A 72089-nucleotide genomic window follows, 5' to 3' on the forward strand; every position below is an offset into this window, starting at 1 on the left:
TAAGTCTTGCCAAATCAACTTGAATGGATAGAGACAATAGACATTTCTAGCACCTAAATGTTCTCACCATGATCGTCCCACTATTGCACTTGTTTAGGATTTATAGTTCCACATAGCATTCATGACCAAGTTAGTCTTGAATTTAAAGTAGCAAAGGTGTTTAACGACACTTTTTCCTAGGATCTTTTTTCATACAACTAAAATATTTTTGCTTGTTACTATTTTGTTTGTCAAATTTATTAACCATAAATTATTCTATTAATCAAAAATAGTGTCATTCCTATTGCCTATTTTGGGTTCTCTTAATTAGTATTTTCTTGTACTTGAATTGATTTTTTACCCAATGCCCAAAACCATTTTATATGACATATTTTATTATTACCTATTTTTCTATGTTTCAAATTGTGGACTTATCTCTTACAAATATTGTTGGTATTCTCAAGTCTAGATTCATATTGACATACTCAATCATGATTTTATAGGTGAAATGGAGTTTGAAATTTTATGAAGGCATCATTTACCGACCACAAGATATGCCAATGACTTCAAGTTTTTATTGGGTTCCTGAATATCATACATACGGTAATGATAATAAAACAAATTTATTTAGGAGTCTCTAGGATCTTGTTAGAAAGATCTATAGTTGTTTAATAATTTATTACCTAAAGATCTTATCTTCTTCAGTTATGAATAATTATTTTAAAGGTTGGGTTGTCATAAACCATAAGTCGTCCACTTATTCAGCCTCCAACGGTAATTCACATGAACCATTAGTGAGAAATCTCCTAAATCCCTATTTAGAATAGAGGGATTGCTATGTCTAGAGTGCTAGCTCTTTATTATATGAGTTACATAATTTTTTTTTGTCTAATAGACAATAACAAAAAAAAGAGGCATAGCTTACTATTTATAAGAAAAATTTGAAAAACCCTATAAATTAGCAAAATATCAATTTACCCCCTGAATAATATTCATGTATTAATTCAGGATAATTTTAGAAATTAACTCAATCAAGTCCTTACTTGATTTTTTTAGGTTTAGAAATATAATCCCTAAAATGTATTTTAATCAAGTAATACTTAATTAAATTATTCTAGTTTATTTTTTGACTAATAGTTTTTAATGTGTGTAACCCATTATGTTCTTAATATGTTGGTCTAAATATAAATTATAATTATAATTAAATAAATTAAAATTTTTAATTTATTATCAATTCAATAATTGATTAATTTACATTTAAAAATCAGGTGCATTATCTAGTAACGTGTCATGATCCCCCAAATATTAAAAAAGTCATTAGTGGTTTGACTTAATCTTTTAGTGACCAGTTTCTTAGTGTAATTAATATCATTTCGTCAATAATATTATGATTTAACATTAAAGTATGAAGCATGTTTGTCATGTTAAATCATGGTTGTTCTTTACATAATAATCATTGATTTCTCAGTCAATACTATTTGAGAACAGATGAAACATTTTCCCCTAATTCACCTATGATGATGAATCATTTCTTGATCACTCAAGTACCTTCAAACAATTCGTGTTACATACAATATATGTACCTTAATTACCTTGATTAAGATAACATATAATATGATCAAAGTATAAAATTATTTATATAAAATAACTTAGTAATGTCAAGTCTAAAGATCACTTACTTAACTGTCATGTGAGTCTTATGAAAGTACTTATATATTAGTTTTAGGTATCCATTATACTTCATTTTATGAGAACAACTGATATTTTTTATAAAGAAAAAAACATAACATGTATCAGTTTTTTAAAACTCTAATAATGTCTAGTATTTAAGAAAGCATCAACCATAAATATTTTAAGAACATTGTTTTAATGCAATAAAAATCTCATGATTATAACTATTTTATAATTTATTTTTTTTGCAAAACATTTTTGTTCCATAAATTTTATATTTATTTTAGATTCATAAATCAAATATTAGATTCATTAACCTAATATTATATGAATATTAAAGATAAATTAGGCCTTTATTAATAATAAATATATATTTACATGAATATAATAATGCCACATGTAACCAATTGATTGACTACAAAGCATATTAAACTAATAGTTTTTTGGGGATTCTTTCACAAACATGTTAATTTTTTTTTTTTTTTTTGGAGGATTTATTCTTGAAATAGTGACATCTTGGCTTTAATCACGTGATGTTTTTTTATTACCTTTATTAGGTTTGGGGTTCAATTCCATTTCTTTGGTCTTAGACAATAGATTTGCAAGCAACAAACATATAAGCTTCTATAACCTTTATCTATTAGCATTTTGAAGTTAATTATTGAAACCTAGATTGAACTTATGTAAAATATATAGTATTAGCTTTTGCGAGTCGGCTTATCTTTGAGCTAGTCTTTAAAGTACGCTACAATATTGATTTACAAATTAAACTAAAAATCATAAAATCTTTAAAAGCCCAAAAAAAAAAAATCATAAAAGCTCAAATAAATTTATATAGGTTTTTTACATTAATTAACATATCAAACCGAATCGAAAATGAAAAAAAAATTAATTTAATTATTTTATTTTTTAAAAAAACCAAAATAAAAATACTCTTTTTTATGGAAAAGAAAACAAGTATAATTTGATTTGTAAATCATACTAGATGAATCACAAAATCTTTAAAAGCTTAAAAAAATAATCATAAAAGCTTAAATAAATTTATGAAGCTTAAATAAATCTTTAATGTAACCAACCAGGCCGCGGTTTCTATTTTAATTCTAAAAAAAAATAATTTAATTATTTTATTTTAAAAAATAACGGAATCGGAAATACTCTTGAAAAAGAAAACAAGTATCTGGTATGAAATTGAAAATTAAAGAAGTCTTGTACATCAACACGACGTCGTAAGCTGAAAACAAAGGAGCAGGAGACGGGTCGTCTCTTATACTTGACTGGCCTGGTGAGTAGCTATACCATAGATAAACGCCGCACTGGTTCCATCAAGAGCTGATCCAGTTGGTTTTACGATTACAAAACTAGGAATAGGAATGGCAAGAAAAGTTCCTTCTCTAATATCTCTAGTCATCGAAACGATCAAAAGAGAAGTAGTGCACGGTAATTTCTTCTTCACGATTCCAATTTTGAATTTCTGATTTTGCAAAATTGTTGATTTCTTTTAGATATATATAAAAAAACAGCAGCCGCCGGAGATGATGATGTTCGACCGGATATATATGACATCCCGTCTCATTTATTTAATCGTTTATTGACAAAATTACCCCCGCTGGCTTTGCACAAATTAGAAACAGATATGTAAGTGCGTGCGGTGCAGAACAATGCTTATGAAAAAAGGGAAGAAATGTTTTGTTTGATTTGATTTTTATTTGGGTGGAGCAGGCCTTTTAAGGACTGCAATGATTACGAGGCTCCTTTGAACGATGATGGGAGAAAGCGTGGGAGGTCGTCAGAATTTCTTTTTATTTGGGTTTTTCCTCTCGTTGCCCCCTCTAACAGTTCACTGGTGTTTTCTTAAAACAGAAATGGAAACTTTGATTCGGCATGGAAGGCGCTGTTTAAGTTGCGCTGGCCTGATCGTTTTTACCCTTCTGAAACACAACTTGACTGGCGACGGATATACTGGCAAACACACTTGCAGAAGTATTGCTACCTATTCTATATATATATTGCTTGTATTTGGATTCTTCTTCTTCCTCGTCTTCTTCTTCTTGTTCTTGTATTAACCGGATAAACAGTTGCCTTGATGAAGCAGCAGAGTTAGCTTTGCTCCCCTCTTTTGATGGATGCATCGGTGAGATGAATGTTTCAGGTAATGAATCATGTTATTTCACGCAAAAAAAAAAAAGAAAGAAAGAAGAAGAAGAAAAAGATGAGGCAACTAATCAAGATAGTGCATTTCAGAAACACATCTGTGATTTTTTTGTTTTTTGTTTTTTATTGTATTTGCATGTGCTTCTAGCTTTGTTAAGTTGAGGAATTTGTTTCATCAAATGCTGTTATGTTCCTTGCAGATGGTATACTGAAATGTATTGGTTGCGAGGGACATGTAAATCATCCAAATTATTCTAAATTATCATACCACTGCCAACAATTTGGGCACTATGCTAGGTAACATGTATTGCTAAATCTTTGTATTAGGAGAGTTTCTGCCTAGCCTCTTTAATTTCTGGAGGAAACCGAGTTGCTTAGTGAACATCTTTTCAAATCTGCCATTATGCAGAAAAGCTTGTTTCTTCCTTTGATTTTTGACAATATGCTTATTCCATCATCAAGGCTTTCATGCAAATGACCGTTCAATGTGAAACCAAATCGATTTAACTTATGCAATGTAACATGTATTGTGGAGTCTCTTTAATATGTCCATTATGTTTAAACCAATTTAGTTATACTAACATGGTTTAGTTTCATTTATATTGTTTTCTCTGTGCAGCTGTTTGAGACTTCAAAATGTGTTCTGTGTTGCAGAAACTTGTGTATGTTCCTATCCCTTTAGTAGAATAAAACCATCAACAACTTTGAATTTTTTTCTAGAGTCTCTATGTCTATTATTGTTGTTATTATTATTTTGAATGGATTCATTTTGGCTGGAGTGTGTTTTGGTTTTTGCTGGCCTTCATATATGCTGAAAACCTGAAAGTTGGGTTGTTCAGATAGAATTCTTTTTAAAAGTGATACTATGGGCTTGAGATGTTCTTACCATTGTCCTGACAATCATGGAAGGAGTTTTTGTTTATTCATTTTGTCAAGGCTTTCCTAGGCATGTTTTCATACCAGATCAACTCATCTTTAGATTTGTCATGTTTTGAGGGTTTCCCTAGAAATTAACTAAGAAAAGTACAAGCAACCTGAGGTTCAATATAATGATAACATTTGCTTACCTCCTCTGGACTGAAGTTTCAGGAGGGAGAGAAGATGCAACCCCTAGTATCATTATTGTTTCGTATTTTTCTGTCAAGAGGCAATCTTAGTCATCTTCGGAAGAAATTTTATTATATTAACCTGTTTTTATGATTTGCATTAAAAGCCACGTCTCACATCGTTAATCATTCTCAAGACAATGCTTCTGGACAGAATGATAAATACCACATTGCTAATAACTATTTTGAAACAGGTATTATTAAGGAAGAGCAACTTACAAAGTTTGATAGTGCGGTGGATCATGTCTGAGAAACATGTATGCGTGCTTTGCTTGCTTCCTTTTTATATGTGCATCAGGATATTATAAGTAGCTAAGAATTCTTGTTATTTTTGAGAGAGTGCAAGACCAATAACTTCAGCTATAATTGTAATCAGTTTATATCCACAAAACACCAAAGAGGCACTACACAGAAAAAAATGTAAACAAGCAAAGCACTTGACAACTTAACAAATAGTACTGCTCTTGCCGTACATGCTACAAATGTTGACTACTGTGACAAACTGAATGGATATGCTTCGTGACAAATTTCCAAGTTATGTATCTGTTGTCTTACACCATAATATGGAATTTAAAAGGAAAGAATTGAAACACTTTGAGAAGTATAGATAAAAATCATTACCTTATACAAGTCAACCAGGGACGAATAAGAGCTTGTCCAACCTAGATTCTTTACCCTGCCTTTGGAAATGCTATAAATACACTCATTCCAAATATTGCTCTTCCACAATAGGAAATGAAAGTAATTTGTGTGTACTAACTTATAATAGTTTCCTAAGAGGCAATAAGATGCTCCTTGCGAGAGAAAACTTAATTTGATTTTCTCTGACCCTAACGTTAAAAGCATATACATTACTAGTGATCAATTTGTGTCAAGGATAAATTTTCTCTCTAAGAAAATGTAATCACCAACCTGTGCAGCCAACCAAATACTCTAGATCCTGTTGACGTGACTTTCTTGGTACATCTAGAAGCACTTGAATGCCGCTATTTTTTACTTGGATAATAATAATTCAGTTGTTCAGTGAGACCATGTAATTAAATATCAAATTCATGCAACCTATGTTTGAAAATGGGAAATTCTCCTTATCATAATGAAGTCAAGCTCCTTAGACTACTGTTTATTTGTGTTACCCTGTGTCCAAATTCAATGAAAAATGCTGAATTTTGATTATTGTATCAATAGGTTGATGGATTATGCAAACTGTTGATCCAAAACAGTGAAACTTTGACATCACTAGAGTTCATTTACTGCAAGCTTTCACCAACTTTTGTGAGTGCAATATGTGGTTCTTTAAATGTGGTTAATACACACACACATGGAATACAGCACTTCTCAATCAACACATCAAGCTTTCTTGAAATTAATCCAGTTTCCTTACCTCCTGGATTTGTATCATTCCTTTCATCAGGCAGGTATATCCATTCATCTCAACCTGTGCTTTGTTCTTGATCAGCTTCTTACTGTATGTTTTTTTTCTCTGATTTCTTGAGGTTGGTGAGATGCTCATAAACTGTCAAATCTAATGGGTTGTGTTGAGCTACCAGCATGTCTGTACTTAGAGGGTAAATATACTGGACAAGTCCCCTGGAAGTCTTGAACTCTTAGCTGTAACTCATCTGCCATATTGTCAAATATTATTCGTCGTATTTTGGTTCCTGTTAGTTTCTTGGGTGTATTGAAATATCCAATCAATGCACACAGTACCACTTCTAGTGTGATTTTTATTTTTCTGGAATGTATTCTGGAATTGTTTTCTGCTGAAACAGCCCCTTAGAGCTCTTCCCTGGACTTGCATAGAGAATAAAAGCAGAAAATTATGGTTACTCGTATTACATTAACCTATTTACAAATCTCAATGGCTCTGGTGTGTAAACGGAGTTTGTTCTCCTGGGAAGCTTCCTCTGTTTACTTCAATGATACCTGCCCTTATTTGTAAATGTTTTTGTTCTCAGGTCTTTGTGTTCTTTGAAATTACATGACAACCATCTAGACAGGAATTTTGCATGGATGCTTTTTAGCGTTCTTCTTGATGCTTCGTGTAGCCTATCCATCCTTGACCTTTCTGACAACAATGTGAGTAATGCATTTCTATTAGATCTATCATACATTTTGAATCCGTCTATAATTGTTTTGAATCCGTCCATAATTGCAAAAGATTGATATTTTGAAATAACATTACAGATAGCAGGATGGCTTTGTAATCTCAATGGGAAATCAAAATGCAAAGTTCCATTATCGTTAGGAATAGGAAAGTCTTTGCAATCATTACGTGTACTCAATATAAGGTGATATGATCTGCTGTTTCTCGTATTCTTGAACAATATCTTAAACCAAGCTATTCCAATTTTGGCATAACCAGGTCCATTGTTATTTTTTTCTCTCCATTCAATTTAGGGCATAGCACTCTGATGATTAATAAGATTGTATGACTGCCTTTTGGTTTTCAGACAGTTTTTTACTTTATTAATTAATAAAACTATTGTCTGGTTTCAGGGGAAATGATCTTCACAAGGGTGACGTGGAGAGTCTTAGATGTGCACTTGTTTCCATGCCGAACTTGGAGATCCTGGATATAAGTGACAATCCCATTGAGGATGATGGCATCAGGTTAGATGAATTTTCATTTGCCACATCCACTTTCAATGTAGTAGGCAAAAGTCTCAAAGCTGCAGTTGAACTTTGCAGATGCTTAATCCCTTATATTATCGAGGCTCTTGATAGATGCTCTCCCTTGGTTGAGTTGTATTTAGAGAATTGTGAGCTTTCCTGCAGTGGAGCAACTGAACTTTTAGATAGCCTTTCAAACTTGAAAAGACCGCTAAACTCACTCTCACTTGCAGATAATGGCCTTGGCAGGTTTGTCTGTTTGGCTCTGGTATAGAAGCAACTATTTATTTTTTATGTTTCGTTCTTGAGTTGCATTAACTTTGTAATTACTGTAAACCAGTGAAGTAGCAGGACCTCTGCAAAAATTTTTGGGCACAGCTATTAAAACACTTAATGTTGGAGGCGTTGGACTGGGTTCACTTGGCTTTCAGGAACTAGAGAAAGGATTGATGACAGAATTGAAGCTTGTTGATATCAATATAAGGTTTGAAATTATTTCTTTATTTTCTTAACTGATATTATTGCTCTTGCCAACAGTATGGATCGACTAATGACTTAATTGGTACAGCAAAAACCGCGGTGGGTTTGAAACTGCAAGATTTTTGGCAAAGCTCATGTCATTGGCCCCAAACATTATTACCATCAACACAGCATACAATATCATGCCTTTAGAATCTTTAACAGTTATATGCTCTGCTCTGAAGTTATCTAAAGGTATCTGTCTACTTGAATGATTTTTTATTTATTAATATTGGCTGTTGACTTCCACTTGTTTCTTTTGTTGGTATAACATTGGTAACACATTTTACATTTGAAATCTCGTCATTTTCTGTTGGGAAAATTAAGGTATTATGATATATACAATAAAGTTTGCCAAATTTCAAGTGCTTACAAGTTTCCATGGAAGGTGGCAGTAGTACAAAATGAAATGACTACTTTTGGGCATGATGCTAATGGCCTGTGATTTCATGTGAACACTTGAATCCTAACCTATATTAAACTTGTTATTACTTAGGTAGTCTTGAGCGTTTGGACTTGACTGGTAATAACTGGGACTATCAGCCAAATCACGCTTCAATGGTTGCTGAATTCCACCATAATGGAAGGCCGATCTTAATTCTTCCATCGTATCTTGCTGTGGATGTTCCCTATGATGACGACCCCTAGATGGTCTGGGTGTATAATAAACAAAGGTAAATGCAGAACTCGTTAAGAGTTGTTGGGATGGCTTTTATGTCAACATGAACATCTGAGCTTAAAGTGTATTTGATGTAATTCTGTGTAAAGTTTATCTGCGGCTCCTTCAAGAGAAGTGTTTATTTGTTGCTTGTCAACATTTGTATGCAGCTGATTCTCACCCTTGTTTTATATTGATTTGTTTCCATGGCCATTGTGGGCTTTGAGTCGAGCTTTCTGCAGGCTGAACCAGCATGTTTAACTTGAACTTTTGGGAGACTGTACTTGTACACTTACCTAGCCAATGGTACTTTATAATAATCCTTGGAAGTTTTTATATGCAGCTGATTTTAGAAAATTTATATTTTTACAGTGAACTGAAATCACCTTTTTTCTTTTTTGTTATTTTTTTTGTGGGTTTGTGATACACCGTGGCTTGCAGATGGTCTGCACAAATTTATGTTGCAGATCTGTCTCTCCTTGCCATCAATCAGAAAACGTTTGCACAATGTTCTATATCATGGAATTGGATGATATTTAGAGTAATTTTTTTTTCAAAGTAGCACATTAGAAAATGAGAGAAATAACATAGTTTCCTAGCTGAAGTTGAAGTCGTCAGCCCATATGGTTTGCGGCTGATGCATAAATTGTTAACGAAATTAAATCGCTGCCGCCTCAAAAATCATAAATACAACTTTGGTCGCCGCCAATTAAAAAATCAGCAGTGGCGATGAAGTCATTTCTGGTTTCACTCGCCCTTTGATCAAGTATAAAGCTTACGCTAAGTTTTTCTCTACCAATGTTTTTCATCTTAGGTGGGCATAGAACCTCACTAAATCACGCTCCATTAATCACTCATCAACACATAACACAAATATCAATATATGTTTATTTAGCATTGTAGCAATTCAACGACACGTAAATAAGTCCCATATTCATGTTATTTCATCAAGTTTAACATAATAGTATAATCAACAACATATCAAGTTTAACACAACAATATAGCCAACAACATATCATGCCCGTATGTATAACCATTTTCTTCCTAATTAAACTAAATTCATTCCATGTTGATGCCTTGAGTTTGTGTGTAATGGATGAAAAAAATTTCATTGATTTTAGTTTTGAAAAAAAATACTAAAATTGATTGCCCATGATTTATCTTATGATAATCCATCTTTTTTATTCTCACATTTCAATTCAAAGGAAGGGCCAATCAATCATTAGCCTTGTCATTTTCTCATTTTTCTTTTATTGTCTTTGTAAAAGAATGGCATATACCCCATGCCACATATTCTATTTTCACTTAAAAGATTAATATTCTCTTAACATAGGTCATAAAATAAATCCAACATTTCCTTTAATGGATAATCTTTCTTCATTTGAAGACACATGATGATTTATCACAAATATCACAAGACATGTTCATAGTTTAACATTTTCTTCTTTCTTCTTTCCTTTATTTTTTTAATTTTTTTTTACTCTTGACCCCGATATCAACTTTTGGCATTTGTTGTGCCTTTCCTCAATTAAAATCTCTCTTTCCCCGCCTACACATGATAGACATTTTCCTACCTTTAACCTTTTCATGGTTTTCCATCATCAAAACTTGATTTTCCTTCAAGTGTGGGCAATTTCTAGGCTTTTTTCATTTTTACCTCTTTCTCAATCGTTGAGCTTTCACTCTTAGCATTCCCTTTACCATTGACTCTATTATTGTCTTAATTTTCTCAACCAAAAAATCTCTCACTTGCTCCCAATATGGGGTGTGATCTAGGTTTGGATTTCCTTTCGAAAGAAAGATTATATCAGGCTTAAAATGGAGCTGCAAGGAATATATATTTTAAGAATTGTAAAAGGAATAAACAAAGATAAATTTTTATCATTTCAAGCAAGGTCGGTTAGAACTGATAAATTTTGACCTCGTCTAGCGTAATAATTTGAGCTTGAAAAGAAAAATGATTCATGGGTCCATAATTGTTGTAATATCCTAATAATTCAAAGCTAAAATTGATGGTAATTTTTCTTTTATATGTCATCACGTTGTCGATGATTCTCAAGACAATATTCAGGGTTTTAACAAGATAGGATTCATTCATTGGTATAGTGCAATACTCATATGATTTCATAATACAACATTCCAATAAAAAGAATACCTTATATATACATCCATAACATTTTATTTACATGTTTATACATCCACATCCATGTTCTATTATAGTTATTAGCACAAGTCTTTACAAAAATGTTGAATGGTCATTTTATAACTAGTACATTTGTTACACAAAATACATAACATCTAAAACATGAGGATACATAGTTCATATCAAAACACATGGACTAGTGGGGCAGGATTCCTATGCACCTTGATTGTTTGATGTCCCTATTACAAAGCAAAATAGATATAAAAATTATAAATAATCTAACATGATAATAAACAACTAGAAGAATGTTATCGTTACTTTTCCTTATCAACCTAAGAGGGTACGTTCCTTCTTTTACTTGTTATATACATAGTAAAATCCTTATTATTTTGTCAATTGTATTATCCTTACTCATACATCTCAACCTCTCTATAGGAGTTCTAGAGATCAGAGTTAAAACATCGGCTGAGGTTAATAACTTCACTTTAACCCGGTTATTCATTTTGGATACTTTTAGCTGAAGCTAATCACAATATCTAACTCAGTCATCTCTTTTGGAGTCATTAGCCGAAGCTAATCAGCACAATCAACCCGACTATCCATCTAGGAAGCCATTAGCCAAAGCTAATCATCGTACTCAACCCAACCATCTATTTAGGATGCCAATTGTAACAACCCAGCTTTTTTAAAGCTAAAATCGATGGAGTCATAAAACCTAATGTCACCATGCTTGCTGCTACTGTTCATGTGGAATAGTAGCTAAAAAGAGAGAAGGAGGCTTCTTTCTTTCCTCTCTTCAAAAAATCACTTGATAAATCTTTCCAAATTATGAGATTGAAGCTTGTAAACAGGTTTGTAAGGAGAGAAACACTTTTAGGTTGAAATCAAGAGGCTTGGTTGGAGAAGAGAAACTTGAGGGATAAGTATGGATGATGAAGAGGAAGAAAAATTGAAGAAAAAATTGGTAAGAACTCTTCAATCTAAGCTTAAAATTATTGACAAAAGTGTACATCCTTAGTTTTCCTCCTTGATTTCAAAGTTAGTAAAGGATAATTGGAAAACCCCCAATGTTGTGATTCTAACATTCTTGAAAATATGTCGAAAATGAGAGTTTCTTTGAATATGGAGTAATGATAATGGATGTTATGATGCATGAAAACACTTAGTGTGCTTGTCAAATTTATCTCTTATGTAGTTAAAATTTTGATAATCTTACTAGCCAACTTCTAGTTGAAATTACAACTGAAAACAATGTAATTTGGAGTTGATGTCTCTATAAAGGTTGTAAGTATGGATGTTACCTTGTAAATGGAACTAGTCTTGACTTATTTGGAGTTGTATAACTCCAGATATAAACACTAAGTAAACGTCCAGACCGACAAAGTACTGGATAGATTTTGGGTGCTACTGTAATCTTTAATTGTGAGCTTTAAAATGATGTAATTTGGAGCTGGTATCTTTATAAAAGCTATAGGTATGAATGCTTTCTTTCAAATGGAACTAGTCTTGACTTATTTGGAGCTGTATAACTCAAAATATGAGAAAAACACAGAGTAAGGGTCCAAACTAATATAGTACTAGACAAATTTCTTATGTTATTGTAATGAGTGAGTTTAGATATGTAGATGGAAAAACTGGGTGTTGTGTCCTCATTGAAGTTGTAGCCCTATGTATTAGCTTTTCATAGAGACAAACCATGCTAAAAAAAGAGTTCTAAAACTTTAGTTACGATTAAAACACCAAATAGTGTTCGGGGTTAGGTGGACTAAACCAACTAGAACTAATCAAGCTCTAATCTTTACTTGGAATTTGTTATTGATTAAAGGTTCTAACACTTGGAATGATGTAGTAAATAAATTGATGAAATGAACACTTAATGTTAATACCTATGTTTTGGCCTGTAGAAATTTAGATGGGAGAATCCTTGAGAATGCACATGCTAAACTTGATTGTGTACTACTTGACAACATTGTGATGAACTTGATGAGATTGTAGAAAAGAATATGATCATTGAACATATTTAGTAGTACTTTGTAATTGGAATGCGTGGAACACCTTATCCTACGCGATAATAATTAAGAATTTGATATTGCCACATGAAGAACACAAAAATATGCTTATTAGGAGAATGACATAGGCATTGGCCACCTTAAGAGAGTATAGCAAAGAAAGATCCTCATGAAGATAGTAATGAGTGATGGTTCCTCTTTAACAATGTTTGATGAATGCGTGATATTGTCATGGAATAGAAACATTATATGTTTCCCTTGCTTCATAAACTTTGGAAGTGAATTTGGTTGTGGTTTATGTCTAAAACTAGGTTGAAGTATGGTCCTTAGGAAGAAAACTTGGTATTGATCATATGTATGAATTTAGGGAAAAGAAATGTTAGAATGACTAGTTTTTGTTGATGATTTTCAATGTTAGAATGACTTAGTTTTTCACTGACGATTTTCAATGTCAGAATGACTTAGTTTTTATTGATGATTTTCAGTGTCAGAATGACTTAGCTTTTGCTAAAGATTTTCAATGTCAAAATGACTCAGTTTTGTTGATAATTTCATTGTCATAATGGTATAATTTCTGTAGATGGGAAATGTTTGAATGAATGTATGTGTGTTCTGGTTTATGTGTGAAAATGATCTTTGACATTACCTAAATACAAATATACTAAGTAATGGCTATTTTGTGTATTAGGAGGCGCGACCGAGATCAAATCTTTGATCGGGCGAGGACACACTACGAGAGGGGCAAGTAGGTGGTTTCCACCTTTTACTAATTATTATTAAATCCTCGAAGTATTTATACATAATATTCCTACCCGATTTCAATTAATTAAAATTACTTATGAAACGCAATGAATATCGGCTATCCAGCATGGATATTGGATATCCGAGAATGAATGATAATATTAGCTTTGGCTAATGGAATCAATGTTAGGTAACCGAGAATAAGTATTGAAGATTAACTTTGGCTAATGATATTTATGCTAAGATTACCAAAAATGAGTGTTGTGAACCATCTCATTTGAAAGCATTTACTGATATGATAAAATAAAGAGTTTGATGTGTTATTCACAATGAAAATTAATGTTTAAAGAACCATATATAAAATTGATCATAGTTAGGAATGAATAGTTATGCATGGAAGAATCCTATATGTACAAGGATTCCTAGACCATAATACATGTCATCAGTTGTTTGTTGAACATAGCTTAAATAAAATAATGCAATATAAGATTGTATGAAAATGTGGAGTACAATATTAAAGATAGCTCGATATCGGTAGGAAGATATAAATAGCCGAATTTGTTGGCAATCAAATGGGTTTGCCAAAATTATTGGCATACGCGAGGGGATGACCAGATTATACTTAGTGGCCATAGTATCGGTGACTAAGGATGAGATAAAAAATGATGCTTACTGGCTATAGTGTTGGTTACTGAGGGTAAGAAAGAAACGATACTTAATGACCATAATATTAGAGACTAAGGACAATATATAAATTGATAGTTGACGATTAACTACCAATATCTATGAATATGGCAACTTTTGATGTTTAGTTGCCCAAAAGAATGATGACTACGGAAGCAAAGTACGATTTGGTTAATTATAAGATGATGATGTAAATTCTCCTTTCCCTATACTTTTATTTAAGTTGACAAGTTCTTTAAATTAAATTATAGGCAACAAAAGTTACTTCCTAGTTGTCCCTAATAAAAAGGAAATTCATATGGTTGTCTTTTTTTTTTTAATGGAGACCAATGTATTGTTGTTTTCAATGAGTAGAAACCATGGTTTTGTTGTTTTCAAATAATGGAAAACATTAAAACTATCCTCAATTGTATAATGGAAACCATTGTGTGAGACCATTAACCATTGAAACCATCCTCGGTTGTATTGGCAACTTCAAACATAATATCGTTTGATGTATTACTAAGTCTCAGTAAATGTTAATGGGGTGATAATGTAACAAACCGTTGTTATACCTATAAAATATAAACTATAGTAATGTTACAAAAAAATATATATATGTTAAACAATGATGGTCACGAGTAAACATAGGATTAGTATGTGTGGTTACTTCAATAATTGTACCCAAGGAAATCAGTAACTAAGGAAATGAAATATTAATTATTGATTGAGGAATACAAAATTAAGAAAATATGTTGCTACGTGGTGACGTGTACTTCATAACCTTAGATTTGAATGTATGACATAATTCGTCGTAAAGGCAATGTCAAAAGTGACAAATATGAACTTGACACCATAGCAGCTAGTGTGTAAGTCAATATGTATATAATGTAATCAATGCTAATTTTTTTTTTGGATAAACATATTATTTTTCTTCCTTATGAAAAACCACGTACATGTATTTTTTGGCTAGATGTTAAATTTATAATGTTATTTTAGTTGCAATGATGGGTATGGGTATTGTCACATAAGTTGAGGTATTATTGAACTTGAGTTGAATGTTTTGAGTATGATTGTTAAAAGTGCTAATTGACATAATGATTCCTTTCCCTCATAAAAAGAATCATGAGCATAAGTCTTCTTGATGACTAATAACTCTTATAATGCTATATATGTTGTAGGTCTATGACACGAAGTGGGCCAGCACTGATTGTGTCGTTTCACTATTTATAATTTTGTTAGGTACTTATTTTTATGTATTATGAATAATTAAAATTGTTAATAACTTCACTTTGAAATATATTAAAAGGTATGATTGTATTTCTAGCATTTGCTTATTGCATCTCTTTTGTTATGTGTGTGTATTCATCACATATATGTTTTAAATAAATGAAAAATGAAAAGAATATAAGATGAATTGTGAGAAGCAATGTGAAAGAATCAAATGGAGAAACAATTGAATTGGTGGGTGGTTGAAGGCTACTACATGTATGTAATACAATTATTTGATATTGTGTTGCCTAGTAGAATAAGAAAAGAACTGAGAAAATGTATCAATTATAGGGGAAACTTTGCTGTAAATTTGGTAAACCAAAGAATCAATAACGAGATGTATTGTTAGACAGATTGCACAAACAATTATCCCATTATACTCAATCATGATGATTAGAAATATGAAAATTACATGGAAATTTAAGGTCGTTACACTCTTGCTATTGAAATCTATAAAAGGTCACCTCATCCTATACCATTAAATGATATACCTAAAATGAAATATTAAAATTGGTATAAAGAACCATAAAAGATCCAAACAAACTATTTTAATCTTACAACAAGTTAATTTCTATTTTTAAAATACAAAATAATGAAATGGGTGCACTTATTGAATGGCATGTGCTAGATCTTTGACCAAAAAGCTTAATTTTCAAAATACTTTCAAAATTAATATCTCTCTAATTTCATTTCACCAATTTACTTGAATAGACATGATCTTTGAAATATAAGCTTTGATTTTGAAACAAAAAGTTATCGACCGAGTTTGCAAAGTCTTAGATAGAAATAACATTGACACTTCTTAATCGTCATTGAAAAGTTGAGTTGTTGAGGGAAAATCAATGTTATGCTAATATAGCTAGTACTATACTTGTTGATAAGTTGAATTTGAATACTAAAAAACCTCATAGATCTTATAAGTTTTGGTTGTTAAATGATGGTAGGGTAAGGGTGAACAAACAAGTTTTGGTCTCCTTTTTTTATTAGGAGGTATAATGATAAGGTTGTGTGATTTTGTTCCTGTGCATGTAAGACATTTACTTTAAGGGAGATCATGGTAGTTTGATAGGAAAACTATACATGATAGGTTTAAGAATAGCTATTCATTTGTAAAAGATGTAAAATATATCACCTTTGTATCATTATCACCAAAACAAGTTTACGAGGATTATTTGAGATTAAAAAAAGAGATTGAGGTTGAGATAATTGAAAAACAAAGGTGGTTGAAAGGAGTAGGAAGAAAGAGGTGAACAATAAGAGAGATAAAATGGGGCATATGAGAAGAAAGAAAAAGAGGATGTCAAGAGAAAAACAAATAAGCAAGTGATTTTTTATGTAAAAAGAGAGTGATGTCAAGAGTGTTTTTATACTAACAAGCCTATGTCTGAACTTTTATAGAAATAGGTATGTTTTAATACTAATTATCTTGATCAATCTCTTCCTAATATTGTTGTTTCTTTGTTACGGGAATATAAAGATGTATTTTCTAATGACACTCCAAGTGGTTAGCTATCACTCAGAAGAATATAATATTGAATTGATCTTATGCCTAAAACTTCAATTCCTAAGTGAATAACTTATAAAAGTAAACTAGAGAAAATTAAAAAAGCTTTAATGGAAAGTTGAGAGCTGATAGCTAAAAGGTATATTAGGGAGAGCATGGTTCCATGTGCAATACCAATGCCTCTTTTACTGAAAAAAGATGAGTCTTAAGGATATGTGTGGATTGTCAGGCTATTAACAATATTATGGTTTAGTATAGATATCCAGTTTCTAAGCTAGATGGCATGTTAAATGAATTGAATGGTTCATTTATCCTTACAAAAACTGATTTAAAAAGTGGTTACGATGAAATTAAAATGAAAAAAGGTGATGAATAAAAAATTATTTTTAAGATTAAACATGGGCTATATGAATGGTTAGTTACATCATTTGGTCTTACTAATGCACCAAATATATTTATAAGATTGATGAATCATGTATTGCATGCATTTATATATAGGTCTGTTGTAGTTTATTTTGATGATATCTTGGTTTATAGCAATAGTTTAAAAGAGCATGTTGAGAACTTATATTGTGTGCTTCAAGTTTTGATTGAGGGAACGTTGTATGTTAATCTCAAAAGTATTTTTTTTTATATGGAAAAAGTTTTTTTTGTCTTGGTTATGTTATTAATGAAAAGGTATAGAATTGGTGAAGAAATTTCATGAGAGTGTTTGGCTACAAATAGAAAAGAAGATTAAATAATATTCATCTAAAGCCAACAAGAGTTGTAGATGTGTTATCTTTGAACCTGATGATCGGGTTTAGGTGTATATAAGAAAGGAAATATTTTCAACCCATATGCGATCTAAGTTGCAGGTAAAAAGGGATGGTTCATTTCAAGTTTTTGAAACGGGTAAAAAACAATGCATATAAGTTGGATCTTCTAGGTGAGTACAATGTTAGTGCTACATTCAATGTTTTTTTTTTTTTTTTTTTTTTTTTATGCTGGTGACAATTCAAGGTCAAATTATTTTGAGGAAAGGGGGAATAATGAGAATCAACAAGAACCACCACGAGATTCATTGCATATTTCGATTGAACCAATTACAAGGGCAAGAGCCAATAGGATCAATGATGCATTTAATAGGTTGATTTGAGATGTCTGGGTTGAGCAAGTTTTGAGAATTCTTTTTAAGGTGGCATCAAACATGAAGTTGAATTCAAAGAAAGATAAATCATTTATCAATATGATCCAAGTAAGAGATGTGGTGGTTTAACATGTACCAGAGCTTGATTACACAACTTTGTATTAATGGTCATAGTTTTCACTTTGATTATTAGATCGGTCTGAAATGAAAAATAAAATAAAATTTAAAGACCCTATTTCTTATAGAGTTAACATTTTGTTGCAATTAAGCATCACAAAAGCCTTTAGATATGGTTTAAAAGTTTCTATGTAGATTTGACTTTATTTATTAAGACTCGAGTGTTTTTATTTTATTTTAAAGTACTCTTGAACAAGTTTATATTTGGGTTTTAATCCCAACCCAATATTTTAGTAGGATTTATTGTATTGAACTATAAATATTTTTTGGTTTGTAAGTTATGACAACTTAATGATTATTTAGAAATAAGATTTGTGTGTGAAAGTTCTCTCTTACTCATGGTTCTTCATAAAACTTTTAGAACTTATCAATTATATTTTCTTTATGGTGTTCATCCCTATACCTTTGGTCTTTTGTTTGTTATTATCAGTAGGTTGGAGTTCACATCCAGTAACAATGTTTCTTTGATTCAAATAATCACTAGGTCAGGGTTTTTTAAACTTGATTTTAGATTTTAATTCAAAATAAATTGCATTCAATCTTGATTGTGGATTCTAGAGTTTTTTACTTTCTGGGCTCGCATCAGATTTATATAGTGTTGTTTTTCTTTTTAAAATCATTAAATAAAAACACAAATTCCTATTGTTATGATTAAAATTTATTAGCTATCCCTTTTTAGAGAGAATAATGGTCTTCATGATCTCATATGTATTTGGAGCTCTTTTTATTTCTAAATTTCATAAGCTAAATGCTTATAAATCTAGAATTTTAATAATTATCCTTAATTTCTTGTAAAATATTTGACCTGCAAGTTTAAGCATGATAAATAAGCTATTATCCATTAGAATCATATATTGAAACTTTAATTAAAAAAAACTTACAAAATGTCATACAAAGTCTTACAATAAAGTGTTTCATGAGTCATGACTCAACTTAGTTCATTGCTTAGAAAAACTACAATTCTACCCATCATCTTAGATAAACTTTAATTGCACCCACATTTATTATAACCTATCAAAAATATGATATCTTACCCTTTATCAATGGGATGTTGTTTTCTTAATGCAACTAGATTAAATCTATTAATACCATTAAAAGAAACTAAAAAAGAATAAGGTTTTACATTTCGTTATTTATAGCACTTTGGTATTTAAATTCCCTTTTCTTTGGCACTCAAGCTTTTTATTTATTTTTCAATTTGGTCCTTCAGTGTTATGTTTTTTTTCATTATTTTTCTGGTTCTTTTTAGGTTGCGTACTATCATGCTTTTGAGCAAAAAAAATAATATATATTCCATGGTGATGGCGTGTCAATTTTGTATGACAAGATTTATAATTGTTATGGAAAACCAAACTAAAAGAAAAGGAACCAAAATTGAAATTCACAAAAACTAACATGTTTCTCATGTGTATTGTTCAATAGCTTGCAAATTTATATTTTTGTCTTTTTATTTTAAAATTTTATAATATTTGGTCTTTTTTAATTTTTTACTTAGGTTCCAAACTTTAATTTTCTTATGTATTAGTCCCTCGATCTTGAAAAAGAAGAGAGAAAGTTATAAAAAAAAATAGAGGAGGGAGAAAGCTCTTGAGCGGCTGGATTTCAAAAACCATTGACTTTGATTTAATTATATAATAATAAAAATAGACACACATAAAAAAAACATTTGAATAAAATTTAACAAAAAAAATATCATAAAGAGCTATATAAAAAAGCACTTTATAATATTGGAAAAATAATTTATAATCTTATTCAAAGATAAAGTAATAATTGAATGATATTTAAATGATATCCCAAATACAATGTTAATTAATTAATTTCAATTAAAACTAAAGATCCATTAAGTTCGAATTTTAAATTAAATCAGGTTAGAGTTGACATTATATTGCTTGGTCAACCTAGAGAATTCAAATGCAACTTCTGACTTAAGAAAGAAATATTTTAGACGATGTCGTTTTACCTTATTGTTTTATAAAGATTAAGATTGACAAATTTTGGATAAAACCAGATCAACCTAATTAACCTGCAAACCTCATGATTTAAGTCATTAATTTGGTTGGGTTTAATAAATTTTTTAATATTTATTTTTATTTAATTATATGATACAGAATAGGCATTTGTAAAGAAGCTACCAACTAAATTTTTTTTTAAAAATCATTATGGCATGTAAAGAAAGAGTGTTTGCTAATATTATAAAAAGAATGCTATAATTTTATTTAAAAATAAATTTTAACTAATTTATTTTAATACATTTCAATTTAAATTAAAGATAAAACATTTAAAGGACAAAAAAGGACTAGTGATTGGGCATAGGTGGGCCAATGCACCTAGCATTTGCTTCCTTTTTTGTCTTTTGCCTAGCTCAAGTTGTATTTTTTTTATTAAAAAATAAAGATGACCTATTATCTAATTGCTCAAGTAAATAAAAGTTCAGGTAAGGGTTTTTTAACTCAAAAACTATTTTCAACTTATTTTCATCTAAAAATACCTAATAAACACCCTCATAATCTCCATAAACAAATCTCTCAAATCAAGGCGCTCTTAAATTAATCCAAAAACACAAGATCAAATTAGATAAAAAAAAACACATTTCTCCATCTCAATCTATTTTGTTTTTTTGACAAGATAAACTGTATAAATATTTCAATAAAACTTCTTGTCAAATAAAACTTATTAACACTAAAAATAATTTTTTTATTATTAAAATATATCCAACCAACAATTTTTTCTCTCGTTCACCATTTCCAATAAATTTCTCTCTCCTTTATCAAACATAAAGACTTAAAAAAAATAAAGTAAAAATTTTGAATCAAAGTTAAATTTTCAAAAACTAAAGGGATCTAAAACAAAGCCAACTCAAAATATAAGGACTTAATATAACTATTTCCCTTGAGTTCTAAACAAGCCACCCTAGTTTTTTTTGTTCTTTATTTTATCCTTGTTCTCTTAATTTATCTTAATACTACAAATTAAAACTACATCCTTGTTTAATCGACCAACTTTAAAATCTTATCAAAACTTTCACAAATACAAAGAAAAGAAAGTACCGCCACTACCACCACCTCTTGCTATATTTTGTCACCATTAATATTCCTAAAGATACAGTATTTAAGGATTAAAGTGGATATACCGTGGGGCTTTGCTTCCATCTCACATTTATACAGGAGAACTGGATTTTAGCTGCTTTTAGTACATTACGGGACTGCTAGAAACCACCAAGTGACTCTTCAGCAAGTAACCTAGAAAGCAAGGCTCTTTTTGGTGATAGTGTAACATCCATAACTGCTGTTGATATAAGGGGGGTTGTTGGATGCCTTTGATAAATTCAAGGTAGACATCTTATCAGCACTTCATTCACACGTGGACAACCTTCTATTTAGAGTCTAAGAAGAAACAACTTGAAAATAAACAATCCAAAAACACAAGAGCACAACAACGAGAATGTCATCACATGTAAAGTCCTTCAGGCACCCCTTCCTTCTTTTTGAACATCACCTTTTCCTTAGCCTTCTTGAAGTCAGTATGTGTCACCTGCAGGGCAGAATTTTGAAATTAGAACCAATATATATACACGTACCTAGAACAGGCACAACTTTGAGAACCACCTTATAAGCACATTAGAAAATTAAGTCCCTCGCAATGAAAGCCAGAAACTCGTATCAAAACTTACAAGAAAAGGAGAGTTTCACCAAAAACAAATGTCATCAAGAGACCCGTTAAAGGTTCCAGTTGATCCAGTAATAAGACTTGGAACCAAAAGGTTCAAAGAGGGGCTTTTGATGAATTTTTTGAAGAAAATATTAAATAATTAAGTGCAAGCCCTGATTAATTTAATTCCTATTCAAGAAAAGCTTGTAGATTGACATTCAGACATCACACAAAAATTAAAATAAGAAGATTCAAATCTACTAATTTTGATTTTTTTTCCTATTGTTTTGGTCATAACTAGAGCTACAAAAAGACTTTTAATGTGATTCCAATTACGTTGAAAAGTAGACATTTGTAACTTTCCAGTGATATATGACACACCTTCTAATTCATTAAGATGAAAGAGAATCATGCATTTGAAGTTGAGCTTCGATTCTGTCAACAGGTTACAAAAATAACTCTCTCCTCTCGATGAAAATGTAGCTAAAAACCACGATGATAATGAGAATGATGTAGTTAATCATGGAAGAAAGTCTTATACACACCAAAATCCTTTATACGAAACACGTCCATTGGTTGTAGATTCCGACCAAATAAGAATTTCAACCAAGGAAGAAATTTTGATAATCACGATGATTTAGATCGTAATTTAGATAGTACAAAACTTAAAATTCTAATATTTTAGGGAAAGAATGATCCAGGGGCTTGTTTGGACTGGATAAAGATGAGATTTGTATTTGATTGTCGTCGATATTTGGAGGAAAGGAAGGTAAAACTAGTTGTAGTTGAATCCACTAATTATACTATTATTTTGTGGAATCCACTTATTACAGATAGGAGACATAATGGAGAAAGACTCATTGACACACTATAGGAAGGCATTTAATAGATTGCAATCTATATCTCATTATTCTAAAAGTGTTGAAGAGTATTTTAAGGAGATGAAAAAAGCTATGATTCGAGCTAATGTTTTTGAAGATAGAGAAGCCACAATGACTATATTTTAAATGGTTTAAATAGAGATATTGCTAATGTGATTGAACTGCAACATTATTTAGAAATTGAAGATATGGAGCATATGGTTATAAAGGTGGAAAAACAATTGAAAAGAAAAGATAATGCAAGACCAAATGGTTATTTGGGATCCTCTCAGGGTTGGAAGCTGATTTTCAAGATAGAGGGTAATGCACAAATAAAGCCAATAGTAGTATCTAAAGTTATTGAACCCTTGTATGTTAAAAAGTAGTTGCAACAATAAAGGAAAAGGAAAGAAATAAAGCTCAGCAAAAACATAAATGTAATTAAATGTTTTAGGTGTCAAGGACTTGGATTGGACACTATGCATCGGATTGTCCAAATAAAAAGCTTATGATTTTAAGAGATGATGGAGAAGTAGAGTTAGCTGATGAATGTGAAAGCATGTCAGCCCTTGAAGATGTTAATGGTGAATCATTGGTTATAAGGAGATCTTTGAATGTCCAGGTTAGTAAAGTAAATGTTAAGCAACAAAAAGAGAATATCTTTCATACTACATGTCACATAAAAAATAAAGTATGTAGTATGATTATTGATAATATTTTAATCTCATTCTTAGTATGGAGATATAAGGATAAGGTTTTGTGTGATGTTGTTCCTATGCATGTTGCACACCAATTAGTTGAGAGACCTTGACAATTTAATAGGACGGCCAAGTATGGTTGTTTTAAAAATAGATATACACTGGAAAAAGATGAGAAAACATAAACGCTTGCACCATTGTAACCTAGACAAATGTATGAACATCAGTTGAATCTAAAGAAAACAGAAGAAGCCGAACAAGCCTTGTTACAAAATAATAGTGAGGATGTGAGGCTGAGCGATAATAAAGTGAGTCATGAGTGTGGAACACCAAGAAGTAAAGCTTTGGCCATTAAAGACAAATTTGAAGGCTTCAACCAAAATAAAAATAAAAGGAAAGTCGAGTGTAGAGAGAAAATAAGTGGAGAGAAGAAAGAAAATGTGAGAAAAGAAGTGTAATAAAAGTGGAGAAATACCTTAATTTGTATGCAAAACAAATCGATTTTACACATGCTTATTTTTCTGATATGCCTATGATTTTACTCTTGTATAAGGAAGCATACTTTAACACTAATGAACTTGATTTTTTACTAGTGTTAGTGTTTCTTTGTTACAAGAATTTGAAAATGTATTTTCTAATAAAATTCTTAGTGGATTGTCACTTATAATAGAAATGGAACATCAGATTGACCTAGTATTAGGTTCGGCTATTCCTAATAGATTAAGCTTTTAAAATAATCCTGAGAAAACAAAGGAGCTTTAAAAGCATGTGGAGAAGTAAATGCCGAAGGGGTATATTCGTGAGAACATGAGTCCATGTGTTGTTCTCATACTTTTAGTACCTAAGAAAGATGGTACTTGGAGAAAATGTGTTGATTAAAATTAGGTTTAATTTTGACAGCAGATTACAAAAACAACTTCAATCTTATTTAAATTAGTTACACCATTTTTGTATTTATCTTTTAATTATTATTATTAGGTCTTTTAGAGATATTAGAATCTTTATTTAAATTCGGGGTCATTGGATTATTATTATTTATTAGGTTTATCCATATATATTAGGGATATTCTATTAGACTTAAGATTTGTTCTAGTATAAATACTATTTTGTATAGACTTTTTTGGGAAAAAAAAAACATTTTTAATAAAAAAATTGGCATTCTTGTTATTTTTTGTGAAGGTAAGTGATTCTCATACTAAGTTCTTAATTGAATTTGCAATATCTTCAAAGAATTAATCAACTTCGTAATGATTTTATACTATTTGTTCACGTCTTTTATAGGAGAAAAGTGGAGGTAATCATTGTGTATAACTTTAGTTCTCCAAAACAGATTCTTGTTAGGTTATGTTGCAAACCATTCAAATTTGATTTTAATGTATCTTGAGAGATGTCCGCACAAATATCTGTCAGCCCTGAGACTAGAGAAAGCGCTAGGATTCAGGATTGGAAGAAGGTTTTTTTTTGGTTCATAGGGAGCCCCAAAGGACCATTTGGCAACACAGTGGGGGATTTACCTCCCCCACTAAAAAACAACACATAGGAAACTAGAGTCACTAGGATTTGAAACTGTTTCACTTGAGAATGCTATCGGATGTAGTACCGCGAGACTATGCCAGCTTGTGAGGAGGTTGTTAGTATTGCTAGTCAAAGTCTTATTAGATGATTTGACCATATCTCAAATAGGAGAAGCTACAAGCCCACTGCCCAACAAATGGCATACAAACTCCATCAGAGACTGCTTCTCAATTGGGCAATGGGATGAAGCTTTGACTAGACTTCTATTAGGGAAAAATCTAAATCTAGACAAGAGAAAACCAAATATTCTCACCAACAAGGAAATCAAAATACACTACTCACCTTCATGCGCCGCTCTCGTAATGCAAGCAACCCAGCTTCAGTACATATTGCCTTTATATCTGCTCCCGAGAACTCATCCTTGGTCATAACAAACTCTTCGAAGTTAACGTCATCAGCCAATGTCATCCTTGCTGTGTGTATCTACAATCCACATATTGAGATTAATTGTATGAGGGAGCTTCACAGAGTCAATGATGAAAAACACAAAGCAGTGAGGCATAAGATCACTAATAAATCATATGGAATGATCTCCAATACATTGCTTCCAATAATCAAGCCATGCATACCTGGAAAATACGCCTCCTTGTTTTGATATCAGGAAGAGGGAATTCAATCTTTCTATCAATTCGACCAGGTCGAAGCAAAGCAGGATCAAGGGTTTCAATGCGGTTGGTCGCTAGAATCACTTTGACATCTCCTCTTGAATCAAAACCATCTAACTGGTTCAGTAGTTCCAACATGGTCCTCTGAATTTCACGTTCACCACCTGAATGGGCATCATACCTGTAAGACGTTACACCAGAAACATTTCAAATTACATCAGTTATAACATAGATATTCTATTTCTTCCATATTTATGAGTAATCTGTAAATTTTACTAACTCACCTCTTTGTACCAATAGCATCAATTTCATCAATGAAGACAATAGATGGAGAGAGATCATCAGCAACTCTGAAAAGTTCCCTCACTAGTTTTGGGCCATCTCCCAAGTACTTTTGAATCAATTCACTTCCAACAACACGCAAGAAAGTTGCTGATGTTGAATTAGCCACTGCCTGGAAAACAACCGAGGCTTACAAAGTCAGTCTAAGTTCACTCCACTTGCATAAAATCATAATGCCATACCATTACAGAGAAAATAGTGAGAAAAAAATATATTTTTCCCAATTTTGATTAGATAGCTGTACGTCATGTTAAAATCATATAAATGTGCAGCAGCAATAAAATAGAGCAAACCCAGTAAGGTACACAAACCATCCAAATTCTTTTGTATGCTTAAAAGCATAAGAAAAAGAAATTTATTCGTGTCTTATGAAAAATACCTGGAAATTCAGAGTACAATCCTAAGTCAATAATTTTGGAAAAACAATCTCTTTGGTCAAATCATGGAAAGACACAAAATTATGTGATGAAAGTTAAACTTAGAAATTTATAGGTTTAAAAACAGTCAATTGCAATTACTTTTTACATGGGCTTTCAAGAAGAGACACAGCAACAAAAGCCAACTATAAAAGCTCATGTTGGATTCAGTGTCAGATCAAAAGACGATATCTTGAATTGCAACAATCCAATTGGAAAAATATTTTGAGTGCACACCTTTGCAAGCAAGGTCTTGCCAGTCCCAGGTTCTCCATACAATATAACCCCCTTAGGAGGCTTAATACCAATATCTTCATATAATTCAGGATGAGTCAGTGGAAGCTCAACTGCTTCTTTGATTTCCTGTATTTGGGCATCTAGACCACCTATGTCAGCATAAGATTCTAATGGAGCCTTGTCAACCTTCATCACAGATACCATTGGATCAACTTCATCTTGAAGAAGCCCAACAACAGATAGAACCTGTCAAGTAGTCATAAAGCATATAAGTTATTATCAAAACCATTTTCCTAAATGAGATATTGTTAAGAACTATATCAATTGACATGAAAACTAAAATAAGGCAGCAAATTAGATTACAATTTCTTTAAAGAAAACATGCATAGTTTGGTATGAGACAACTAGCATAACCCATAAGGCAAGCAGCTAGGCTACATCTAGCCAATATTAACATACTCTACAAGAACCTTCAAAACCAAATTGCATACATTGTGAAATCTTTCATATGCTAAGTTTTCCAGACTATAATTGAAATCTAGTAATGAATGACGGAAATTCTTCTATGACATCATCTTGCATCACGTTATACCAGAATTAAGACGATAGCTTATACATAAGCAAAGATTAATACTATCAGATCAATGTTGCGTGGAGGGTTAACAATAATGTTGTAAATATCCATAATGAACTTTTAAATCAATTACGGCCCCGGAAATTCAAATACCATACAACACAACCATTACCAATCCAAACCTAGATCATTACTTTCTTACAACAACTTAAACCAACGTAACTAGTTACTAGCTTATGATAAAGTTCGTAGTAATCATGTCCAAAACCTAAGCAGCTCATGAAACAAAACCCCTCATTTCAAACATACAAACCATAATTTGAAACTTTGCAACAAAAATAACACTCGAAACTAGTAAATATTAATCAAAACCCTTAAAGGTACAAACTTTGAGAAACCCAAATTACCTTATTATGCATCAAGATAGCACAACCAGGCTCAAGCTGATCCTTATCAACAAAAGACAAAATCCCGACATAATACTCAGGTCCAACTGACGACGAAACAATAGCATGATTCTCATCAATCAACTCCTCCAAACTTCCGACACTCATAGGTGAGCCTCTCAAATCGTCAACCTTGGATCTATCCTCTTCCACTTTCTCTTCTTGTGGCTTCAATCTCTCTTGATTTGCCACAAACTCCTCTTCCATCAACAAATAATCCTTAATTCGCTCCAGTTTTAGCAGTCTCAGTTTACACTTTGTAAGAGGCGTCACCGTAGGCAGCCGTGCAGCCGCCTCTGGGCCTTTCTGCTTCCGCTGCTTGCGGCCCACGCGCACTGGTGGAGCCGCCGGCTCGAATTTCTTGTCTTTCTTGTCGCTTCCATCTTGTTTTCTGTCTCCTGGGAGTTGCCGATTCAGACCGCCCGATGGTCCTTGACCCATGTTTAGATTTGTTTGATTTTGCAAGACAGTTTTTAATAAGAGTTAGGCTTTGAGAGCAATTCAAGTTCCCTCCGTGCTGGAATGAGAAACAAGGTTTGTGTTCGACTAGTATATAATGATCGAGTTTCATAACGGTCAATATTAAAAATATTTTAAATATAAAAAACAAATTAAAAGAATATAAAATATTTTAAGTATTTTATGTCTAGCATAATAACATGTCATATTTATATTAACAAAAATGTTAAATTCAAGTAAAGTAAACATTGATCCCAGACAACTTTTGAAATTTAAAAATAATAAAATAATACTAAAATACTAAAATATCTCCTATGATTATAAAAAATTACACAAAAAATAGAGTGAAAGAAAAAAAAGTATCCATATAAACAAAGCTACTTTTTTTTTTTTATCTTTTTCAAGACTAAAGATGTATTTTAACTATTTAATAGTATGTGGAAGATAAAAAAAAATATCTAAGCAATAGGTCTTAATTTTATTAACCTTGGAGGTAAAATAGTATTTTTTATTATACAAATAATCGTGAAAAAAACTATATACCTCTATTGAAACGTTTAACGACCAATAAGTCTATAAAAAATACTGAAATATCCCTACAACTAAAGCTTCAATTTTGTCAATCAAATCAAAATGATAATTTAACTTTTTGTGAAAAAACAACAATAGTCTCATCCTAAGTCTTCAAAGCTTGGAAAATCCATTATACAAGTCTACAATAGTCACAAAGCATATAAGTTATTATCAAAATTAATTTAATAATATAAGACAATGATTATTCATTTTATTGAATTTAATAATATATTAAAAAAATATTGACAGTAAATAAAACAAATAATAATAATAATAATAATTATAAAAACTTAGTTGACAATATCATACTTTGTAGAAGAAGAAAAAAACCCTCATTGGAGATTTATAGTCACTTCATCATGGACATCACTTCATAGCTAAAAACACTCACCGAGACGGTTCTAACCTCACTTTAAAAGGATAAATGGTGACATTGAAAGAGAACATATATGTTATTAGAGCAACTAATCGGAAAACAATCCAAGCAAAATATCATAAAGTGAGCATCTCATGCTTCTATTTAATCAATTAATCTAATTTAATTAAAAAAAAAAATTCTTTAAAACAATTAAAAAGACTTGGAATAACCCGATTTATTTTCAAAATTAATGAAAATCCTATAGAAAGTAAATAAAAAAAAATAATGGAGCCTAATTTTCAATAAAATAAATATTGAAGGATGAAAAAAAAACTTAAAAAAAATATGCCAAAGCTTAAAAAAAAAAAGGCAATCTTAATCGAATCTTCTAAATCTGGGTTAATCTCTCAAACTTGCAATCCGTGAAATCCTAGATTTGGACTCAATCGAGAAACTCAATTCCAATCAATTTAATGTTAAATGATAAAATAAAATAAAATATCAATTTTTAAAATTTTCAAAACAAAAGGAAATAGTAGACAAAAGAATAATAATCAATTTTTTTTTTTTAAAAAGGATGAGGATGAAATCATAAAATAATTAAAAATGATCTCAAATAAAACAAAAAGCAATAAAAAGAATGGGGACTAAATCTAATAGAAGGAAAAAATAATAAAAAGGAGGATAAAATTGAAAAAAAAATCCAATGTTATAAATAACTTCAAATAAAACAAATAGTAATAAAAAAAAATAGAGGTCAAATATGAAGGAAAAATAAATTGAAGAGATGCTATGAAAAATTAGATGGTCAAGCAAGGAAGAGAGAGAAAAGAAAGAAAACAAAAACAACATCAACGTTATACCAGAGGTTTATTGTCTATAAATATTGTCTAGGGATGTAAGGGCTATCGAGACAATTCTAACATCATTCTGGAACCCATTGTTTGGCAATCAGATGACCCTCATATGTTGTCTAAATGACATGAAAATACATTATATGTTGGCGCGTGCAGCGCAAATGTTAAATACTTTTTGATTTCAAATAATATTTTATATATATTAAAATACTAATTTGTCATTTAGCCTATTTGCTTATACAAAAAAAACCATAAGGAAAATATAAAAAAGTCTTTGGATGCTAATTAAAGAATTTTTTTTAATTTAAGGATAATTGAGTCATTTCACCATATTTTAAACAATGAAAAGTCTAACCAACCTCTAGACATTAGTTTAATATTTCTTGCTTTTAAGAATAAGCAAGTCATGTTACTATGTAAAAAATATAAAAGACTATATTATCCTTGATAGTTGAGACAATTATTTTTGTTGATAAGGGCAAAATTATATTCACATTGCAAATAAATCTAGAGTTGCAGTGTTTTATATTGTTGAAAACCACTTTGCGTTTTAGTTTCTTTTTTATTAACATGAGTGTCTGAGCTAACTTGTACGCAACCTCGACTAAATTCACGGGCCCTGAAGTTAACGACCATGTAATCCTCTAGTGGCCCTGAGGTTTGGAGGACACGAATTAATGATCTCTAAGGAGCAAACTCAGGGCCTAGCCAATTGAGCTACACTCATGACTTTTTTTCTTAATTATATGGGAATGGTCCTTGCAATTTTCCTCTTTTTATTGATTTTATTTTCTTCAGTCAATCCAACTTCTTATAGTTTCTTTATTATTTTGCTTTGCTTCTATTTTTTCATAAATATGAACTTTATATATGGTATCGACCTAAAATTTTAAATTAGATAAAATAACTACACACACACACACACACACACACAAAACCCAAATTCCTATGAAAATTATGGCTTTACTCTCCACTTCACTTTTCAGTTCAAAATTTGCAACTTAACACCCTAGAAAACCTCGAATTAAAAAATTAATGGATTACAAGGTTGATTTTGGGGTTAGTGTAGAACATTGCCCTAAGTTGAATGGATTCTTAGTACTATTTGGTGTGCAGTCGAAGATCAAGATCTTAAATATCAAAGCCATTGAAGCGTTGGTTGAAATTTCCCCATTAATAGTCCCTTTAACTGCAGCAACAACAACAACAACACTCCTCTGCTTAATAGCCTTATCTATTCAATCTCTAGTTGAATGTATAGGAAAGATGTATCACCTAAGGTAAGTTGTATTGTTTATTTGTTTGAGTTATACTTTTATTTGTTGATCTGTCTAAGGTTTTAAAAAAGTTCTTCTCAGTAAAAAAGTTCTTATCTTATCAAGTTAAAACCTAACCATTTTGAAGCCCAAAAATAAAGGTGTATTCTTGTCAATTCATTTAGTTTAATACCAGGAATATGCATTATTTTGTAAAATTGATACCCTAAATATTAATAAAACAAATTGATTTTTATGATATTTTTGAAATTTTGGTCAAATCCTAATAGATATTCATAAACTTGTTGTGATACCCATTAATATCTATCTATCTATCTATCTATCTATCTATATATATATATATATATATACACACACACACACACACTGTATTTTCTCAAGTATGATAAAAAAAAAAAACAATTTTATTATGAAATATGCATGAAAATTCTAGAATTTGATCATATGCACATAAATAAAAATATATTTTTTATTTTTTAAATAAGGATTTTTTTTTTTTTTTTTTGAAATTTTAAAGGAAAAAAAAAAAGGCAAGTATATTTAATACCGGGTTAGTACCTTATAGTGTAAGTTTACAACCCAAATATTAAATAAAATGGCTGGAAAACACAAGAGGTATCCAAAAATGACTTTAAAATGGTGTCTTAATTTTTTTTAAAATTTTTGGAAATTATTTGAGGTTTGTTTGGCAAAAGCATAAAAAATAAAAAAATAAATATTAATGGAAAATTAGGATAACGTGTTTGCCAAACACATTCTTAACTGATAATCAGAGGCTTTAAAATTGTTTTAAGGCCATGTGGGGAAAGCAAGCTTTAAGAACAAAATATGGTGTTTTTTCCTTTGAGAGTTTTAAATCAACCAAACGCTGCCTTAGCATAAATGGACTCAGCCTAGTCATATGGACTGAGCTTCCTGACCCATGGGCCCAAATCCATAAACATGACCCAAATCCAAAAAAAAAAAAATGAAGATCAAAAGATGAGAAAACATTTGAATTTACTTAAGAACATGAAGAACACTCAGATGAACCTAGAAACGTGATTTCAAAAACAAACCCAATCACATCAAATTGAAAGCATAAACATGTTTAAAAACAACATCCAAGCAAGATTTTGTGGCTAGATCATCACAAAAATTAAATAAAAGTCATGATTATTCGATTTTATATAAAATATAAAACAAAGGAATTGAATATTAAAAACCATTAAATCGGTGTTTTTCAGCCATAAATGTAACAACCTGGTTTTTTCAAAGCCAAAACAACGATTTCAAAGCCAAAACAATGACAATTTTATTTTTTTTTCAATATTATTTCAGAAATTGTTAGAGTAGTTCAACATACACAATCCATATACAATAACATCATGCAACATTTCATAAAGAGTAGTTCTCACACATACACATAACATCACATTTGCATAAATAAGCATCTGCCGTTACGTTTGCCTTTTCAGGGTAGTATTTTATGGTGTGGTCATAATCCTTAATAAGTTCTATCCACCTTTTTTGTCACATATCCAACTCCTTTTGTGACATCAAATACTTCAAACTTTTGTGATCAATAAAGATTTAGGTTTAAGACCCATACAAATAGTGTCTCCATATCCTCAAGGCAAATACCATAATGGCTAATTCTAGGTCGTGCACCAGATAATTCACCTCATAAGTCTTTAACTATCTTGATGCATAGGCGATCACCTTCCCATGTTTCATTAAGATATACCCAATCTGTTCCCTAAGGCATCACTATAAACTACAAAACCTTTAATCCCTAAAGGAAGTGCTTATACTAGAGCAGGAGTGAGCCTTCTCTTTAACTCTTAGAAGCTTTCCTCACAATTTTTCGACCACACACACTTCTTATCTTTCCTGTTTAACGGTGTCAAAAGGGTTGAAATTAGGAAGAACCCCTTATGAATCTCCAATAGTATCCTATAATTCTTAGGAAACTATATATTATGGTCACCGAAGTCGGTCTTTCCCATTTCAAGACGACTTCGACCTTTTAAGGGTCTATGAAAACGTCTTTGACTAAAATGACATGTCCTTGGAACGTCACCCTTTCTAGCTGAAACTAACATTTACTTAACTTTGCATACAGCTGGTGATTTCTCAAGGTCTGCATGGCTTGCCTCAAGTGTCCTTCATGTTCTTCAAAGGAGTTCGAGTAAACCAATATATCATTAATGAATACCACCATAAGTTTATCAAGGTATGGTTGGAAGACCCGATTCATTAAATCTATGAAAAGGGTTGGGGCATTCATCAACCTGAACGGTAGCACCAAAAACTCATAGTGCCTGTAACGGGTTCTGAATACGGTCTTTGGTACATCTGCCTCTTTAATCCTCATTTGATAGAACCCTGACCTCAAATATATTTTTGAAAATGCTCTCGCTCCCTTTAGTTGATCAAATAAATCATCTATATGTGGTATCAAGTATTTATTTTTTATCGTTATTTTGTTCAACTGGCAGTAGTCAATACAAAGTCCATAGGTTCCATCTTTCTTTCTTATGAATAGAATCGATGCTCCCTAAAGTGAATTATTGGGCTGTATAAACCCTTTATCTAACAACTCTTGTTGTTGGGTCTTTATCTCATTAAATTCTGCTGAAGCTATCTGGTGCGGTTGTTGAACTATGAGTGGGACTCTTAGAAAATGTCTTCGACATTTCTACCTCTCACTCTAGGGGTAGTCCCAATAGCTCATTAGGAAACATGTTTGGGAATTTCTTCACCACATAAATATATTTCAATCGTGGACCTTTGTCATTTGAGTTTAAGATGTATGCGAGGTATCCCATTCATCCTTTCCTCAAACGTTTCTGAGCTGTTACAACTGATATTAAGGTGGTTGATTTGGGAATCCTCTCTCCTTCGAAAACCATCCTCCTACCCTCAGGTATTTGGAATGTAACAATTTTAGCATAACAATCTATCAGGGCCTTGTATTTACTCAGCCAATTCATGCCTATAATTGTGTCAAAATCATGCAATTCCAAGGGAATCAAATCTACTTTTGTTTCATACCTAGATAGACTAACCCTCACTCCCACATACATATTATTTGTTTCAACCATGTTCCTCATTAGAGTTCCAATTACAAACCCCTTTTCTACTACTTCCACTCCCTTCTCTAATTTATTGACAATTCTCCTAGTAATAAATGAGTAGGTGGCACCCAGATCAAACAACACATGCACATTAAGGTTATTCATTAGTAGTGTATGGCGTGACCAAAAGCTTAATGTCTTCTTTCCAAGTGCATGAGTTTCGAAGTAATAAATAATCCGGCAAGACCGGGGTCAAACCACATAGATGTTAATTGTATAAATTATAAATAACAATACAATAATAATAACAACAATAATAACAATAGTAATAATATTAATAGTAATAATAATAATAATAATAATAATAATAATAATAATACTTAGTACGTGGCGTTGTTATACCTAAGAATAAACTAAAAGATCGGGTCACAGGTTTCCAACCTATATACTGATTTTATGAAAATATTAAAGAGATATATTATATAATATAAATAGATTTTCGATGCGAATGAACAAGGCAAGAGCAACAATGTTAGGATCCTTGATCAAACACAGAGCATACTTAATGTACATAAAATATAACAAGAATGTAAATAATAATAATAATAGTAGTAGTAGTAGTAGTAGTAGTAGTAGTAGTAATATAATAATAATAATAATAATAATAATAATAATAATAATAATAATAATAAGAAGAAGAGGAAGAAACTTAATGAGAGCTTTGAGATGAAAGATTAATGTAAGGATTAAACAATGATAAAAACAAATGTCAAGGTTAGAGGATCCACTAATGGTATTTCAAACAAGTATAGTATAAATTGTTACTACTTAACTTGGAAACCACACACGAAGGAGGTTCCAATCAGATTATAAATTGTTAACATGATTACATTAGTTATCTTATTTGAATAATGCTAATACTTGTAAACGTTGTCAGACATTCATGATTATAACTTAAATTAATAACAAATCAAGTTCCTTTCATAACTCAGGTGTCTGTTATACCATATAGTATGGGCTATGAAAGTGCCAAGTATTTGTTGTACCAAGTGTTATACAACATAAATCTAGATTAACCCTTTAACAAGCAAAGTATTAAAAGTGAACAAGATAACAAATATAAAACATGTTAATATCAAGCATTAAAGTCCATGTTGAGTTTATACTATATTTATTTTTACACCATTAGTGTACCCTTTTCACCTTGACATAATAGATTTAGCTAAACATAATGAAAGAAAGAAACATAAATAAACAAGATAAGAACATAATTATACAAATAAAGGAAAGGAAATGAAGAGCATAAACAAGAGATTAATATAACATCAAATAAAACTTAAACATTATAAAATACAAAGAAAGAGAGCAAGAGCATGATCTTCATCTGAACACCAAATGCCTAAATGCATGGCAAATGCCTCCTTTTATAGGCCAAAATTTGGAACTATTGATTTGATGAATAATTGTTGAGTGAGTGGCCACATCTTGACTTGGTGAAAATCCTAATCTTCTTGTCTGAATAAAACGTCATTGCTAACATCAGAACTAGAACCATATGTACACATGAAAGTTCTAGTAAATTCTCTTAGCTTTCCAGGAAAAAAAGGTTGAGGTCATTTGGACTTCTAGAACTCAAGATATGGGCTGAACACTGAATAGTGTATGGGCTGCAGGACATATTCGGACTTCTTCGTTGTTGCTATAATTTGGACCTGAAAACGGCCTTCGTAGATCTTGGTGTCCACATGAAAGTTGTAGGCCTATGTCTTACCAAATCTTTGTAAAAATTTGAGATCATTTGGAAATCTAAAACTTGAGATATGACCCAATTACCGAATTGTGCTCCAGTTTGGACTGCACCAACATCTCTTTTCTAAGCTTCACCATTCTTTTTCTTCAAAATTTCAGTAGTTGAATTCATCAATCAATCCTTTGATTTATGTGATAGGCCTGCATTTAAGATGAACATTTACCATATATTAAAGTATCTTATAGTATTAGACTTGTTATTATAAAACATGCTTTAGTTAAGGAGTTATTGATACTTTAAGTACAAAATGATGATATAAAACCCTGATAAACATGCACTTTTAAGTACTAATCACCTCCCCAACCAGCTTATTACTAGTCCTTAGTAATCAAAGCATTAAAATAGGAAAACAATTTGCAAGTTCCACAAAACAAGGCATTCATCATTCAACTTCCATTAATCTATCCAAATAAACAAACTCTCATTAAATTTATATTCCTGCTTCATACTTCTTAAACAAGATATTAATAAACCTTCTTTTTATGTGCTCAATGTATGAAAACATAGATGATGGGGCTTTTGTTGGAAGAAAACAATATTATGTTTGAATGTTTAAGGTTAACTTCCTTGGGTTGGGATTATTATTATTTTTTCTTCTTTCTTTTATTTTTTTTATTTTTTTTATATACACATACAACTTAAAACACAATGTATCTTTAACCTATGTAACGAGTTTTTGGCTAATGACTTCTAGACCAGTTGGTCTTAGGGCATTAGGTGTTGAGACACCCCTACGAGCTTAGCAACTCGGGTTGCAGATACTGATACGTAGATAGTGCAATGTTTGATTCCATTAAGCTTTTCTCCTTAACCCATGTAACAAGCTTTGGGCCAATAGCTCCCAAGTCAGTTGACTTTAGGGTATTAGGTGTTAAAACACCCCTTCGGGCTTAATTGCTTAGGTTAAGGAGGCTACAAAAACAAACTTATCTATGTTTTTATTATCATCAATATTATCAATTTTTTTTTTTTGCAAATTATATACTATCCCTTTCCCTTAGTTGTTACCTTCAACAAAAGAACATAATTAATGTACTAATCCAGTGTGCAACCCACGATCATATGTTAAAGTGTGTGTGTGAAAATGAAGGTTTAAGAATACTTGTTAAATGAGTATATGAGCAGAATCAAGTGATAACAATGCAAGAGTTTGTAAACTTGAATATTTCAAGAAGTGTTATGATAAACCTTGATAATGATACTTACTAAGATGCGTCTCCAGAGTCAATAAAATTTCCTCCTTACTCTACCATCCTAATAAGGATACTTACTAAGATGCGTCTCAAGAGTTAATAAAACTGACTCCTAACTCTGCCATCCTAATAACAATTTTGTCAAATGGTTTTAATAATAGCAAAAACAGTTAGTAAGTTAGTTTTTTTTTTTTTTTTTATTGTCTACCAAAACGAGACATTGTCCTCAATGTTTGAAGGTAGAAAGATAGAGTATAGAAGACATCACTTGAAACAACAAATAATGACAAACCTGAAACACACTTAAACAAATATAAGAAGTAACAAAACAAAATAATATGCTATTAATGAAACCAAAAGACATAAGGTTTCACAAATGAAGGCTCATATCTAATCTAAGCTTTTTACGGCTTTTCTTAGTTGACCAATTTAAGCGACTCATGCAGGGATCAATGATAGGGATGAAAGATTGTAGTTGGTCAATTAATTGTTCAGCATTAGCAGCAGAGATTACGATTTGTCGTGTCGAAGATGTTAGAAATTCCTGTTCCACAGCTTGATCAAGGAAAGATAACAATTTATCATAGAAACCATTAACATTTAATAAACCTATAGGTTTATGGTGAATGTGCAGTTGGGCCCAAGATGAAATATGAAAGATCTCTTCCAATGTGCCCAGACCACCTAGTAAGGCAATGAAGGCATCAGCATGGTTAAACATGATATTCAGTCGGTCAGACATTGTAGGGACTTGTAGTTCCTCTCCAATTATTTTTCTAATGATGTCCCTATTTGCTAGAGCTTTGGGGACAACCCCCAAAACTTGACTGCCTCCTAGAAATGTAGCCATTGACACATCTCCCATTAACCCAAGGCTGCCTCCCCCATACACTAAATGAATCTTTCTCTCAACTAGTACCCGACCAAGATGATTTGCTAATTCTAAAAACTCTTTTTCTTTCCAAGGACTGGATCCACTAAAAACACAAATATTTCGTATGTGATGACTTGAGGAACCTACCATTTCTACACACTTCTATATTTGATGAATGTATGGGTTGGGTAGAAATGAAGGGAAGGAAGAGAAGAATTTATAGATGAGAAATTGAAAATGCAATTATACCACCAATATGTAGGCTAGCTGTTGTCTCACACTCTCTCTCTTTATTTATTTATTTTGACAAAGCATGTATGTACAGGTAGTTGTGATTGTGGCTCACATCTTCCCTTGGTTTTACGTCCAAGAACGGCTTAAACGCCCTCTATGGGTCGGGGATAGGCTTCCCATCTAGTTTTCTTAAAAACTGGCAAACATGATCTTTTTTAGTCAGATTCCCAAGACTAAGTCGATCATGTTCTTTATGGAATGGTGGCCATAAATCATGAATTACACGATGCACATCTCCACTAGGATACGTCTCGAGGGTCAACAAAAGATTATCTAAAGACCCTTTACTCAGGCCATCCTTAATGAATTGTATCTTATCTTTACGGTTTACAGATACCATTCCTAAAGAACGACATGTTGCATTGCAAGTCCATCTGGCACATTTGTGACGGACTTTCAGTCGTTTTGCACGACGTTTCTTTGTAAAAGTGCTTATACCTATTCCAAGCATGTGTGAAATGAAAGAATTAGAGGACTCACCTGATAATCGGACCTTTGCTTCAATTAGCCAACGAATCTCTTCAGGAATTCCATGATTCATTAACAACCTCAATTGTGCACACCTAGCACGATAAATTTTTGTAATCGCATTTGGAGGTAGAGTGGGAAAATACCTTTTTTAATTTTTCAAGAGTGGTGTCCATTTTCAAAAGAAAATTAGAGATGAGATTCAAAGAAGGGAGAAAGAGCAAAGAATTGTACAAATATATACATATATCAGTTATTATGGGAAGCTGAAAGAACCAACTCAAGTCACATAATACCGTTGTCCGCCATTTAACCGGGGTGAGAGAGAGACTAGCAAAACCAAAACAAAACACAAAACAATGTGAGAAAAAGAATCAATCTTTATATACAGGATCACTCAATTTAATAGAGTCATTTTCAACTGAAAAATTGTCCAAATAAACTTTCAAACGATGCCCATTTACCTTGAAAACATTGCCATTCTTTGGATTCTTGATATCAAAGGCCCATATGGATACACATGTTTCACAATAAAAGGACTGCTCCATCTTGATCTTAGTTTTCAAGGAAATAAATGGAGTCGAGAATTATAAAGCAAGACTTTTTGACCAATATTAAATGTTTTTCTCTGTATTTTTTTTATCATGAAAGTATTTGATTCTTGCTTTATGTATTCTTGAATTGTCATATGCATCATTTTTTATTTCCTCAAGCTCATTTATTTGCAATTTTCGCAGCTGACTAACATCATCAAGGTTTGAATTGAAAGCTTTAATAGCCCAATAAACTTTATGTTCAATTTCCACAGGCAAGTGAAAAGGTTTTCCATAGACTAGTCTATAAGGTGACATACCTAATGATATTTTATAAGTAGTTCGATAAGCCCAAAGTGCATCATTAAGTCTTAAAGACCAGTCTTTCCTATTAGGGTTCACTGTTTTCTCCAAGATTTGTTTGATCTCCCTATTAGCAAGCTTTACTTATCCACTTGTCTGAGGGTGATAAGGGGTGGCAACTTTGTGTGTGATTCCATATTTCTTCATTAAAGAATCAAATGGCTTGTTGCAGAAATGTGTTCCACCATCACTTATCATGGCTCGAGGGATTCCAAATCGATTCAAAATATTGTCTTTCAAAAACTTTATCACTGTTTTGTAATCATTGTTTCGACTTCGAATTGCCTCTATCCATTTTGAAACATAATCTACTACGACTAATATGTACATGAAACCAAATGATGGAGGAAATGGACCCATGAAATCTATACCCCAACAGTCAAAGATCTCAATGAAAAGAATAAGATTTAAAGGCATTATATGATATTTTGAAATAGATCCCAACTTTTGACAATTTTCACAAGTCTTACAGAATGCATGTGAGTCCTTGAACATGGTGGGCCAGTAAAATACACTTTGTAAGATTTTTGCAGTTGTCTTTTTTGACGAGAAATGACCCCCACATGCCTCAGAATGACAACATTTAATGACACTACTTACCTCATTGTCAGGAATGCATCTTCAAAATATTTGATCAGGACAATATTTAAATAAATATGGGTCATCCCAATAAAAGTTCTTTACTTCGTTCAAGAACTTTCTTTTGTCTTGGGTACTCCAATGAGCTGGCAATTGTCCTGAGACAAGAAAATTAACAATATTAACAAACCAAGGGATCGTAGAAACGGAAAGTAAAGATTCATCGGGAAAGTAGTCATCGATTGGTGTGATGTCAGATTTTGAATCTATTGTCAATCTTGACAAATGATCTGCGACAACATTTTCGGTGCCTTTCTTGTCTTTGATTGTGATATCAAATTCTTGAAGTAACAAAATCCATCGCACCAATCTAGTCTTATAATCTTTCTTAGAAAGAAGATATTTCAATGCTGCATGATCACTAAAAACAACAACAAGTGATCCAACAAGATAAGACCTAAATTTATCACATGCAAATACTACTGCAAGTAATTCTTTTTCAGTGGTGGTGTAATTCAATTGAGCACTATTTAAAGTTTTACTTGCATAGTAAATCACATAAGGTTTCTTATCTTTTCTTTGTCCCAAGACAACACCCATGGTATAATCACTAGTGTCACACATTATTTCAAAAGGTAATGACCAATCAGGAGGTTGAATGACAAGAGCAGATGTAAGCAAGTTTTTAAGTTTAACAAAGGCTTCTTCACAATGTTCAGTCCATTCAAAAATATTATCCTTTGTTAGAAGGTTACTCAAGGGCTTAGATATTACACTAAAATTGTAAACACCCAAAGGAAAAAATAAAATAAAATAAAATAATAATATATATATATATATATATATATATATTCAGAGAGAGAGAGAGAGATGATGATGAATGCAGTTTTCACTGCCGATGCAGAAATCGGCAGCGATGCAGTTTTCGTTGCCGATTCTGGATTTGGCAGCGACGCAGCCTTCACTACCGATACAGAAATCGGCAGCGACAGTTTTTCGCTGCCCATTTCTTGATCGACAGCGATGCAGTTTCTGCTGCCGATTTCTGGATCGGCAGCGACGCAGTTTTCGCTGCCGAGGCAGAAATCGACAGCGATGCAGTTTTCGCTGCCGATTTCTCAATCAACAGTGACGCAGAGCTGGGAGGGAGGGGTAAAACTGGTTTTAGATAAACCAAACAAGGATAAGAACACACCTAAACCAACCCCCAAACAACCCATTTCATTTGATGGGTAGTATAAATACAAAGAGGGGAGAGAGAATGATCCATCTTCTTCCCAAACCAGCAGCTGCATGCCATTCTTCCCTTCCCCTTTCACAACAGAAACGTGAATCAAACCAATAGAGATTGCTTTGTGAACTTGTGAGGGAGAGATGAGACCTTGAGAGAGGAGTGGGCAATTGCATAGAGGAGAGGAAAAAAAGATCTGGAAAACGTGAGAGGAAGAAGGAGGAGAACCAGTAGCTGAAGAGAAAAGAATAGTGTCAAACCTTCCTCAAACTTAGTTAAATTCAGAAGGTATGGGTCATGAAACTCCCTTCCTTTTCCCATTAAAATCAAAAACGAAAATGAAAAAGAAAAACCCTAAGAAAAATTGATCTAAGACCTAAGACAACTATGAAGAAAACTGAAATTAACTAGGAGAAATAGCAAACAGAAGTGAAATAAAGTCAATTTCAGAACATCTAAAAAATCATGGTAAAGGGCTGGCTTTAACTATGGGTAGGCCAGCATGCATGTGTGTGTGTGTTCTGCTGGGGTAATTAATGTGTTTTTCTGTGATGTTGTTGCTGAAATTAATGTATTCTGCTGTGATGTTGTTGCTGAAATTAATTGTGATGTTGTTGCTGAAATTAATATGTTCTGTTGTGATGTTGTGTGCTGAAATTAATGTGTTCTGCTGTGATGTTGTTGCTGAAATTAATGTGTTCTGCTGTGATGTTGTTGCTGGAATTTTGTTGAAGAATTATGTGCTGAAATTAATTTGTTCTGCTGTGATGTTGTGTGCTGAAATTAAGGTGTTCTGCTGTGATGTTGTTGCTGGAATTTTGTTGAAGAATTATGTGCTGAAATCGATGGTTCTGATTTGTGTGTTGTGCAGCGAAATTCTGTTTCGCTGCCGAAAACGAACCTCTTGCAGCGACTTGATACTCGCTGCCGATTTGTGTGTTGCGCAGCGAAATTCTGTTTCGCTGCCGAAACTGAGCCTTCTGCAACGAATTAATATTCGCTACCGATTTGTGTATTGTGCAGCGGAATTCAGTTTCGCTGCCGCAACTGAACCTCCTGCAGCGACATTCTGTTTCGCTGCTGAAACCGAACCTCCTGCAGCGAATTGATATTCGCTGCCGAATTGTGTGTTGTGCAGCGAAATTCTGTTTCGCTGCCGAAACTGAGCCTTCTGCAGCGAATTAATATTCGCTGCTGATTTGTGTATTGTGCAACGGAATTCTGTTTCGCTGTCGCAACTGAACCTCCTGCAGCAAAATTTTGTTTCGCTGCCGCAATTGAACCTCCTGCAGCGAAATTCTGTTTCGCTGCTGAAACCGAACCTCCTGCAGCGAATTGATATTCGCTGCCGAATTGTGTGTTGCGCAGCGAAATTCTGTTTCGTTGTCGAAACCGAACCTCATGCAGCGAATTGATATTCGCTGCCGATTTGTGTGTTGCGCAGCGAAATTCTGTTTCGCTGCCGAAACCGAACCTCCTGCAGCGAATCGATATTTGCTGCCGATTTGTGCATTGTGCAGCGAAATTCTGTTTCGCTGTCGGAACTGAACTTCCTGCAGCGAATATCAATTCGCTGCTGAGTTGTGCGTTGTGCAGCGAAACTGTGGCCCCAACAGCGATGCAGTTGTCGCTGCCGAACTGGCAGCCCGCGGCGAACCAGTTCTCGGTGCCGAACTGGGCAGCCCGCGGCGAACCAGTTCTCGCTGCCGATTTCTACAATAAGTCTCCTAGGCAGGAATGACTTAAATACTAGTAACAATTTCATGATATGATGGTGTAAAATATGGAACACTTGAATGTGAACATATGAACTCTTGAAATAAGTGTGATGATGAATATGATTCAAAAATAAAATAAATACAACTGTGCTGATTTGTGACCATTAATGTCTTAGGTGGTGCGGTCGGGATTGGGCCATCATCAAGACAGGAACAACCCACAGGTGGAGCAGGTAGGTGACTTGCACCTTTCTTTTTCATACGTTGAATCTTGAAATATTTTAACTTGAGTACTACCATATTAAATTGTCGAACACTTAAATGATGATTAGCTTCGGCTAATGGCATCCGAATGGATGGCCGGGACAAATGAATGATTAGCTTCGGCTAATGACATCCAAATGGATGGCTGGGGCAAATGAGTGATTAGCTTCGGCTAATGGCATCCGAATGGATGGCCGGGACAAAGAGTGATTAGCTTCGGTTAATGGCATCCAAACGGATGGCCGGGATAAAGACTGATTAACTTTGGCTAATGGCGTCCGAATGGATGGCTGGGACAAAGACTGATTAACTTTGGCTAATGGCGTCCGAATGGATGGCCGGGATAAAGGAATGATTTCGCTGCCGATGCAGAAATCGGCAGCGACGCAGTTTCCGCTGCCGATTCTGGATCGGTAGCGACGCAGTATTCGTTGTCGATACAGAAATCAGCAGCGACCCAGTTTTCATTGCCGATACAGAAATCGGCAGCGACCCAGTTTCCTCTGTCGATTCTGGATCGGGAGCGACGCAGTATTCGCTGTCGATACAGAAATTGGCAGCGACCCAGTCTTCGCTGCCGATACAGAAATCGGCAGCGACGCAGTTTCCGCTGCCGATTCTGGATCGGCAACAACGCAGCTTTCGCTATGGAATCCAGATGGATGGCCGGGACAAATGAATGACTAGTTTCGGCGAATGGCATCCAAAAACTTGTGTATCTATATCTACTACTAGTTGTTACATCAAATACATGAAGAAATTATAAATGTTAATGCCTTATTTAATTGCCAGACCGTTAGTTACTATTATTATTATTATTATTATTATTATTAACTATTTGCATTCTCTTAAATGTTTTGTACTGTTGCAAGGACGTCCCACCAACGAGATGTCTAGGAAACCCGATACACGGGAACCTTCTTTTGCAAGGAATTATGTAGATTCATTCTAAATCACAATGTATTTTGTAGGGATCAATGTATTGAATGTATAACTTTTATTAGATCCTTTTTGTTTAAAATTGTGATGGCTATTAGTAGGATAAGAATGAAACTCATGTCTATGTATATATTTTAATAATATGAACTTCAAATCATGCAACCTTAATATTATGTGTTTGTGTAAGATTCGCTTTTAAATGAAATGTTGATTGTATGGATTGTATTTTTGATGATGTGAGGATTCACGTTCTTTTGATTACCGGGCACCATGTGTATTAAATATATATATATAAAAAAACATTTCTGTTGTTTTGGGCTTGGAAAGCCGGGTTGTTACAGTTGGTATCAGAGCACTTGGTATGGATCCTGAGGATCATTAATAAATGTGTTGTTGCGATGAATTTCAGGATGGTATGCACCCGACAGGGGACACGAACTGAGCCGCCCTGCTTAGAAAGGAGGGGCATGAACCGAGGTGCCCAAGGTTGGCAAGACGAAGATCCCTTAGATGATACGACATCTCATGCTCCGATAATACCACCCAAAACCTTGCAGGGGGGAAGATACGGTGGCGGGGGAAGGCTCGAGGCCTAATCAGACAGAGGGAACACCCCCCGTCGCAACAGAGCAACGAGAAAGATCAGAAGCACAACCATCTGTTGTTCCAACTGGTGTGCCCCCACAATATGTAGATGCGGGATTCCTTGTACAAATAGTTAAAGCAGTGATAGAGGGCATGGCTAGTTCAGCGGCACAAATAACTCCCACCACGCAGATTCCACCAGTAGCCCCTATGACTAGCATGACCATGGATAATGTGGTGCCACTAATGCGACTAGTCAAGAGTATGAGGGAAATAGGCTGTGAACCGTATATGGGGGAACAAGATGCAGAGATAGCTGAAAGATGGATCAGGAAGGTAGAAAAGACAATGATTTAAATAAGCATACCCGAGGGTTTGAGGGTAAATTGTGCAACCCAGTTACTGTCTGATAGGGCCATGACATGGTGGGAAACAGTTTAGCTGAGGCGTGCGACTGAGACACTAACTTGGAGTGACTTCAAGATAGAGTTTGAGAATCAGTTTTATTCCAAGTATCATTGCAAGGTGAAAGAACAAGAGTTCTTGGCATTAAGACAGGGTGATATGTCAGTATTGGAGTACGAAAGGAGATTCCATGACCTCTCATTGTTCGCCCCACATTATGTGCCAATAGAGGAACATATGATTGAAAAGTTGAGAGATGGTTTACAACAGGAGTTGAGACAAGGATTGATCGCCTTGCGATTTAAATCGGTGAGGGAGTTGATTGAGGCTGCACAAGCTCTGGAGGCATGTATTGGAGAAAGCCAAGGGGGGTATCAGGGTATAAGCAAAAAGAGAGTGGGGACTTTTTCAGTGGAAGACCACGGCACCCGAAGAAAGGAAAAAGTAGAATGTTTGAGCAGTACGGGAAAAAGGGGAGTTTGATATTACCGCCTCACCAACAGTCAAGTGGAAGAGTGATGGTTGGACAGTCGCACTCGAGGGCAAACTCTTCAACTGGGACCGGTGACCGCAGGGGTGTTGACTATCCTTTTTGTGTAAAATGTGGACAAAAACACCCTGGGGACTGCTCAGTTTCCCCTGGGCGATGCTTTGTGTGCAGAGGAGGGGTCATAGGTGGAGGAACTACCAGTATCTTAGCCAAGGGTGTCATTACTGTGGTGGGAGAGGTCATTACAAGAAGGACTGCCCCAAAAGAAACACCAGACAAGTACAAAGCTATAGACAGCCCAGTTAGAGCCACCAGCAGTCAGTCACCGTTAATAGGCCAGTGAGATCTTCTCAATCAGGGGAAAACTCCAGTCGAGGGAAGCCGAGGGCACAAAATGATCGGACCCCAGGGAGGGTCTTCCACCTGACACAGGAGGAGGCCAGGGCTGCATCGGATGTGGTGGCAGGTACACTACTGTTGAATGATTTTAATGTGCATGTATTGTTTGATCCGGGTGCCACCCACTCATTCATTGCTAAGAGAATTGTCACTAAATTGAGAAAGGAAGTAGAAATAGTAGAGAAGGGGTTTGTAATTGGAACTCCAATGGGAAACATGGTTGAAACAAATATTGTATATGTGGATGTGGAGGTTAGTTTATCCGAGTATGAAACAGAAGTAGACTTGATTCCCTTAGAGTTGCATGATTTTAACATAATATTAGGCATGAATTGGTTGAGTAAATACAAGGCCCTAATAGATTGTTATGCTAAAACTGTTACTTTCCAAACACCTAAGGGCGAGAAAATGACTTTTGAAGGAGAGAGAGTTCTCAAACTGAATGCTTTAATATCGATGGTAACAGCCCAAAAACTTTTAAGAAAGGGATGTACGGGATACCTCGCATACATCTTAAACTCTGATGATGAAGGTCCACGAGTGAAGGATATTCCTGTGGTGAAGGATTTCCCATATGTGTTTCCTGAAGAACTACCAGGACTACCCCCGGAGCGAGAGGTAGAGGTGTCTATAGACACTTTTCCGGGAGTCCCACCCATAGCCCAACAATCGTATCGGATGGCTCCAACAGAATTGAACGAGTTAAAGACTCAATTACAGGAATTATTAGACAAAGGGTTTATACGGCCCAGTAATTCTCCTTGGGGAGCACCAATTCTATTTGTAAGAAAGAAAGATGGAACCCATAGACTTTGTATTGACTATCGACAGTTGGACAAAATAACAATGAAAAACAAGTATCCGTTACCTCGGATAGATGATTTGTTCGACCAATTAAAGGGAGCGAGGGCATTTTCGAAGATAGATTTGATACCAGGGTACTATCAGATGAAGATTAAAGAAGCGGATGTAGCAAAGACCGCATTTAGAACTCGTTACGGACACTATGAATTTTTGGTGTTACCGTTCGGGTTGACGAACGCCCCAGCCCTCTTCATGGATTTGATGAATCGGGTTTTCCAACCATACCTGGATAAGTTTGTGGTGGTATTCATTGATGATATACTGGTGTACTCGAATTCTTTTGAGGAGCACGAAGAACACTTGAGACAAACCTTACAAACCTTGAGAGATCACCAGCTATATGCAAAACTGAGTAAATGTGAATTTTGGTTGTAAAGAGTGACGTTTTTGGGACATGTCATCTCAGCCGAAGGTGTTTTTATCGACCCCCAAAAAGTCGAAGCAATCTTGAAATGGGAAAGACCGACTTCGGTCACTGAAATACGTAGTTTCCTGGGACTTGCAGGATACTATCGGAGATTTATAGAAGGTTTTTCCCTGATTGCAACCCCTTTGACCCAGCTAACTAGGAAGGATAAGAAATGGGTGTGGTCGGAAGAATGTGAGGCAAGCTTCCAAGAATTGAAGAGGAGGCTCACCACTGCTCTAGTGTTAACTCTCCCCTCAGGGACCGAGGGTTTTGTGGTATATAGTGATGCCTCGGGGAAGGGATTGGGGTGTCTTTTGATGCAACATGGGAAGGTGATCGCCTATGCATCAAGGCAATTAAAGACTCATGAGGTGAACTACCCGGTGCACGACCTGGAGTTGGCAGTTGTAGTATTTGCCTTGAGGATATGGAGACACTATTTGTATGGGTCTCGAACCCAAATTTTTACTGATCATAAGAGCCTGAAGTATTTGATGTCGCAAAAGGAGTTGAACATGCGACAAAGAAGGTGGATAGATGTAACAACCCGGCTTTTCAAGCCCAACACAACAGTAAAATTTTTTTTTTTTTTTTTTTTATGCATTCAATCCACATGGTGCCGGCAATCAATGAATCTAAATCCTCACATCATCGAAATACAATCCATACAATCAACATTTCATTTCAAAGTGAATCTTACACAAACACGTAATATTAAGGTTGCTTGATTTGAAGTTCATATTAAAATATATACATAGACATGAGTTTACAGTCTTCTCCTACTAATAGTCATCACAATTTTAAACAAAAAGGATCTAATAAAAGTTATACATTCAGTACATTGATCCATACAAAATACATTGTGATTTAAGATACATCTACATAATTCCTTGCAAAATAGGTTCCCGTGTATCGGGTTTCCTAGACATCTCGTTGGTGTGAAGTCCCTGCAGCAGTACAAACATTTAAGAGAATGCAAATATTTAATAATAATAAGAATGGTAACTCACGGTTTGGCAATTAAATAAAACATTAACAATTATAATTTCTTCATGTATTTGCTACAACAACTAGTAGTACATATAGATACACAAGTTTTCGGATGCCATTCGCCAAAACTACTCATTCATTTGTGTCGGCCATCCATGGTGAAAGCTGTGTTGCTGCCGATCCAGAATCGGCAGCGGAATCTGCGTCGCTGCCGATTTTTGTATCGGTAGCGGAATCTGGGTCGCTGCCGATCCAGAATCGGCAGCGGAATCTGCGTCGCTGCCGATCCAGAATCGGCAGCGGAAATCTGCGTCGCTGCCGATCCAGAATCGGCAGCGAAATCTGCGTCGCTGCCGATCCAGAATCGGCAGCGAAGTCACTCTTTTATCCCGGCCATCCATCCGTTTGGATGCCATTAGCTGAAGCTAATCAGTCCTTCATCCCGGCCATCCATTCGGACGCCATTAGCCAAAGCTAATCATTCTTTGTCCCGGCCATCCGTTTGGATGCCATTAGCCGAAGCTAATCACTCCTTTGTCCCGGCCATCCTTTCGGATGCCATTAGCCGAAGCTAATCATTCTTTGTCCCGGCCATCCCTTCGGACGCCATTAGCCGAAGCTAATCACTCTTTTGTCCCGGCCATCCATTCGGATGCCATTAGCCGAAGCTAATCAATCTTTAATCAACATTTAAGCGTTCAACAATCTAATATCGGTTCTAACAATATGATAGTACTCAAGTTAAAATATTTCAAGATTCAACGTAAGAAAAAGGAAGGTGCAAGTCACCTACCTGCTCCACCTGTGGGTCGATCCTGTCTTGATGATGGTCCAATCCCGACCGCACCACCTAAGACATCAATGGTCACAAATCAGCACAGTTGTATTTATTTTATTTTTGAATCATACTCATCATCACACTTATTTCAAGAGTTCATATGTTCACATTCAAGTGTTCCATATTTTACACCATCATAACATGAGATTGTTACTAGCATTTAAGTCATTCCTGCCTAGGAGGCTTATTGTAGGAATTCGGCAGCGAGAACTGGTTCGCTGCGGGCTGCCAGTTCGGCAGCGACAACTGTTTAGCTGGCGGCAGCCAGTTCAGCAGCGAAAATTGCATCGCTGTTGGTGCCCCAGTTTCGCTGCCCAACGCACAACTCGGCAACAAATATCAATTCGCTGCAGGAAGTTCAGTCGCGGTAGCGAAACAAAATTTCGCTGCGCAACACACAAATCGGCAGCGAATATCAATTCGCTACAGGAGGTTCAGTTGCGGCAGCGAAACAGAATTTCACGGCGCAACACACAAATCGGCAGCGAATATCAATTCGCTGCAGGAGATTCAGTTGCGGCAGCGAAACAGAATTTCGCTGCGCAACACACAAATCGGCAGTGAATATCAATTCGCTGCAGGAGGTTCCGTTGCGGCAGCGAAACAGAATTTCGCTGCGCAACACACAAATCGGCAGCGAATATCAATTCGCTGCAGGAGGTTCCGTTGCGGCAGCGAAACAGAATTTCGCTGCACAACACACAAATCGGCAGCGAATATCAATTCGCTGCATGAGACTCAGTTGCGGCAGCGAAACAGAATTTCGCTGCGCAACACACAAATCGGCAGCGAATATCAATTTCGCTGCGCAACACACAAATCGGCAGCGAATATCAATTCGCTGCATGAGACTCAGTTGCGGCAGCGAAACAGAATTTCGCTGCGCAACACACAAATCGGAACCATCAATTTCAGCACATAGTTCTTCAACAAAATTCCAGCAATAACATCACAGCAGAACACATTAAATTCCAGCACTAACATCACAGCAGAACACATTAAATTCCAGCAAGAACATCATAGCAGAACACATTAAATTCCAGCACTAACATCACAGCAGAACACATTAAATTCCAGCAAGAACATCACAGCAGAACACATTAATTGCAGCAACAATCATCACAACAAAACACATTAATTCCAGCAGCAACATCACAACAGAACACATTTAATTTCAGCACCAACATCACATCAGAACACCTTCATTCCAGCAGAACACACACACATTCATGCTGGCCTACCCCATAGTTAAAGCCAGCTTCTACCATAATTGTTAGATGTTCTGAAATTGACTTTATTTCACTTCTGTTTGCTAGATCTCCTAGTTAATTTCAGTTTCCCCCATAGTTGGCTTAGGTCTTAGATCAATTTTTCTTAGGGTTTTTCTTCTTCATTTTCGTTTTTGATCTTAAGGGGGAGAGGAAAGGGAGTTCCATGACCCATACCTTCTGATTTTAACCAAGTTTGAGGAAGGTTTGACACTATTATTTTCTCTTCAGCTGCTGGTTCCCCTCCTTCTTCTTCCTCTCACGTTTTCCAGCTCTCTTTTTCCTCTCCTCTATGCAGCTGCCCACTCCTCTCTCAAGGTCTCATCTCTCCCTCACAAGCTCACAAGACACTCTACTAGTTTGATTCACGTTTTTGATGTGAAAGGGGAAGGGAAGAATGACATGCAGCTGCTGGTTTGGGAAGAAGATGGGTCATTCTCTCTCCCCTCTTTGTATTTATAGTACCCATCAAATGAATTGGGTTGTTTGGGAGTGGGTTTAGGTGTGTCCTTATCCTTGTTTGGTTTATCTAAAACCAGTTTTACCCCTCCCTCCCAGCTGTGCGTCACTGTTGATTGAGAAATCGGCAGCCGAAAGCTGCGTCGCTGCTGATTTCTGCATCGGCAGCGAAATCTGCGTCGCTGCCGATTTCTGCATCGGCAGCGAAAACTGCGTCGCTGCCCAATCCAGAATCGGCAGCGAAAACTGCGTCGCTGCCCAAACCAGAATCGGCAGCGAAAACTGCGTCGCTGCCGATTTCAGCATCGACAGCGAAATCTGCGTCGCTGCCGATTGCTGCATCGGCAGCGAAAACTGCGTCGCTGCCCAATCCAGAATCCGCAGCGAAAACTGCGTCGCTGCCGACTTCTGCATCGACAGCGAAATCTGCGTCGCTGCCGATTTCTGCATCGGCAGCGAAAACTGCGTCGCTGCCGATTTCTTCATCGGCAGCGAAAACTGCATTCATCACCATCTTTCTCTCTCTCTTTCTCTTTAAATATATATATATATATATATATATATATATATATATATATATATATAGAGAGAGAGAGAGAGAGAGAGAGAGAGACATATATATATTTTCGTTTGGGTGTTTACAATAGAGCTCATTAAGGATTATGATTGCACCATAGAATACCACCTGGGGAAAGCAAACGTGGTGGCAGATGCCCTCAGTCACAAAAATAAAGCCTCCTTGGAAAGCTTAAGAGTGGGAAAGGAGCGGCAATTGGCAGAATTAAAAGAGTTGGGTGCAGATTTGAGAATTGATGCAAGAGGTGGGTTAGTAGCCCAATTAGTTGTGCGACCAACGTATCGAGTACAAATACTACATGCCCAATTCCATGACAAGGTGGGGTCCAAGATTAGGAAGAATGTGGAGGCCGGGGTAGAAATGAAATTTCGAGTAGCGGATGATGGATCCTTGATGATGGGACAACAGTTGTACGTGCCTGATGACGAAACAGTCAAACGAATGGTTCTACAAGAAGCATATGAGTCCAAATTCTCCATACATCCTGGCAGCACTAAGATGTATCGAGACCTGAAACACCTCTATTGGTGGCCTAATATGAAAAGGGAAATAGCTGAGTATGTGTCAAAGTGTGGGATATGTCAACAAGTCAAGGTTGAACACCAAAGGCTTGCGGGACCATTACAACCATTACAAATTCCAAAATGGAAGTGGCAGATGATCACCATGGATTTCGTGTCAGGATTTCCCAAAGGGAGAAAAGGAAATGATGCGATATGGGTCATTGTAGATCGGTTGATGAAATCCGTATTATTCTTGCCTATAAAGATGACCGACTCGGTGGACAAGCTTGCCAAGATCTACATAAATGAGGTGGTACGACTTCATGGGATTCCGGTGTCCATTGTATCGGATCGAGATCCCAGGTTCACCTCTCGACTTTGGCCGAGCATATAACATGCCTTGGGGACAAGATTGGACATGAGCACTGCGTTTCACCCTCAAATGAATGGCTAATCAGAAAGAGTCATCCAAGTCTTGAAAGACAAATTACGGGCTTGTGTGCTAGAATTTGAAGGAAACTGGGAGGAACACATGGCATTGGTGGAGTTCACGTATAAAAATAGTCACCAAGCCACAATAAGGATGGCCCCATATGAAGCCTTGTATGGTAGGAGGTGCAGAACTCCTTTGTGTTGGGAGGAAATTGGGGGCCGGAAGTTATATGGCGCAGAGTTGGTCCAAGTCACCATGGAGAAAGTGAGAACTATCAGGGATCGCATCAAAGCCGCACAGGATAGACAGAAGAAGTATGCCAATGTGAGGAGAAGACCTCTCGAGTTCAGTACGGGGGACCAGGTGTTCCTGAAGGTAGCCCCATGGAAGAACATGTTACGGTTTGGATTGAAAGGGAAGTTAACTCCTCGCTTCATCGGACCCTTCAAAATCTTACAACGAGTTGGACCAATAGCCTACAAGGTGGATTTGCCCCCACAGTTAGCCAGGGTCCATGATGTGTTCCATGTCTCCTTGTTAAGGAAGGCTGACGTAGACCTCGCCCGAGTCCTACCCCAGGTCCCAGTAGAAGTCAAGGAAGACTTAACACTGGAATTGAGGCCTATAAGGATACTAGATCAAGAAGTGAAGGAGTTACAGAGCAAAAAGATCCCCATCGTCAGAATCTTATGGCGAAATGCTCAAGTAGAAGAGGAAACTTGGGAGAGGGAGGCTGAAATGAGGAAAAAGTACCCCAATTTATTTGAACTACCAGGTATGGAGTGTGAAACTTCTTAAATTTTGAGGATGAAATTCATATTTAGGAGGGGAGAATGTAAACACCCAAAGGAAAATAATAATAATATATATATATATATATATATATATATATATATATATATATATATATATATATATAGAGAGAGAGAGAGAGAGAGAGAGAGATGGTGATGAATGCAGTTTTCGCTGCCGAGGCAGAAATCGGCAGCGATGCAGTTTTCGCTGCCGATTTCTCAATCAACAATGACGCAGAGCTGGGAGGGAGGGGTAAAACTGGTTTTAGATAAACCAAACAAGGATAAGAACACACCTAAACCAACCCCCAAACAACCCATTTCATTTGATGGGTAGTATAAATACAAAGAGGGGAGAGAGAATGATCCATCTTCTTCCCAAACCAGCAGCTGCATGCCATTCTTCCCTTCCCCTTTCACAACAGAAACATGAATCAAACCAGTAGAGATTGCTTTGTGAACTTGTGAGGGAGAGATGAGACCTTGAGAGAGGAGTGGGCAGCTGCATAGAGGAGAGGAAAAAGAGAGCTGGAAAACGTGAGAGGAAGAAGAAAGAGGAGAACCAGCAGCTGAAGAGAAAAGAATAGTGTCAAACCTTCCTCAAACTCAGTTAAATTCAGAAGGTATGGGTCATGAAACTCCCTTCCTCTTCCCATTAAAATCAAAAACGAAAATGAAGAAGAAAAACCCTAAGAAAAATTGATCTAAGACCTAAGACAGCTATGAAGGAAACTGAAATTAACTAGGAGAACTAGCAAACAGAAGTGAAATAAAGTCAATTTCAGAACATCTAACAAATCATGGTAGAGGGCTGGCTTTAACTATGGGTAGGCCAGCATGCATGTGTGTGTGTGTTCTACTAGGGTAATTAATGTGTTCTGTTGTGATGTTGTTGCTAAAATTAATGTATTATACTGTGATGTTGTTGCTGAAATTAATTGTGATGTTGTTGCTGAAATTAATATGTTCTGCTGTGATGTTGTTGTTGAAATTAATGTGTTCTGCTGTGATGTTGTTGCTGGAATTTTGTTGAAGAATTATGTGCTGAAATTAATGTGTTCTGTTGTGATGTTGTGTGTTGAAATTAAGGTGTTCTGCTATGATGTTGTTGCTGGAATTTTGTTGAAGAATTATGTGCTGAAATCGATGGTTCTGATTTGTGTGTTGTGCAGCGAAATTCTGTTTCGCTGCCGAAACCGAACCTCCTGCAGCGAATCGATATTTGCTGCCGATTTGTGCATTGTGCAGCAAAATTCTGTTTTGCTGCCGAAACTGAACTTCCTGCAGCGAATTGATATTCGCTGCCGAATTGTGCGTTGTGCAGCGAAACTGTGGCACCAACAACGATGCAGTTTTTGCTGCCGAACTGGCAGCCTACGGCGAACCAGTTCTCGCTGCCAAACTGGAAGCCTGCGACGAACCACTTCTCGCTGCTGAATTGGGCAGCCCGCAGGGAACCAGTTCTCGCTGCTGATTTCTACAATAAGTCTCCTAGGCAGGAATGACTTAAATGCTAGTAACAATTTCATGATATGATGGTGTAAAATATGGAACACTTGAATGTGAACATATGAACTCTTGAAATAAGTGTGATGATGAATATGATTCAAAAATAAAATAAATACAACTGTGCTGATTTGTGACCATTGATGTCTTAGGTGGTGCGGTCGGGACTGGGCCATCATCAAGACAGGAACAACCCACAGGTGGAGCAGGTAGGTGACTTGCACCTTTCTTTTTCATACGTTGAATCTTGAAATATTTTAACTTGAGTACTACCATATTGTTAGAACCGATATTAAATTGTCGAACACTTAAATGTTGATTTAAGGTTGATTAGCTTAGGCTAATGGCATCCGAATGGATGGCCGAGACAAATGAGTGATTAACTTCGGCTAATGGCATCCAAACGGATGGCCGGGACAAAGAGTGATTAGCTTCGGCTAATGGCATCTGAACGGATGGCCGGGATAAAGAATGATTAGCTTTGGCTAATGGCGTCCGAATGGATGGCCGAGATAAAGGAATGATTTCGCTGCCGATGTAGAAATCGCCAGCGACGCAGTTTCCGCTGCCGATTCTGGATCGACAGCGACGCAGTCTTCGCTGCCGATACAGAAATCGGTAGCGACCCAGTTTTCGCTGCCGATACAGAAATCGGCAGCGACACAGTTTTCGTTGCCGATTCCTTGATCGGCAGCAATGCAGTTTCTGCTGCTGATTTTGGATCGGCAGCGACGCAACTTTCGCTATGGAATCCGGATGGATGGCCGGGACAAATGAATGACTAGTTTCAACGAATGACATCCAAAAACTTGTGTATCTATATGTACTACTAGTTGTTACATCAAATACATGAAGAAATTATAAATGTTAATGCCTTATTTAATTGCCAGACCGTTAGTTACTATTATTATTATTATTAAGTATTTGCATTCTCTTAAATGTTTTGTACTGCTGCAGGGACGTCCCACCAACGAGATGTCTAGGAAACCCGATACACGGGAACCTTCTTTTGCAAGGAATTATGTAGATGCATTCTAAATCACAATGTATTTTGATGGGATCAATGTACTGAATGTATAACTTTTATTAGATCCTTTTTGTTTAAAATTGTGATGGCTATTAGTAGGATAAGAATGAAACTCATGTCTATGTATATATTTTAATATGAACTTCAAATCATGCAACCTTAATATTATGTGTTTGTGTAAGATTCACTTTTAAATGAAATGTTGATTGTATGGATTGTATTTTGATGATGTGAGGATTCACGTTCTTTGATTACCGGCACCATGTGTATTAAATATATATATAAAAAAAAATTTCTGTAATTTTGGGCTTGGAAAGCCGGGTTGTTACAAAAATCTTTGATGAACCTTTTGTAAAAACTAGCATGTCCTAAGAATGATCTAACATCCTTAACAGATTTCGGTGTTGGTAAGTTGGCAATTAACTCGATTTTAGATTTATCAACCTCAATTCCTTTCGATGAAACAATGTGACCAAGTACAAAGCCGTTTGTTACCATAAAATGACATTTTTCCCAATTCAGTACAAGATTCTTCTCTTCACACCTGCTCAAAACCTTTTCTAAGTTAGTCAAACAATCATCAAATGAATCACCAAAAATAGAAAAATCATCCATAAAAATCTCAAGAAAACGTTCAACCCTATCACTGAATATGCTAAGCATGCATCTTTGAAACGTGGCTGATGCATTACATAATCTAAAAGGCATCCTTCAATATGTAAAAGTACCAAATGGACATGTGAAAGTAGTCTTCTCTTGATCTTTCAATGCAATTTCAATTTGATTGTAACCTGAATAGCCATCTAGGAAACAATAAAATTCATGACCTGCAACTCTTTCTAGGATTTGATCAATGAAAGGTAAAGGGAAATGATCTTTTCTAGTCATTGAATTAAGTTTCCTATAGTCAATGCACATGCACCAACCAGTAACAGTCTTAGTTGGAATTAACTCATTTTTCTCATTTGTTATCACAGTGACTCTAGACTTTTTGGGTACAACTTGGGTAGGACTTACCCATTTGCTATCAGAAGTAGGATAAATGATTCCATTATCTAGAAGCTTAATGACTTCATTTTTCACTACTTCTTTCATATTAGGATTCAACCTTCGTTGCATTTCTCTAGAGGGTTTAGAATTTTCCTCCAAATAAATCCTGTGTGTGCAAATCAAAGGGCAAATTCCTTTTATGTCAGCTATGGTCCATCCTAATGTATTTGTGTGCATTTTCAGAGTCTGTAATAACTTACCTTCTTGATGTGCATTAAATTTGGAAGAGATTATTACCGGAAAAGTTTCATTTTCTCCCAAAAATGATATTTGAGATTAAATGGTAACGACTTCAATTCAGGTTTTGGTGGTTGAATACTTGAAGGTATGGACTCAATTGACCGTGGTGGCAATTCTTCAATTTGTGGTCTCCAATCACATGCCTTTAATTCTTCCTGAAAATAGACCATTTGCAAATCATCATATTCATTAATCTAATTTCACTGGAAGTGGTTTGAAATTGATCATGAACTAATTTTTATATAAAGTCCACTTCTTGTAAATCATTATCATCTCCAGGTTGTTTGTAAATGTTAAAAATATTCATCTCCAATGTCATGTTTCCAAATGATAGCTTCATCAGTCCATTCCTACAATTAATCAATGCATTGGAAGTGGCAAGAAATGGACGTCCTAAAATGACAGGAATTGAATTACATGCTTCAATAGGTTGTGTATCTAAGACAACAAAATCTATAGGGTAAATGAATTTATCAACTTGTACTAACACATCCTCATCTATTCCTCTAGGCACTTTTACAGATCTATCAGCAAGTAAAAGAGTTACAGAGGTTGTTTTTAACTCACCTAGATTGAGACTTTGAAAGACTGAATATGGAAGTAAATTCACACTAGCTGTAAGATCAAGTAAGGCTCTTTCAATTTTATGTTCTCCAATAAAGCAAGAAATTGTAAGACAACCAGGGTCTTTATATTTCAAAGCATTATTGTTCTGAAGAATGACACTTACTTGTTCGGCTAAAAAGGCTTTCTTTTTCACATTCAGTTTTCTCTTCACAATGCACAGATCTTTCAAAAATTTAGCATAGGAAGGAACCTGTTTAATAGCATCCAACAAAGGTATATTGATCCTTACATGTTTGAAAGTTTCAAAGATTTTAGAGTTGTGATTGACTTTCCTTTGTTTGGTCATGGCATGAGGAAATTGAAGTGCTGGCAAGGAATCATCCTTTTCTTTGCAATGTTCAGGTTCAACCTCTTCCTTACCCTCAGAGATAGACTCTTCATCTTTCTCACAAAGTTCAAGAGTGGGTTTTTCAATAACCTTACCACTACGAAGAGTGATGACTGATTTGACTTGATCCATATGTTGGCTTCCAGAACTACTTGCATTTGCATTGTATTGCCCCTTTGGATTTTGTTGTGGTTGAGATGGAAACTTACCTTTCTTGGAAACTGAGAGTAGATGTTAATTTTGCAAGAGCATCTTTAAAATGTGTCATGCTTTGAGCAAGTTGAGTGTTGATTGCCTCTTGCTTTTTAATGAATGCATGCAATGTTTCCTCAAGATTTCTTCTAGGAGGTGGAGCATAAAGAGGTGCATATCATGAGAATTTTAAAAATTATGGTGTGCTTGAAACGGTGGCTGTGAAGTTTTTGTATTGTTGCTATCACTCTTCCAACTGAAATTTAAGTGATTTCTCCAACCAAGGTTATACGTTTGTGAGTATAGGTTATGATTAGGCCTTTGGAAACTGTTTAAAGCATGGGCTTGTTCATGGAGGCATTCCCTGAAAGAAGGCAAAGTTGGACAATCATTTGTTGAGTGTTCCTTCGTTTCATAGATTTAACACACAATGTCTTGAACATATTTTTATTGACCACTCTTTTTCAATTCAAGTGCTTCGACTTTTCTAGCTAAAGATGCAAACTTGGCTTGGAGGTCATGATCTTCCCTAAGGTTGTACATACCTCCACTAGATGTATGAGGTTGAGTTTTACTTGGTGCCTCATAAGTACCTGTGGTGTCCCAATTTTGAGCATTTTCAGCTAGCAAGTCTAGGTACTCCATTGCTTCATTAGGGTCTTTATCTTTCAAATTTCCATTGCACATTAATTCAACCATTTGCCTATCTTTAGGTGTTAAACCTTCATAAAAATGTGAAACCAATCTCCATGTTTCAAAACCATGATGTGGGCAAGTATTAAGCAAGTCTCAATACCTATCCCAACATTGGTAAAATGTTTCTCCTGGCTTTTAAGTGAAAGTGATGATTTGTCTTTTGAAAGAATTTGTTTTATGAGACGGAAAAAACTTCTTTAAAAATTATTGTTGCATTTCATCCCAAGCACGCATAAATCCTGGTCTTAAATTTTGTAGCCATGTTTTAGCTTTATTTTTTAATGAAAAAGGAAAAATCTTTAATCTAATAGTGTTCGTGCTACAATTTGAGTCATTACAGGTATTACAGGCCTCCTCAAATTCCCTTAAATGCAAGTATGGATTTTCTAGGTCTAAACCATGAAAAGAAGGTAAAAGTTGAATAATGTCTGGCTTAAAATTGAAATGAGATGCATCAGGAGGAAAACTATGCATGAGGGTGCACTTGTTCTTGTGGGATTCATGTGGTCTCTAAGTGTTCTCATACGGTTATTCTCATTATTCTCATTATGAAGCGATTGATTATCTTCTTCAGCCATATTTTTTTGAAAATGATGAGGATACCCTACAAAGTCGACCACTTATGTACGTGACCAAACTCTCATGCACGTGTGAGAATAAAAGGAAGAAAAGAAAAGAGAAGAAAAAGAAACAAACAAAACAAAAGAAACAAAAGTTAGATAAAATGAAAAGTGAAAAGAAAAAAAATCAAATATTATAATTTATACAAGAATTTACCTCCCAAGCAATGACGCCAAAAACTTGACACAACTAAAAGCTTGATGTCTTCTCCCAAGTGCAGGAGTGTCGAAGTAATAAATAACCCGACAATACTGGGGTTGAAACACATAGAAGTTAATTGTATAAGTTATAAATAACAATACAATAACAACAACAACAACAATAATAACAATAATAGTAATAGTAGTAGTAATAATAATAATAATAATAATAATAATAATAATAATAATAATATTCAATACGTGGCGTTGTTATACTTGAGAATGATCTAAAAGATCGGGTCACGGGTTTCCAGCCTATATATTGATTTTATGAAAAGATCAAAGAGATATATTATATAATATAAACAGATTTCTGATGCGAATGAACAAGGAAAAACCAACAATATCAGGATCCTTGTACATAAAATATAACAAGAATGTAATAATAATAATAATAGTAGTAGTAGTAGTAGTAGTACTAATAATAATAATAATAATAATAATAATAATAATAATAATAATAAAGAGGAAGAAGTTAATGAGAGCTTTGAGATGGAAGATTAGTGTAAGAATTAAACAATGATAAAAACAAATGTCAAGGTTAGAGGATCCAATAATGGTATTTCAAACAAGTATAGTATAAACTATTACTACTCAACTTGGAAACCACACACGAAGGAGGTTCCAATCAGATTATAAATTGTTAACTTGATTACATTAGTTATCTTATTCGAATAATGCTAATACTTGTAAATGTTCAATCAAATTATAAATTGTTAACATGATTACATTAGTTATCTTATACGAATAATGCTAATACTTGTAAACGTTGTCAGGCATTCATGATTATAACTTCAATTAACAACAAATCAAGTTCCTTTCATAGCTCAGGTATCGGTTATACCATACAATATGGGCTATGAAAGTGCCAAGTATTTGTTGTACCAAGTGTTATACAACATAAATCTAGATTAACCCTTTAACAAGCAAAGTATTAAAAGTGAACAAGATAACAAATATAAAACATGTTAATATCAAGCATTAAAGTCCATGTTGAGTTTATATTATACTTATTTTTACACCATTAGTGTACCCTTTTCACCTTGACATAATAGATTTAGCTAAACATAATGAAAGAAAGAAACATAAATAAACAAGATAAGAACATAATTATACAAATAAAGGAAAGGAAATGAAGAGCATAAACAAGAGATTAATATAACATCAAATAAAACTTAAACATTACAAAATACAAAGAAAGAGAGCAAGAGCATGATTTTGATCTGAACAACAAGATGCCTAAATGCATGGCAAATACCTCCTTTTATAGGCTAAAATTTGGAACTATTGATTTGATGAATAATTGTTGAGTGGGTGGCCACATCTTGACTTGGTAAAAATCCTTATCTTCTTGTTTGAATAAAACGTCATTGCTAACATCAGAACTAGAACCATACGTACTGATGAAAGTTCTAGGAAATTCTCTTATCTTTCCAAGAAAAAAAAGTTGAGGTCATTTGGACTTCTAGAACTCAAGATATGGGCTGAACACTGAATAGTGTATGGGCTGCAGGACATATTCGGACTTCTTCGTTGTTGCTATAATTTGAACCTGAAAACGGCCTTCGTAGATCTTGGTGTCCACATGAAAGTTGTAGGCCTATGTCTTACCAAATCTTTGTAAAAATTTGAGATCATTTGGACATCTAAAACTTGAGATATGACCCAATTACCGAATTGTGCTCCAGTTTGGACTGCACCAACATCTCTTTTCTAAGCTTCACCCTTCTTTTTCTTCAAAATTTCAGTAGTTGAATTCATCAATCAATCCTTTGATTTATGTGATAGGCCTGCATTTAAGATGAACATTTACCATATATTAAGGTATCTTATAGTATTAGACTAGTTATTATAAAACATGCTTTAGTTAAGGAGTTATTGATACTTTAAGTACAAAATGATGATATAAAACCTTGATAAACATGCACTTTTAAGTACTAATCAGTGTACCTGCCACCATATCCGATGCAACCCTGACCTTTTCATGTGTCAGGTGGAAGACCCTCCCTATGTTCTGGTCATTTTATGCCCTCGGCTTCCCTCAACTGGAGTTTGCCCCTGATTAAGAAGATCTTACCGGCCTATTCATGGTGATTGACTATTGATGGCTCTGCCTCGTCTGCCTATAGCTCTATACCAGCCTAGTGTTCTTATTGGGGTAGTCCTTCTTATAATGACCTCTTCTACCATAGTAATGTAATCCTTGCCCTATATACTGGCAGTTTCTCTATCCATGACCTTCCCCTTTACATATAAAGCATCGCCTTTGTGAAACTAAGCAATCCCCATGGTGTCTTTGTCCACATTTCACACAAGGATAGTTAACACTTTTGCGGTCACCTATCCCTCTTGAAGAGTTTCCCCTCAAATGCGACTGTCCCCCCATTATTCTCCCACTTGACTGTTGGTGAAGCGACACTATTAAAGCCATGTTTTTCTATGTTGCTCAAACACTCTGCTCTTTCCTTTCTTTAGAAGTAGTGGTTTACTGTTGAGATAAACCCTATCTCTTTTTTGCTTGTACCTTGATGCCCCGTTGACCTTCTCCAATATAGGCCTCCAAAACCTGTGCAGCCCTAATCAACTTCTTTATGGTTTTAAACCGTAAGGCGATCAACTCTTGTCTCAAATCCTTCCGCAAGCCATCTCTTAGTTTCTCAATCATATGTTCTTCTGTCATAACATAATGTGGGGCGAACAATGAAAAATCATGGGACCTCTTTTCATACTCCAATATCGACATATCACCCTGTCTTAATGCTAAGTTGAAGTCACTTCAAGTCAGTGTCTTGGTTGCACGTCTCAGCTGAACTGTTTCTCACCATGTCATGGCCCTGTCAGATAATAATTAAGTAGCACATTTCACCAGCCCTCAGGTATGTTAATATAGATCATAGTCTTCTGCACTTTCATAATCCACCTCCTGGCTATCTTTGCATCTTGTTCCTCCATGTATGGTTCGCAACCCATTTTCCTCATACTTTTGACGCAATTAGTTCCTGTTGAATGGACTACTGGAAAATTAATCATTTATTAGTGAAAGTAGTGCTGGGTTAATTTGGTGATAAGAATAATTATATTTTTGGTTGATGTTCAAAAAAACAAAATCATAGATTATTCTGAAATTTAATTGATATATATATATATATATATATATATATATATATATAATACTAGATGAGCAAGTTAATTTAATGATCTTTTGACTAAATTTTCAAAAAGAAAAGAAGAAAGAAAGAAAGTAGAAAGAATTTTATTAATATTTTTTTTTTATCTATCTAATCAAATTATTGTATTAAATCAATTTTCAAGTACATCCCCTATCGGACTAAACAATAGATTAGTTTCCTTATATTTTGTTGGGTATCATTTTGTAATGAATGAATTTATCATTTTGTTACGTAATAAAAAATTCTAGAATTTAATGTGTCAACAGTTTATCGAAGCCTTTTTATATAGTATAATTTTAATTATAAATTTCTTCTTTAATTATGCATTTATTTTTATTATAATTTCGTTAATGGTCCTTATTTGTAAATCTTTGAATTGTGTAATGTACTTCAGTTATAATTTGTAGAATAGTCCATTGGATTGCAATTATGTAAATGTGTGATATTGAATTGTTTAAATATGTGTGAATTTGATTATTGAGAAATTGTGATGTAATGATAGGAGGAAGTCCTGGATGATAGGATGAGTAAGAAATTTGATAATTGAAGATTGTGGAAGAAAAGTCGATAACTTGGTACCTAAAAATATAGAGGAAAATCTGCTGAATTTTTTATTAATAACAAAAAAAATTTACCCTAATCTTAATTGAATTATCATGTCCTTGCTCTGTGTTTTGAACACAATTGTTGGGGTTGTTACACAAACAAATGTTTCATTCCTATGCTTAGTGATATATAACAATATTAAAGTTGTTGCATTTAAATTCTTTAAGCTCTGTTAATGTATGAAAAGTATCATAAGGTTAAGAAAAGGGAAAAAACAAATAATGTTTGACTTGATTAACAACCATTATGTGCAAGCTAATGATATTAGCTAGCCTGATGTCAACATTTCCTTAAAGAAGTAATGTGAAAAAGATTTGATTAGTCATTTCAGGTTATGGATGATAATGATGTCAATGGGATTTCATTGCCATTGGAATTTAACCCAAAGGATGGAAAGAAAAATTAAAAAAAATAGAATTTGATTAAGCTTTTCGGATCATAGGGGTAATGAAATCAATAAGATCACATTGATATCGACATTAACATGAACTTGATTAGCCATTTCATGTCATGGAGGCTAATGACATTGGTGGGGTTACACTGGTGTTGGCATCGTAAAAAACTTGATTAGCTATCTAAAAATTGGAATCTAATGATACCGGGATAATTGATATTAACATACTCTTGATTAGTTGTCTTTATGCTGATGACTAATGATATTAATTTAGAATCGATATCGATATTTAGTGGTTGACCTAGGTTATAAGTGGTGAAAGATATCAAGATGTCTAATATACTGATGTGTGATGATTTAATGAAAATAAAAAAAATTATTGAATCGGTTTAATGAGAAACAATAAATTTCACCTTTCATTATTATGATTGCAATGTATAATCTTGATATGTGAATTTTATTACATATGTTTGCTTACAGGATCATCTCACCCGAGACAAGAGTAGTTCCTTAGTTAAAGTTGCTCTCTTTTGTTTATAAATTAGGTAGAACTTTATTTAAATTGAAAAACTAATGTAAGTATTAAGTAATGTTGTCTATTGAAATTTTTGGGATGTTTATGTAAACATATATATATATATATATATGCATGTTTATTTTGTATTACTCTATATCTTGGTTAGAAACATGTTAGTTAAATTTTATTATGGATTCTTTTATATTTTCTCCATTAAAATAATTAGTTGATGTTTAATTGAGCATGGTTAACATTAATAATTAGAAATTATTTTGTTGCATGATTATTCTTGTTTGACTTCTAAATTTTTGAAAACAATACACACACACACACTCATGATCCTTATATATGATGCCATGTTAAACTGGATTTCCCAATTTAAGATTTGTTATAGTTGATATCAAAGCAATGGTTATTTGTTCAGGGATTTAAAATGTTAATGTAAACTTAACTTATGTTTTTGGATGGTCCGGACTAGACAGGGGTCAAGACTAACCCATCCCTAGTTTGGGGAAAAGAATGAGATTTTGAACGTGAGGTGGCTTAGAAAGAGGACCAATTAATAAATACTATTTCATGAGGTGAGTCTACAAGATAACAAGATAATTTTGCATTATTATATACAAAGATGCCACAATCTAAGGTATCAAATATACAGGGGCTAACATATAGACTCCCACTAGTGATATCAGTTACTACACCTACGTCTTCCTCAAATCCAACTTTTATAGAGTAGTTATTAGAATAGTAGCTTTTAGTGCAACACCGAGGGTTAAGAAGGTTATAACTCTTGTACACTGGGTGAAAGGCATGAAGGAACTAGGATGGGTGCCTTACCTAGGTGAGGAAAATGCTGAGGTGGCAGGATATTAGCTAAGGAAGGTAAAAAAAATGTAATTAATCATATGTCAGTATTAGAGGAGCTACAAGTTGACTATGTAAACTCCCGGCTAAAATTGTTCTTAAATACTAAAATTGAGATAAATAAGGATTATAATATGCCCAAAAGTGTATGAATAAAAGATGAAGAGATTAAAGGAGCTTTGGTATAAATTTACGTAATGATTTCAGGAGATATAAATTATAGTGTGATAAATTTTTTTTTTATCTATGCAACAATTTCTTCTCTTGCTCTCTGCACTTTCATTTCTTCATGCAACAATTGGTTCGCCAGCAAGACTATGTTTTTTGCTCGTCGCGCCCCTCATCTTTGACCACTCAACGGGCCGTGAGCCGGAGTAGTTCTTCTGATGTGCAGCGCTTCTCTAGCCCCTCTCGAGCATCCCCCCTCCTCCACCTCCACGAACAACAATTGCTCTTGCTAATGTTGTTAATTTCAAAAGTGATGCCAGGGTTTGAGCGAAGAATCAGAATAGGGGCATGCATCGCTCACCCTCTATTGTTCCTCCATTGTCTTCTTCTCCCAGTCCCTTTGGGCAAAATATAGCATCTCCTGTCTCCAACAAGTCTCGCCATGACCCCTCTACTAAGACTAGTTCTCTTCGTTCTCGGCCTGCTGTTGGAAACCTTAATCATGGGTCACTGGTTGGTGTCGTAGCTCTGCCAACTTCCCCTGGGAAAGATAAAGCTTCCTCAGGTAGCCACAGACCTCCCTCCCCAAATCACCCCTCAGGTACCACCATCCCTCAGTCCCCCTTTTTAGTGCATTTTTCTGATTATATTGCTTCATCATCTTGCCAATTTCTGGAAACTGATTTGGGTATGCACAAAGACTTATGGAAGTTCAGTTTAATTGGGTTCATTGTTGGCAAATTTCCAGGCTACTCATCACTCTCTAAATTTGTTAATTGTACCTGGAAATGTAGTGTCAAATTCTCTATACATGATTCCGGATGGCTAATTTTCACTTTTACCTCTGAAACAGACATGTTTGATGTACTAAATGGAGGTCCCTATTATATTTTTGGTTGGCCTCTGATACTAAAAATTATGCCCCAGTTTTTTGACTTTGCAACCTATGAAATGGTTCAGATGCCAGTCTGGGTTAGATTCCCTAATCTGCCTCTCTAGTGCTGGTCACCACTCTACCTTTCTAAACTTGCAAGTGTAATTGGGAAGCCAGTTCATTCTGATTCTCCAACAACTTCCAAGACCCGACTCTCTTATGCCAGAGTGCTGGTTGAGATCAATTTGCTAGTGGACTTGCCAACTTCTATCAATATCATCCTACTCAATGGTGATTCCCTATCTCAGAAGGTGATGTATGAATCATTGCCACGGTTTTGCAAACAATGCAGGACCTTGGGTCACACTATTTCTTCTTGCACCGCAACTCGAGCCACAAACACAAGAAGCATTCCCAAACAGCTCCTGCTCCCTTTAGATGTTCTAGCCCTTTAGCTGAAACTATAGCTGTTGAGAAACAGTCTATCAGGGAAGAACCTCAAGGTGAGCTAGGGATTGATCCAATTTCTGTTAAAGCAGCTATGGCTGTGGAAGAGAGAGTAGTCGGTTTTAGGAGCAAGCGGGACAAACTAGGTTCATAGTCTAGTCCTCCTGGTGCTAATTCCTCAACTTCTCCTAAGCTTGTGCATGTCTCTGAAGGTCACTCTAATGCCACAATTGAACCGCCTCCTAGAAGGCAATATTTGAGAAGAAGTAAAGCTGCTGCCACCTATCATTCCAGGAAGTCACTAAGAAAGTCCAAGAGCTCATCTTCAGCTAACTCCAGGACACAGGGCAGAACCGTTTCTTCTCCTTCATCCTCTCTCTGATTCTATCTACTTTTGGTATTTGGCCAAGGAGTTTGTTCCTTGTGTCACTTTGGTTTTGTAATTGCATTGGCTTTGCTGGTTTGTTCATATGTTGTTGCCTTTGCATGTCTGCTTCCTGTTTGTTGTAGAGTTTTAGATTCTGCTTGTATGCCTAACTTTTGTGTTGTGTTGCTTTCTACTTGTTCTGTCTTCTGCTACTCTGGTAGTAGCTGTCTATTTGCTAGTTTGGTTGTGGCTGCTGGGTTTTCTCTACTTTTGCATGGCTAGTTTCAGCTTCTGTCTGTGGCCTTTGTGTTTGGTCCCTGTTCTTTTAAGCTTCTTCCAATCTAAGTGGAAACTGGTGGAGGTCGCATGTTAGCCTCATCTGAGGCTCATGGCTGCTGGGTTTGTTGAAGCTGGGTTTGTTGAAGCTGGTTTGTTGTTTCTAGATGTTCATTCTGGGTACTGCTTTCTGCAGCATTTGGCTCTTTGTTGCATTTGTTGTTTATGCAGGTGAATTAGCTCATTGCTACTACTATTGGGCTGGTTTTTTGGGTTATTTTGTTTTATCTAGATATGAGAGCCTGTTCCCTTATTCAGTTTTGTTTTTCTCTGTCCCGCACTCTGTTGTGCTTTATAGGTGGTTTACTTGTCTAGGGGAGGTTGTTCCCTTGCACAAGCCTTTTGTGTTGATGGCTTTGTTTAATTCTATTGAATATGCTTGCTTTGGTTTGCTCAAGGGAGTATGTTCCCTTTGTCTATTTTCTTTGTATATATATGTACACCGGTCTCCACTTGTTATTTTTTATCTATTAATTCTTACATTTGATATAAAAAAAAAAATATATCAAAAAAAGAGAGAATTAAGATAGAGAGATAAAATGAAGAAATGAGAGGAAAAAGGTTCTAGACATGGAAAGTTTTAACTGGTTAGAATTCAAAGCTGAGTATATTACCTTGTAAAGGGTTGCAAACCTAGCCTAGCAACCTTAATGAAAAAAAAGGCAGTTAATGTTAAATTATGAAATTTGTGTTAGGATTTATAGTGGAATTCTTTGGGGAAATTCAAATTGATTGTGAATTGAACAAATTGGGTTAGAATAACTTGTAATAAGTGTTAAATTTGAAAGAAATAATGAAGAAAAACTAGATGTTCTTAAGAGCATGTAGGGCCGGCCAAAGAGGATCAATTATTCAAGTGAAATGTGACAGAATCATGTATAATTTTGTGAAGGAAATGATTTTAAATGAGCTTAGTTATGTTATGTAGATTGATTGAAATGTAGATTGATTGAAATGTTTATGTTGTTGTAAATTGAAAATTGAGGAAGGTTGTTGAACTTAAAGAGGAATGTTATTGTGAATGTGTTTGACTTCTCATGTAAGGGAAGAGTTAATGAAATAATTTTAAATAAATCATGGTATAAAAAGAAGTTATGGTGTTGGACAAAGAAAGAATGAATTGAAAATTGATGCAAATGTAATAATGTTTGTGCAATATAATACATGTGTGGATATGATCATGCAAAAAAAAAGTCAATGGTGTTAATGAAATTGTTATTTAGTTTGTTAAAACTTCTTGTATGTGTAAGGAGAATAAGTACACAATGAGTTCCATATGGGTAATTTCCAAGAAAAATTCATATCCTTTGTTATTATGTATATTTCGGCAAAATAAGATGAAAAATGAATTTAGAACTCTTGAGTTTAAAATGGTCAGAAGTTAGCAAGTTTTATGTGTTTTGTGTAATTTAATTTGAAAAATATGTCAAAGAATAAATGAATTCCTTATGCCTAATTGGAAGGAAATGAAATTTAATGAGAATTGAAGTGGAAATGAAGGTTAAATTGTTGGGAGTAAACCTAGAATAATATTATGTAAAATGAACATGAAATGAAAAATAGAGCGAACTTGTTGATACAGGAGAGGCTATGTGTAACAACCCAAAATCCATATATCATTCTAGAACTTTGAGCCTTGAACTTAGAGGAAAACAAGGTAATTTGTTTTTAACAACTCAGTTGAGAACATCGTCACATACATTTATACATAACATCAAATTATTTATTTAATTTTTTAACCATATAATCATGACAAAAAGATTTGATTAACAAATTGATTACAATACTTAATTCAATCTTGGAATTTTACCTTATGTTCAAGATCTTTCATGACTTGAGCACAACATGTTAGTACAAGTCCTGCAAGAAATTAGTATTTGAATTAATTGTTATTCCCATCTCCAATGGGAAGTCCAAATCACATTAATTTAATAATAATAATAGTAATTGTTGAATAGTTCCATAAATTATTCATTGTATTTAAACTATTTTACATAGATATATACCTTTTCCATCAACAATACTTCGCCTTACTTTTCATGCCTTACGCTCGAGGCCATTTATGAATATATAACAATGAAGTATTTTTCCCATGTAGGGTAGCCATACCTCTTTTCATAATAACATCAGTTTTAAAAATCAATCAGGGGATTCAATCATTTAATTATCCTCTTCCAGGCTATCCATCAGTGCATTTAACATCAAAATACTATCTTTTACTTTATGTCTATTTGGATTAGCAATTTAGAATTCTTAGCTAACAATTCCTTTATAAATCTCACAATTAATTGACTATCGGCAAACATTCTTGCCACTGAAAATTCGCATATCTAACATGTATTTATTTTCAGTCTTGATAGTTTATTTACCATGATCTTACAATATTATAACAAAATCTTTTTCTCCTAATGCATCAAATATTCATTCCAATTTCTATTCACTCTTTTACATTAGACAAAATAATTTGTCATCATTGGCCATAAACTGTACATTGTTGCTAATAGAATTTCATTTGATTGTTATACCTACCATAAAAATTATATCAAGTTAGTAATCATACGATCCCTTTTTTACAACACACTTTCATTATTTATAAAAAAATTCATCACCATTGTCTATGCACATAGTACATGATTCACAAATCATGTTAACTACATTTTGTTTTTCAATTTAAGATACAATACACATATATCATCCATAACCTTCATGAGACTGTATCTCAACGATCAATAAATTTTTATTCAAGATATCTAATTCAAATGTTTAAACTATAATATCATCTATTCTCATTTTCTTTTTCTAGCGGTCGTTTGTCCTTTCGTTGATTGGATTTACCAATTTAATTACCATACCATGTATTCTTTCTCAATGATAAAATCTTCATCTCCATCCTTCATAAGGATTAGTTTCTTACATATTCAACTTCTCTAATTCAACATTAATACCACAAACAAGATTTAACCATCATAGTTTTATTGTAACAATTTAATATTATACAATGTTTTATTAATGACTCGACAAGTCCATAACTCATTAACACTTTCACACGAGCCACTATTCTAACCACACATTCCTCAATCATCAATGTTTTTGACACTACTAGCACTAATACCAGGTAACTAGTTCTTCTATTAACCTACTTACCAAATCACAAGTTCCTTTGTTAGCCCATTCCATAGGGCACTAGTCATTACTGCCCAAACTGGGCACCAAATTCCATCCAACATGAATCACCAGTATTCCATCCAACAAGAATACTAGCCCACAGCCCAAATTGGGCACTAGATTCCATGCAACAAGAATCACCAGCACTCCATCCAGCAAGAATACTAGCCCACAGCCTAAACCAGGCACCAGATTTCATCCAACAAGAATCACCAGTATTCCATCTAATAAGAATACTAGCTCACAACCCAAACTAGGCAACAAATTCCATCCAACAGGAATCACTAGTCAACAGTCCAATCTAGGCACTCGATTCCATCGAACAAGAATCGTCAGAATTCCATCCAATAAGAATACTAATCAATAGTCCAACCCGGGCATCTAATTCCTTCCAACAGGAATCGTCAGTATTCCATCCAACAAGAATACTAACTCACAACCCAAACCAAGCAACATATTACATCCAACAAGAATCACCGGTCAATACCCCAATTTGGGCACCCGATTCCATCTAACAAGAATCGTCAGTATTCCATCCAACAAGAATACTAATCAACAGCCCAACCCGGGCATCAAATTTCATCCAATAGAAATACAATATAATCTATATATCATAATTCAAATAATAATCAACATAATTCCATGACATAATTACACATCATTAGCATACATGTATAAATTGAGTATCAATAATTTAATCCCAATATGCCATTAAATTATCACCCTGAAATCAGTACATTTTTTTTTATTACATATTTAACTCGACAGTCACTATACTGCCACCACTGACTCTATTCAAGCCAGCTAGTCCACTATATTTTTCCTTAACAAAAACATTCACAATTACACAAGTACAAGTACATTTATAGAAAATACCATTTATTTCTCTAAAAAGTATTGTAAAAACAAAGTTTGATGTGTAAGACACCTACCTAATGCTTGAACTCGCACAAAAGTCCCATACTGGTGAACAAATCCTGCAATCTCTCTTGTATCATTAAAGATACACATCAAATATGGCTTAATTGGAAATTCCATTCCAAAACTCATTTCAATTTATCATCACATGACATATGCATTCGGTTTCCTTTCATTACT

At 34.4% G+C, this 72089-nt stretch overlaps 2 protein-coding genes across 6 annotated transcripts; one reads left to right on the plus strand and one right to left on the minus strand.

Annotated features, from left to right (window-relative positions):
* The first annotated feature begins 2938 nt into the window (after positions 1–2938).
* LOC118039645 (uncharacterized) lies at positions 2939–9051 on the plus strand. 5 transcript variants are annotated; one of them, XM_035046400.2, is made up of 16 exons: positions 2939–3087; positions 3171–3285; positions 3370–3432; positions 3511–3630; positions 3726–3799; positions 4002–4098; positions 4421–4463; positions 5102–5164; positions 6093–6322; positions 6863–6983; positions 7092–7195; positions 7404–7517; positions 7596–7766; positions 7858–8001; positions 8086–8231; positions 8533–9051. In XM_035046400.2, the coding sequence occupies exons 1-16, from the start codon at positions 3021–3023 to the stop codon at positions 8682–8684; spliced, it is 1824 nt and encodes a 607-aa protein (XP_034902291.1). In that variant the 5' UTR covers positions 2939–3020; the 3' UTR covers positions 8685–9051. The 5 variants fall into 5 exon arrangements, with proteins under 5 accessions (XP_034902291.1, XP_034902292.1, XP_073260563.1 ...); XM_035046401.2 differs by having other exon boundaries at positions 3174–3285; XM_073404463.1 differs by having other exon boundaries at positions 2947–3285; positions 3743–3799.
* A 12569-nt stretch (positions 9052–21620) lies between these two features.
* LOC118039647 (26S proteasome regulatory subunit 4 homolog A) lies at positions 21621–28277 on the minus strand. Its single transcript, XM_035046404.2, has 6 exons — positions 27695–28277; positions 26714–26959; positions 26003–26172; positions 25683–25899; positions 25396–25536; positions 21621–21863 (listed from the first exon to the last, which is right to left on the minus strand). The coding sequence occupies exons 1-6, from the start codon at positions 28172–28174 to the stop codon at positions 21780–21782; spliced, it is 1338 nt and encodes a 445-aa protein (XP_034902295.1). The 5' UTR covers positions 28175–28277; the 3' UTR covers positions 21621–21779.
* Positions 28278–72089: the final 43812 nt, after the last annotated feature.

Source organism: Populus alba, chromosome 14 (genome assembly GCF_005239225.2).
Source record: "Populus alba chromosome 14, ASM523922v2, whole genome shotgun sequence".
Lineage (NCBI taxonomy): Eukaryota > Viridiplantae > Streptophyta > Magnoliopsida > Malpighiales > Salicaceae > Populus > Populus alba.

Coding starts and splice junctions, on each gene's coding strand:
- LOC118039645 (XM_035046400.2), top strand. CDS start 3,021: ATGGCAAGAAAAGTTCCTTCTCTAATATCTCTAGTCATCGAAACGATC. Junction 3,286..3,369: donor CACAAATTAGAAACAGATAT/GTAAGTGCGTGC, acceptor TGGGTGGAGCAG/GCCTTTTAAGGACTGCAATG. Junction 5,165..6,092: donor GGATCATGTCTGAGAAACAT/GTATGCGTGCTT, acceptor TTGTATCAATAG/GTTGATGGATTATGCAAACT.
- LOC118039647 (XM_035046404.2), bottom strand. CDS start 28,174: ATGGGTCAAGGACCATCGGGCGGTCTGAATCGGCAACTCCCAGGAGAC. Junction 26,960..27,694: donor CTATCTTGATGCATAATAAG/GTAATTTGGGTT, acceptor ACTACTTGACAG/GTTCTATCTGTTGTTGGGCT. Junction 25,537..25,682: donor CAAGGAGGCGTATTTTCCAG/GTATGCATGGCT, acceptor TGTGGATTGTAG/ATACACACAGCAAGGATGAC.